Raw genomic sequence first — 60,948 nt, 5'->3', positions numbered from 1 at the left:
TCTCAACAAATAGAGTTGGGAACTCTAATGTTTGGGTTTGGTCAACTCTCTGAGTGTCTGGGAGGGAAAATCTTCACTTTTGTCGCTTTTTCCCCTGGAAGGCATTTTCACCTTTCCCCTGGTATCTCTCTCTCTCTCTCTTCCTCCCCCCTCTCTTTCCCTGTCCCCATTTCTCTGCTTAGTTTTGCATCCGTCCCGCTGTGCTTCGTTCCTCCCATTGCTTCAGCAAATCTTCCTCTAAAACCCATTCCAGGGCTCTTTCTAAAATGCAGCACAAAACATGAATTTTACATGCCTTGCACACAGTCTTCGGTGAATACTTTCACTGACCACTGCGGGTGCACTCATCCCATTACCGACATACATCTCCTCACTGGCCTGGACACACACGACCCAGCATGGCCCCGTGTTCACATCATCAGGAGCAGGAATGCAGAGAAAACATCTACTATTCTCTGTTTGGATGAATACTTGAGCATACGCGATCTGAACCAAGATGAAATGCATCAGATCAAAGAAATTACGACTGCCTGATGTTTTATTGATCATAAACCATTTTTGGAGCTGTGAGTATTTGCTGAAAATATTTATTTCTGGTAGAAATGAGAGTGGAGGGTTTGGAGGGGAGCAGCAGTGGGTCTGACAGAGCAGATGAAGCTCCTAATGTGACACATTAAAAAGAAAATCTACCCCCTAAAGCAAAACTCCCACATGTTACTGTTATGATTTTGGATGGTTCAGTCTTTTTGAGGTCGTAAACAAGTCTCCGTCAACAGCGTGAATACGAAACGCTGAAAGGCTTTTCTGCCGCAAACAAATCTTGCAGACAACTTGCAGCAGGAGAGTGATAAGCATGAGCACTTATAGTGACGGGATGCCAGCTGATGACAAGCACATTTCCTGCTTCACAACGCCATTACACACAAAGCAAAATCACATGTGAAAGAGTGGATAAATATTATATTCTGCACCAAGCCAGGCTTCACTCTGAGCACCTTAGATGTGTTTGACATTATAGGCTGCAGCCTCGGGTTTATGGTTTCCTGTCATCTGAGAGCTCTATATGCCTGTGATATGCTCTTTGCGTAGCGAGGGCGGTGTTTTCAAATCTGCTAATGATTAGAATGAGGAAAGAGTGCATGCAGGCACATCAGACACAGCCATACCTCGGCCTCATGTCTAATGTGGGATGCATTCTTGTCCTGCCCCATCTCTGCTTGCTATTCACTCGCATATGAATTTTACATCAGTGGTGAAGAAACTCTGAGCAAAGAAGGTGCAAAGTGATGGTTGGTTGCGTTTAGAGCAGAAAATGGTCAAATATGACCAAGATGCTTTTTCTTTTAGTTTGATTGCAAAACTAAAAGTGCAACCTTCTCCTCTGGGAAATGCAGTGCTGTCAGTGTGATGGTGCTGACCTATTGGAAGGGTTTGTTTGGTCAAAATAAAACAGGTTCTGTGGCGACCAGATGAGCACGGGTGGTTCTAATACTCAGTCATGACCCAGAGCAAGCGGTTGTTTTCAAAAGCCTCAAAACCCTGCAGAAAAACATGTTTGGCTCTGACAGTGGTTAAGGTCAAATTTATGCAGAAATAAAGGGAATTCTAAATGGTGCAATTCCCACAAGGACTGCATTACGTGGACTGTCTTACTCACACTGACCTGGGGACGCGTTTTTCGTTCAGGTACATAAATGCACCGGGGAACACTCTGCATCTAGATGACACTTGACATGGCATCCCAAATGGCATCCCAAAAGAGGTGTGAGAACTTGGGAATGAGACAAGCCATTTCATTAGATTCTTATACCAGTGCCAAATTGCGGTGCACCTTCCAATCAGTCAGTGTGAAACACCGATGTTTGTTGGAGATGCGCCGGGTGCTTCTGTCAATAACAAATATACGCCGGGTCCTCGCTTCATCCCATTCCTCTGAAATCTCGGGATGTCGGCGACAAATAAATTGAGCATTGCCGACTCATGAAAGTAAACAGCTCCTCATTGCTCATTATCTCAGCCAGACTTATTGTTCTGTCCGTCTCTTGTCTCCATCTGTCTCCTTTTCTTCCGTTCATGTTGCTTGTCTCTGTTATTGTCCTTTAGAGAGAATTCCATGGCCTTGCAAGGCCGGTTTGTTATATATGAGAATAAATAGCCGCCTATACTGTACTCTGTTTCTGTCTTTCATTCTTTGACGTTCTGTTAGATCGTTTGCCTTCATTTCCAACACCCCTCCAGTCCTCTATATTGCACCTGTCTCTCAAATGCTGTAGTTATCTCTGGAGTCCTCTTTCTCCTACTGCCCCTGCCCCCCACTCAGCGTTTTCCATCGCTATCTTGCCTCAGTGTCCCTTCCGTTTTGCCTGTCTTCTCCTGACAGAGGTGTATCACAGCAAAGGTGCTTCTCAATCTCAGCCAGGCAGCTTTATCATACAGAGCAGCCAGTGGCAGACAGGGCATCCACTTCGTTTTCAAATTTATATGCACTCAGCCATGCACGCAACATACACGCGACAAGACAAACATGCAGATGACACCATTCACCCTCCTTCTTCTGCAATGCTCGGTCAACCCCAGCATGGGCAGAACCCCTCAATGTCTAATCCCCCACTACTCCATCCTGCTTCCTCCTTAAGAAAGACTGAGATTGCTGTACACACACATCCCAGCAGTACATCCCAAAGCTATTAGTTCTTGACAGCGTCCTCTATTCAGGCCCGTCTCCCCTCCAATACACACTTGTACACAACTCTCGGGGCTCGGCTCTGCACGCCACAGCGCACCCCTTTAATAGCTTTCTGAGCTGCAATCTAGCCCCCCGCCCATTGAGTCAATTGAGTGCATTATATCCGTAATTGGAGGCTATTGATTGACAGGCTGTGAATGCATCACGGGACAAAAGTGTGGGAGATTCCAGCAACATGGACAAAAGAGTGAAGCACAAACGATGTTCTTTTGTTCCATAAATCACACCGGGCTTATGCATATGTGTTTCTCTGCTGGCATAGTGGCGTCCACGTGTTGTCAGAATGAAGCATGAAATCCTGGATCCAAGGTTATTTTGTTGACAAAAGTTCCAAAAGGACCCATCAGAATGCTCGACTTGTTTCCTGTATTTATGAGTGAATTTGCAGTCATACTGGCATGTTTGTCTGCAAAAGAGCATTTTTAAAAAGAGTCAAAGAGAGTCAAAACGTTTCAACACCTGCAGTAAATGGCTTTGGCGTGTCATCTTCCTCAACCTCTGCTCCCTCTCCCATGTTTAATCAACCGCCGGGGCTACGAATGTGCATGGCAGCATGTGTACGTGTTTTTTTTTTTTTTTATGACTTCAGCTTGAATTATCATGTAGGCTCAGTAATTCTCCGTCTTTGATGCTCTCTTTTAATCAACAGCCAACAATGGTTTTGTTTTGCACAATGTCAGATGCGATGTGTAGTTGCTTACAGATAAACAGGGGTGAGAAAGAGGGTACCTTTATTCTGTTTATGACTAAAATGAATCATTTTTTTGTTTATCCAAATTTAATTGCAGGAATGAGTGAAAATTCCAACCTTGTACAATATCTTTACCTCTGCCAAGAGGGTCATGTGACTGCCGGCGTTTGTCTTTCTGTTCACATAACAACTCCAAAAAGTTACAAAGGGGATTTTTATGAAAGTTTCAGAAAATGTATTAATATTTAGGAGGCAGAGCTCGTTACCTTTTGGTGAATTATTTTCCAATTCTTTCAACTGAAAGCCAATTGTCTTTGATCATAAAGCAACCTACTAGCACTTACTTTGTATCACTACAAATTATATAAATATTAAAACTATACTATGGGTGTAAGCCACAATATGAAACAACCTGCTTGTTTTTAAGTTCACTGTAAAAAATTGGTACATATTATACCAACAAACTGCTAATAACCCTAGCATAATAGCCTCAGAATACAATGACTACATCAGATTGACTACACTTCCAAGAAAGCGTGCCAACATTCCCACAGTCAGTTAGGACTTGGTTGTTTGAACCCACAAGCCTCTGGGCAAACTACACTCCTGTTGCTGTGTCAAAGCTGCCGATCAGGGATGCAGCACCATGTGATCATGTTAAAAGTGGCCGATCATAAGGAGACAATGGCTACCCCAAATTGTCAGATCGATTCACACGAGCAGATCTTCCTGAGTTTAGGCACGCCAGAGGGTTTGATGCCCTGCAGCAGTAGCACTGCTAAGTCTCCCTCTCTCTCTCACACACACACGCACACGCACACACACACACACACACACACACACACTTTGTGCGTGCTCTCAGCTTCACTCATGGGTGACCTTGTTTGTCTCGTCCTCTTTTATTTCTCAGTCACTGCAACAGCTGAGTGAAATTCCTCTAATTGTTGGCACATATTTAACCTTTAACAAACCATTAAATAGTACTTATTAAAAGCCAAACTGCATATTTTAAATGTACTCTAATGTGATGCTTTTGAAAATTATAGATAATATGAATAAACAAAAAAGACAGCTGTGGTAAGGTCCAATGATCCTGACAGCCCCCTGGTGGGAAAACCTTCTTCTCTCCACTATTTCTGATCTGATCTATTTCTGATTTCTATATTTATATGAAGTTCTTGTCGTATTGATTTGCTCCAAAGTTCCCATAATACCAACTTGGGAAAGTTACAGATGGTGCTTGGCTTGCAGGTTGCTGCTGCACAGATGTCACCAGCTCAAGACGGCAGCACTCATATCTAATGTTCCATAGCTTAATTTTCCATCTGAACTGAAAAAGAGACAGGGCAGAAATGCTACATAATCTTTACCAACAGCACCAAAATCTTGACCATAATCTTGCCAATTGTGGAACCTAATTTATGAGACAGAAAAATCTTCCCACATCAGAGAACACTCATACATAAAGTCCCACTTTTCTACTCTTCACAACAGCCCCTGAGGTTACACCGTACCTGACAAGGGGCTGAACCAAGAATAATAGGGAGTGGATACTCCAGATAGGTGTGCTAGATAAAATTACTGTTAACTGTTACCACGGTAGCAGGGTCAGGGAGAGGTTAATGGTCAAGGGTGTAGATCAGGGGCTTTTGTTGGGTGTCTTTGGTAGTAGGACCAATTTAGCCCAGCAGCCCCACAGAGGTGACATGGTTCACACTGGCTCCAATTGATCCTATCCTCTCTTGGGCTCCATCTTGCCACTGTTAGCAATGCAGCCTCTGGGAATTACAGCAACAGAGAAACAAGCAAGGTGATTGGTGTCCAAAGAGGACACAGAAAGACAGCCATGCTTCTTTGAAAGAATATTTAATAATGGAACCAAGAACATTTGAAAAGAAATAGATTGGATATCTAAAAGGGGTCAAAATTGTCTTGTATCCCCTGAATAATGAACAGACTTGATGTGGCCCATTTCATCAACAATTTTTGTGAACAAATTGACAAATTCAGGATGGCTCCTCGTTGAATCGTTCCAACGGACGTCACGCATTGTTCAAACTACAATTCCCCCTCATTCACCCTCTAATTTTGAAAAGCATTGAAGAGTCTCACCTTTGACCTCTACCTTTTTTTTCCACTTGAAGACTTAAGGACCATATTTCTTCAACCACTCAATAACATTTGTGAATCAGCAGCTTAGCCATTGAATGTACAAGGACAAAGAAAGCATAAATAAATTCCCCAACTTGCTTCACTGTTGCATGGAACTGAGGATATTGATGTTTTTCCAGCCAGTAAATGAGCACTCTATAGGAAAACAAATCCCCTACCTTGAATTACATGTTATATATTTTTAAAATTCTTCAACAGAAGTTCGCTCTGAGCCAAAAGGATGTCTAGGAGCCATAGGGTAACTGAGTTTTTCTCCTATGATCTTTGGCACTGTCCTTTGGAGTTGATTAGGGACGAAATACCCTACAATGTTGCTCTGATTGCTATTCCAGATCAGGATCTGAAATATCTCTACTTTTAATATTAGACTTAAAACCTCCCTCTTTGAAAAAGCTTATTGTCAATGAGTCGTTTCAGTTATTATCCTAGACATAATTATCATATTTAGGGGGTCGTCTAATTATTAGGTTAATATCTTAGTTATGCTGCCTCTGTCACCCCACTGGGTCTCCTCTCCTCTCCTCTCTCCTCTCCTCTCCTCTCCTCTCCTCTCCTCTCCTCTCTCTCCTCTCCTCTCCTCTCCTCTCCTCTCCTCTCCTCTCATTGATTATGTTATTTCTACAGGTCTAGCCGCCTTTATAGCTGTATGCTGGCCTGTCGACCTCCGACCCTGCTGACCCACTATACTCTTATACCAGCAGCTTGTATTATTAATGTATTTCTATGATCTCTGCCTAGCCTCTCTTCTACCTGTCCTCCCGCCTTCTCCTCTCTCTTTACCCAGCCGGCCATCAGCAGGAGGGTCCCCCTACATGAGCCTGGTCCTGCTCAAGGTTTCTTCCTGTTAAAGGGGAGTTTTTCCTTGCCACTGTTGCTTGTCTGGGGTCAGGCCCTGGGATTCTGTAAAGCGCCTAAAAATGATTTTGATTGTAACAGATGCTATATAAATAAAGATTGATTTGATTAATTGATTGATGTCTCTCATTCAATCCAACTGTGGTTGCATTTCTTTTGTCATATCATTGGCAAAACTGAATTATTGTCAAAAAGATCATTTCGAGTGTTTCACACCCATTTACCCTCTCGGAAACATGTCTGAAAATAGGCACGTACATCAAATTCCTTAAAGCTGACATCATTCCTGTTCCAGGAAATTCCACTAAATTATTCATCTTCACTTAACCTTTTCTTACTGTGCATTAAGATGCATTACAATAACAGTTTATTAGTCAGTCTGTTAATCGTAATTATATACAGTGGGGAGAAATAAGAATTTCATTCACCACACAGAGGTCTGTCATTTTCACTGTAGCTTTATTTTGACTCCACCGTCAGACAGAATTCTATCCTTGCACAAAGCTGGGATGGGCTACAGGACAATAGACATGCAGCTTGGTGAGAAGACAAGACTGTTGGTGCAATTATTAGAAAGCCCCAACACCCTCAGCCTGGGGCTTCATGCAGAATCTCACCTTGTGAGAAAATCAGTGATCATAAGAATGGCGAGGCCCAGAACTACATGTGAGGACCTGGTCAATGACTTAAGGAGACCTGGAACCACGTCTACATGCCTAAAAGCTTTGAGATGTAGCCATGTGAGTGTTGTTTTGACATCAGTGATACATATCTGTGTGATTCTAACAGGGTAATAGATGGTTCCCCAAGACTAAAACAGGAAAAATTAGAGAATATAATGGAAGTGAAAGGGGAAAAATGCCCGCTGAGATGGCAGAGCCCAAAAAGGAGGAGTATGTGTTTTAAGAGATTCTCTGAGACTCCTCATGCAGTTCTCACTGTTGTGTCATGTAATGATTTGGTTGCCTATCAAATAAACAATTTCAGGAGTTTTTCCAGCTCAGTGTCCTCCTTTTCTTGGCAAATACAAAATGTTTCAAAAAAAACCCCAACAACACAGGAATGAGTAATTCAAAAACCAAGCCCGAATCGATTGCACCCTATTAGTGATGGTGGAGCAGATGTATTAATTGCAAACCTTTGCGATGGAGAGGACCTACATTTGTAAAATCAGATTAGCTACCGTGACATGTTTCCACAGCAGTTTCCCACAAGGTCTAGTTGAGTTTTGATCCAATCTGTCAGTCTCTTTGTGAAAGAAGGTGTCCCAGTTCCATTGGAAATCAGCAAAAAAAAAGGATGTCAGGAGGAGATTTGATCTCATAGCAGATATGAGGAACGAAAGATTAAACCGTGTTCAAATCTTGTCTGTCAAGTGTGTGTGATAGATGTGGATTAGCGTGTACAATTTGGCACGTCGCAGTCAACATAGCCCGCAAAACAAATGAGTGCTCTGGGCATAAATTTGACTCCCTGCAAGCAACGTGAAGTGACCCAGTTAAGAGAGTATAGATTCAAACATTTGGTGTCCCAATTTATGAATGCACCAGATGTTTGATGCTTTCCAACAGGGGACAGGTTCCATCAAGATCAAACTGGGATGCTGTCAATTATTTGGATGCGAGTCCACTTTCTGAGGAAATAATCCAACTCCAAAAAGTCAGTTTTCATACTTGGAGGAAAATATTCAGAGTTTCAAAGCACCTGTTTCCCTCGGGCAATACATCTGGAGTATCTGCAAACTCACTCCCCTCCCGGGCCAAGAGTTCTCGCATGCATATGCATAGGGAGACCTTTTCGCTCTGCACACCCACCAATCCATCCAAAGACACGCAGAAGGCTCTCTCAGGAGATAGGAAGTGAAGTGCAGCTGAACGCCCACAAAGGCTGTGATCAGTGAAGTACAGTCTGTTTGTCCAGGATGGGGCTGAAAGTTCTCTCAGCAGAAAGTCAGCCCTGTTATCACGGACAAAAAAAAGGAAGATCCACTTCATGGCAACAGCAGCAGTCAAGGAACACCAGCTCTGCCCTGGAGGAGGAAAAAATAAATAACTAAAACACAGACACAACGCAGGCCGCATCTCTTTCACTGGGTCAATATTGGGGACTAATATAAACTCGACAGAAAGCTGGAAGCATGCCCCAGGAGTGCCGGTTCTGTGCGGCCACACACATATATTCTGCTGCAAAGGCTTCACAGGCGATGGAGCAGAATATGATGGCTATGAGGTAGAGGGGGGGTTTATGAAAGCTTTGTGAAGCATTATCAGGAAAGGGTGCCCTACTCAATCACTGAGATCCAGAGGCCAAGTCTGTCATGTAATTAGATGCTCTTTTATTCGCGCCTCACTCCGTCTTAGCCTTTTTTCTCTCTCTCCCTGCTCTTGCATACTCAACACACCCACTCACCTTACAAAGCTGTATTTTCAAATTAAAGGCAGCACATTAATGAGAAGCCCGCTTTCCATTTGTGTGAGCATTACTCTCTACATCAATGGGGCCTCTCTTCCCTGGATCCTGCATGGAGGGCAATGCCTCCCTCTGTGTAATGTGACAGGCGTGACTGTCGAAATGTCACAAAGATCACAGCGGGGAGCACACGCAGATGTGGAGGGATAAAAGAGATTTGGCGGAATGAGATGTGGATTGCAGGAGGGAGGGTAAAGATGCTGAAAGGGGCCGTCAAGGGTCATCTGGAATCGAGGGAAAGAGAGAGGAAAGGTTGAGGGTCAGACAGTGGGCTTACAAAATGAGGAGAGAAGACATGAGCAGGCCAGAGGGGAGGAAGAGGTTGTTAACTGAGACAGAGAGTTGGTACAATAATACAAGGAGGGAGGAATATCTGCTAAGGAGAAACTCGAGAAAGAAAGTTGATACTCTCTAATCCATATTCACAGTAATTGGCCACACCAGTAAATAAATTCATGGCATGTCGCCGACTGATTCGGGCACAAGCTGCACGCGATGCTGGTTGCATCGCTGCCCGAGTCTGTAAAATAGATGAACTCCATTGGAGTGATAAAAGCCGGGAAGCTGATTATTTCCCTCTGGGAGGTAGCAGCTTTCTTTTACAGTAAGAGGTGAGAAAGCAGTCTATTTCTGGTCATGCTGGTGTGCGCGCGTGTGTTTGTGCGCGTGTGTTTGCGTGTGGGCCATGGAGACAGCGTGGCCTCCGGTCTGATTTACCGTAACAGACCTTTTAGCTTTTGTTGAAAGTAGGTGGAGTGGAGCTAGTGGAAGAGATTTCCACCCTGTCTGCATAGTCCTGGCCTGCAGGAACCATCATCTTTTTCCAAGAAGATTCTGCGATAATGACAGCGGAGGTTCAGAGGAAATGGCTTTGGGTGATTTTTCATTATTGCTTTTAGAGGCTTCCGGATTTTAACTCCTTTGCATGACTCCCAGAGGTCAAGCTGGCTCTGCTTTTACATCCACAACGCAACGAAACACGTGCAACATGATGCACTTCAACAAATAATTTTTTAGGGTAATTTCTTACTGCATTGGATACTAAAGTAAATACTAAATTAAAATATAATGAATGTCATATTTGCTACGCTATTCTCACACCACAACACTTTATTTGTTTGGCATCATCGGCTTGAATTTTATGCATATTCAGAAAAGGTCATTAGGCCTGACTGGATGTTCTCAAACTGTAAAAACACCAGAAAGCCCATAATGACAGCATATCCTTGGAGCGTCTAGCACAGCTGGGAGGAACAAAGGGGCGGTGGTTCCTCTTTGAAAAGCCTTTGTGAAGTGCTCAGTGAATGCAGCCTTACAATGAGGGGGAATCGGCTGCCGTCCCTATCTGTCACTTAACTGCTGGACTCTGTCCTGCTGAGACTAAGGTGAGATTTCTCCCCATGCTGGTTTATTCAGGTCAGATCGATGCAGTCTGGCTCTGTCGCTCTCACTACTGCAGCCACAGCCCCGCTGGGTAATCAGATCGGGCACTCGAATAAACTGAATAACTCCCAGTATTTTTATTTTTTTTTGGTCTCTCAGCTTCTCTTATTAAGGATTAGAAGTAGAATGTCATTCATCCTTCTTCCTGTTCTGTCCTGGAGAAAAAGTAGAGAGGCCTAAAGGCAGGCAGGCAGGCAGCGCAGACAGTAAATTCTAATGCCTGTTCTAAAAAAACATACGAGTCAGCAGGTCTATAAATGCACACATGAAATCCACGATGTCACTTTCCTAGAAGAAGAGCGCTTCACTGTAACGAGATAAGACCAGATACTGAGTATCTGAAGGCCACCAGAAAGAAATAAAGTGGGTTTCCTTGGAAGGAAGTGTGTTAAATCTGCACATTTGGAAGATATATTCAAAAATGTACCGGCTTAATTTAAAGATGATAGCAAATTGTGCGTCAAAAATCTCAGATTAAAGGAGCTGCCAAAGAAATGGATCACTTTCAAAGAACAAGACAACGGTGAAACTCGGGAAGCTTTATGTCGTTTCAAGATTACGGGTCTTTACGGGTCTGAGGAAGCCCCAAAAGCCCCAACGTTTTGAAAATATACACTAAAGATGAATGGAGAATTAAATACTGATAATAAAATAGTAACTATAAATATAAACAGGGAGTTTAGACCGAGGATAGACAGGTTTTTTTCTGCCAGCAGAGATTCTAAGTTGCCACAGTGATAGGAAGAATAACTGTTCACCAGATAAAAGTGTTGAATTTTAGAAAAGCCCTCCATTTAGAGAAGAAACACAGAAGAAATATCCTCCTTGACACAGGAGGTGCTTCTTTGTGTTGCACGGGGAGTCCAAAGAAGCTGTAATTACTCCGAACTAAACTTCAAACTAAATTTAGTAGACACCAGCATCCTCATCCAAAGATCAGACATCTGCATTTACATTTTAATGCAACCCCTCTAATATGCATTTTTGTTCATTCTAAATCATTTTTGGGAAACAACCTTGCAGTACAAATCCTCCGTTGGCATTTGCCCACCCGGGGAAATGTGTAATTTGAATGAGTTTTGCATTGTTTGACCTTCCAGAAAGCTCAGGCTTCTGCATATGCTGCATTGGTCCGTGTTTCTCACTCTATCATATGGCTGTAAATGATCAAAGATGCTATATTTGACTTTGAGATTTCTCCTGAGAGAAGCAACGCGCCATTGAGAGGACTTCACATTATAGAAATTCTCCAGCTGAATCTAATTGCTCCCCAGCTTCCCTCCTCTCTTTAAGAAAGCCATGCAGTACATTTAGAGTTTGGCAAATGTTGAAACGCACACATAATTCTATCTTCATGAGGACTTCCATAGGCATAAGGCATTACCCAGCATCTTACCCGAACCCAAGTAACCCAATTTACCATAATCCTGACCTAAACCAGTTCTAACCTCAACCTTAAAACTGTCTTAACCCTCAAACAATCCTTTGAAATTGTGGAGATCAGCCAAAATGGCCACAGTTTGCTACTAAAATGTGAGTTTTTGTACTCAGTATGTAGTTAAGAACAAGAATACACACAGTCAAACATATACAACAAAAGAGGAAATTCTCCAGGGATGAGGAATATTTGTGCAATAGTATTGTAGATAATACATCCTGTAATAAAAGTCTGTTGCCACTGGCAGAAGGGAACTGCACAGAAAAAAAGATAGAAGGGAATGAGCAACTAGAAATGTTCGTTTTTAGAAAATGGAGGTCTGTCTCTCTAAAAAACAATTAAATAAAAAATGGTGTTAATATCACACCTTGAATCTAAATCTCCAGTGCACAAAATGGTTAATGAATTGACTGTGAAACAAATGCACCCAGATAGGGCAGAGAGAATGTGTGACAGCGAGCTTCTAATAGAAATTAATGTTGTTATTGGTCCCACCAAGGTGCATCTAATAGATGGTTTTCATCTTTGGAGGACAGAAAAGTCGAGACAGTTAATTCAGTGGTTTTACATTAGAAGAGCAGGGCCCTATTACAAGCCTTGTCCCAATCTCAGCCCCCACCTCCATGGGGGGCAAACCAGGGCAGGGCAACATAATGAGGCAAAGAGGTTTCATCTGGGGATGAGTTGTTGGGATCTCCACAAACACAACCCGCTGCCCAGCTTACCCTGCGTTTCTCCTGGAGCCAAATAATCCTCCCAGGGTCCTTTTCTGTGCAGAAACAGCCACAAAGACTATTTAAAGTCATTTGCAGCAACGTTTCCCCTATTTGCACAACACAATGGGAGAAAGCAGCAGGGCATTATCCATCTTTATTTTGTAGTCGCCAGTCGTATCGGTCAGTACATTAGTGGAAACGTTCAAATAAAGTTGGTAAAAGAATGTTTTAAAAAAAGAAAGTTCAATCAAAGCAAGGACACACAAAGTGTTTGTAGCAGTGAAATCATAAAAGAAGACAACCTGGCAACTTCAGAAACACACATGTGTGGACCAGTATGGAGCTTTATGTTGTATAGATAGACACTCGCCGCTCAATAACATTGGCAGGAACAAACTTATTGAGTGCTTGCTTTGTAATTTAATTGGTAAACTAAAAAGTCCAGTGCAAACAAGCGGAAAAGGGCCATATCGGCAGCTATCAGATAAGCGTTAGACATGGTCTTTAAAAAAATAAATCCATTCCCCCGTGTGTCTGTTATAGTGTTTCAAAGAGTAAGACCTGTTCCTCTTTTCAAACGGTCCAGAATGTCATTGAGCAGACGTGCAAATCGATCCAGAAATGGCTCCCATGACTTCTTACCATTTGAAGTAATCTAAACTTTTGAATATCGGATACATTCATATAAGTTAAAACTAAACAAATGTGCATTTTAAGCTAACATCCAACAGGAAAAAGAAGCAAACACCATTGACGGCCCAGAGTTTGCAAGGTGCCTCCCCATAATTAGCTGTTGATGTAGTGGCTTTTGTTGTCTCTAATTAATTATCAACAGCTTCCAGTCTATATTGGAATGGCCAATTAACTTTATCCAGGTTCTTATTGGATTTCTTGCTACATGCAGGAGGTCAGCAGGGGCCGGATCCAAAATTAGAGAGCTCGAAAGGCACTTTCAGGACTGGGAAAGGGCAGAAGCCAATGTGTTAATCCACTTATCACCACACTGTTCTGTTTCCCCCAATTTCCCCTCAATCAGCCTGTTCCACCGATAATAGAGCAATTGAACACCAACTAAAGGCTGTGCGGCATTGTGCATACTACCATTTAATACACTGTCGGGCCTCGTTTTATAAAGTGAACTGGAAAACGATATCAATTGTGCATGTCTAATCCTTTTGAAATCAGCAATTAATACAAAAGGAATAAACACTGAGTGGGAAAAAAAGAAAACTAATAGTATTCAGTGGATTTGGACTCCTGTCAGCACCTATTTTGCTGCAGGACCCTGTGATGGACTGGAGTACAAACTCTTTGGTCTCTACGGGTGATTTAATTAGATAGATTTACTGGAGGATGGGGATCGTGGCAGGCCGAGATGATCCGAGCGCCGGCAGGGTCAGTGGCGGCGTTATTTACGGAGAAACCTGTGCGCTTCTGGGTGTCTGTGAAAGTGTGGCCACATAGGCCCTCATTACCTCCCCTCTCCAATCACAGGGTGGATTTATGGCCACCACAGGGAGGCTGTGAAAGCCCCAAAGCGAGGCAGTTAGGTGCTCCAACACATCTGCAGCCATTTACACGTCACCTTTTATGTCACCCCCCTCCTATTCGGACGACCGCAGCGGCGGCAGCGGCGGCAGAGCTGGAAACGCTGGAGAGGAAACATCAAACAACATTAATTAAAGCATCTGAGCCACAGTTGAAGCTGAATAATTTGAGGTCTATTTTTATTTTGTCTGCGATGCTATCTGCAGCGGAAAGAGAGAGAGCTGCGACTCGGGAAACCTGCACAGCATCAGAGCAGCACCAGGGAGACAGAATTGGCAAGTTTTGAATTTAGACAGAGCTAAATTCCAAGGTGGTGGTAGCTCCCTCTGTTGGGGACTGGGCTTAGAAGTGGAGGGTTCTCAGTTCAAGTCCCAGTGCAGGCAAACCATGGAAGGTGTTGTGGTAGTGGGGGAAGGGGCTGGAATACCTTCAGAGCACTGCCAAAATACCCTTGAGCAAGGTACAAATGCTTGTATAGGGCTCTGTGGTGAACTGGAGACTCATCCAGTGGGAAGACTCTGCCTTTACCCTTCCTGTGCCCCTGAAAGAGATAAAGCAGTTAAGAAGACTGGAGAATTTACTAATTTCTTTACATCTGCAGAATGCAGTTACACCGACAGACCTCCGTGTTCATTAACTGGGGCACTTGTTAATTGTGCCCCATCAACAATAGGAACCTAGCGAGCATCACTTTTTGATGCACGCTGTTGGACCTCGATTATGCTGACAGCAAATTATTCAGTGAGTCACCCGGCCGACTGGGAAGACGGTCCTCATCTGCCACCCTTCCTGATCAACAACACCCTGAAGCAAACTTGGGGTCTACAATGCCTCTCTCATATCACTCCTTCTTTATGGCCTCTGAACAACCCCGTGGCAGCCTGGCTGGATAGATTCCAAGGATCAAGGGATGAAAATAAGTTTCAGCCCGTTACCAACGCGACCCAACAACCTCCTGCATCAAGACAGCGCTGGCGTGGTCGGGCCACCTCTACCTGGAACACCCAAGGACAGACCCAAGATTTAAAGCTGTGACCCAGAAGCAACGTTGACCTTTGGAAAAGCCCAGCTTGATTTAAACACGCAGACCACTTTAAAAGCCCGTCCTGATTAATGATAGAAATAATTTCATTGGCGTTTCAGGCAACGAGTATGAAGCGCAGCGAGGCGGCGCCGCCTCGGCGCACAAGCGTTGCCATATTTGTTCATCGTCAGTGTCATTTTCAGCTGTTTCGGCTCCCTCGCTATGGATATGAGTCTCTTACCCGGCGCTAAAAGTTACACATTAGCATTCAATTGAGTCCTCCTCAAATCTCCTCCTCACACACAAAGAATGATTGAGTGATCCGTGCAAATATTTCAAAATCACCCGCTCAGCATCTTACTTATCGGCCCAGCCACCTGGTAGGTGTCAGAATGCCAGGGGGAGAAGGAGAGCGGGCGAGGGAGCATGGGGGGGGGCTCAAATACAGATAAAAAGTAAGGAATGGACGGCACTGAATGGATTTCCACCTCTATATTATAAAGACCCATCTCTTTTTTTTCATTCAGGCTTCACATGCAACGCCGCTCCCACCCAGTGCCGACGCTTCGGTGAACCGGCCATATTGTCCTGTTGGCGTCGCTGGATTCAGGGACAGCTTCCCTCGGATGTATTTGCTCGGCCAAACAGGCACCGGCACGATCAAACGTGACCGACTTGCCTGGCAGAGACGCTTTCTGTGGCGTCTTGTTCTCGGCGTGTCGACGTGAGTGGCACGTTTTACTTTGCAGCTTTATTTTTAGACGAGAGGTGAGGCGCGTGGGGCAAAAACAGGGCAGATACAGCAGTGACGGAGTTGATAAATCTCTCGACACACGGCTTCATAAAGCTGGTGAATGCTTTTTTTTTCTCCACAAGCCGTCTGCTCTGTTGCACTCTGGGAAATAATGTTGATGAAGTAGCAGTTTATGAACACCTAGTCTGATCGTTAATTCGTTGAAAATGCGATCTTTCAATATCGCTGACTCACACCGGATGGGTAATGGTCATTAACGTGGTCAGGGGAGCTGTTCCTGTTCATTAATTTAGACCCTTTTCCCTTTATTTCCAGTCATTTTCAGTTTCGATGGGAAAAAAATAGGACATTGATTGCAGCGGTAATTATAGCGGCTGAGAGGAAAAAATAGTTTGAGGGACCAGAACTCAGTTCCTACACTTGTTTAGGTCTTGCTATTCTATTACAGAGGCAGCCTGTACTCTGTGGCATTGAGTAATGGATAGCCTTTGCCTCGCTGTAAAGTGTAGAACGCGGTATGATGTGCTTCAGCAGGCCCAGAAATGAAAAAAGGTTTTAAAGAACTCGCAATGGAGAAACAGGGAAATCAGCCTGATGAGCCCAAGTTGCAGCCCTGCAGGTCGGGTCACAGAGACCATTTGAAAGCCATAAATTAAACCAGAATATGCGCAAGATATATATCAAGAGAGATGCTTTCTGGCAAAGCTGCGTCTTTTGATTCATGTTTCCCTCAGTGCACCTGGTCAAGGCTGGAATTCATCGGTCCTCATTGCTCGGCTGAGTGGAACTCAACCCCCAGCCCATGTGTGAGCCTCTAATAATGTGGACCTATGAGCAATATTTATTTGTTCTTTCTTTTGTCTGCTGTGAAACTGTAATCATGGGAAGGTGTGCCACTGAGCTTGACCTCTCACACCCCTTGGAATTACAATCACCCCTTGCAGCAGCGGACGCCGCCTCATGAGCAGTTGCATGTTGCTTGTGCAACATTGCCCCCTAACGTTTTTATTTCCCAGGTTTATCTCGTCAGACCGCAATGGTGCTCGGATCAAACGATGTCACAGTATCGTGAAGTAGTAAATTAAATATTTGCCTTCATATCATCAGCAAACCCACCATGGATGCATCTTACCTGTCCAATTTGCCAACACATGGGATGCGTCTATTTACACGCATGCATACATTATCTATATATAAGTATATACATATATTTTTTGGATTAAAAAAATCAAGAAAGAAAGAAACAAACAGAAAAACAGGATAGGAACACGTAGATGTGTATGATGGTAAAGTATTCAATGCAAAGCAATGCCGTCCATATTCACCTGGTTTTCATAAAGGCGGCGTCAGCCTCGTGCGCCCTCTGGTGGCCGGAAGTCGCTACTCTATTTTGACGTTTCCGCCTCCGGCAGACATATTGCTTTCACGAGCAAATTCTGGAAAGCTACAACAGATTTACAATCCATTTGTGTCTTTACAACTCGATACATTCAGCCCTCATAGGACATAATGGGTAAGGATTTCTGCACTTTGGCATCATAGATGTGATTCCAGCTGACAAAATGGTCGGCCGTGCCGTCTTAAATAGTGATTATGAAATTGTACCCGTTGCTGTGGCTCATTTATCTTAGTGAGCTTACTTAGCTAGGTCGACAGCTAACGCTGCTACGTAGTAACGCAAGGTTAGTTGTTATTTCATACTAGTCAACTGTGTCTATTCCCAATTTGTCTTTTGTCATGTTACATACGAAATACATCGACAATATTACACGCAACATTTGCTGCCATGTGTTGCTAACTTAAGTAAACTTGGCTAACTATTAGAATGGCACTGTAATCTTTCAGGTCTTTTGTAGGTAACTTGGATGTGAAATCGTGTCACGTTAGTTTAATGATTTCAATGTGGATGCGTGTTGTGTGTTAATATCTCGTTAACAATGGTTAGATGTCTTCCTCCGTTTATTTGAGATAGGCGTTAAAATGGCAACGCAACCGTAGCGTTAGCATCGACTGCGGAAGGTACGTTTCACCATGATGTGTCGTGTTTTGTGTTGCTGTGCGGCAGGTCTTAATCATAACACCAATATTATGATTAGTCATGAAAAACAACTTTTTTTTCAGTAGGTATGACTTAATGTAACCACCTTTTCCACTCGGGCACGGATTTGTGCTCACTTAAAGGTTGGCTCCAGCATTAGCTTAACGCTTAGCTAACTGTTAGCTGGATCGCTCGGAATCGTGCTTCAGACCAAACCTCCCTGAAAAGAATTTCTTTAGTTCTTAATCAAGACCTGAATCCTGAACACGATCTACTGAATTCCATACTCATAGAATAGTTAATTGTCTGGCAGCGCCGTAGCTAATATAGGTCGCTGGAGATGACAGTGCGTGTGATCGAAACGCAGTTTCCACGTTAATTGCGGTTTGGGTTTCTTCGTTTGTCTCTCTTCCCCATGTTCTGCACAATAAACTTCAGAATCCCCTCACAATCTGTGTTTATGTGTTGTGCACGCATGTGACTTCCCCATCTGGCGAGATTGTGAGCGCACACGGGTGGATCGTGAACCCGGTTGTGCCAATGTCCCTTAAACATTAACATGACCTCGATTCGGTTTAATTGGTCCTCAACCGTCCATCCATCGTGATAAAGGAGACATATGGTGCAGAAGCCTCGGTGTCTTCTCCTCTCCCCATTTCCATTGTTTTTTAACTCTTTTTTGCACAAAGGGAAGAGATAACATCCCTGTGAGCGTCAGTTTAAGGTAACATTGGCGTATAATTCTGCTGGATAATGTATTTTTTCTTGTTGCCAGTTAAAAAGGAGGCTTAGCCGTGTTATCGGGCGTCTTCTGAGCCTCGGAACCATTAGCGGGCATGCCGTCGAGCTGCGACTTTACCTCCGCCGAGGAGGTTATGGGATAGCTGGCGTTGGTCTGTCCATTAGCAAAATATCTCAAAGTTATGATGCATCTATCCTTTCATGTTTTTTATGCCGAATTCTGACCCTACGTGTGAATGTCCCAGCTGAAATCATCAGACACCAACTACTGTCGCTTCAATCTCCTTTCTTCACCATTTTGATGCCCGGTTTGAACTTGAGCGAGTTGTCTCGTCCACTTCTGCCTGTCTGAATGCGTGGAGGTTAGGTTGACCCTGACCCTGACCCTGACCCTGACCCTGACCCTGTGAGTGGCTGATTAGCTATTTGTGTTGACAATTGAACAGTCGTGCCCAATAAAGTGGTCAGTGGGTGTATGTACAGTAATGAATTGATTTTTATTTATTTATCGGGGACAGTCCACATTAATGAGCATATCTGTGAATGTGCCAGTTTGAGCATAGAAAAGCAGTTTTGCAACTGTTGACCTTGGTCAACGGTAAAATAACTGATGGGCCACTGCAGACCTGCAGGGCCAGATTCAAGCCAGGATTTGTGTCCTACCAGGCAGAAACTGCTTTTACCAAGGCAAGTGGGAGCCCAGGGCAAGTGTTGTCTCCCTGTAAGGTAGAATCCAGCTTGAATCCTGCCCTCGTGGACTGGAGTTGAACATCCCTGCCTGGATCCAGGGATTTTTTTTTGGAAGATTCTCTGTCAATCCTTGTTTTTCTACGTTAACTTCGCTACGTTGCTTCGACTGTCTCTGTCAGCAGAGCCGTCAGCCAGTCCGGCCAAAGACAACTACAGGATGAATCTCTACAAGAACAAAGCATTGAATCCCGAAGAGATGAGGCGCCGGAGAGAGGAGGAGGGCATCCAGCTCAGGAAACAGAAACGAGAACAACAGGTACACTGGCCTTGTCCTGAAACTAGCCATCTTTCCGGTTAAAATGACGGGGTTTCCTTTGTTTTCTCTGAGCTTTCACGGTATTTTGTCAATTCCAGCTTTTTAAGAGGAGGAATGTGGACGTCCTTAATGAAGAGGAGGCCATGTTTGAGAGTCCTCTGGTGGATTCCTACCTCACCTCTCCAGTAACGGTGAGTCCTCCTCCTGCCTGTTACTCAACACACTCATGCAGGAACCAGCGGGGGATTGTCCTCCGTGGGCTTTTTTTAGCCCGTTTTCCATCCTGCAGGTTGTAAAAGCATCGGCGCTGAGTGTTTGAGAGCTTGTGTGTGTTTGGCGCTTTAGGAAGGAGTCATCACGAGAGAGATGGTGGAGATGCTTTTTTCAGAAGACCTGGAACTTCAGCTGGCCACAACACAGAAGTTCAGAAAGCTTCTCTCCAAAGGTACAGCCGCCGTTACACGGGCGAAAAGGTCCGACCGGCCAAAAACACACACACACCCAATGTGTCATCGGTTGATTCCAGAGCCGAACCCACCCATTGATGAAGTTATAAACACCCCCGGAGTGGTGGAGAGGTTTGTTGAGTTTCTGAAGAAGAGCGCCGACTGCACCCTGCAGGTTAGCTAAAAAACACCCTGGATGTTTGTGAAACTGTTTCTCTATTCATCCCGTTTTGCTCATGAGCCGTGTTGCTCTGTGCAGTTTGAAGCGGCCTGGGCGCTCACCAACATCGCCTCGGGCACGTCCATGCAGACGAAGACGGTGATCGAGGCCGGCGCCGTGCCGATCTTCATAGAACTGCTCAACTCTGACTTTGAGGACGTCCAAGAGCAGGTGACCCCTCGGCACGGACGTGGACGCTGCGTTTGGGCTGTAATGGGCCGCGCTGGTTACACCGGCGTGCTTGTATTTTGCAGGCTGTGTGGGCTTTGGGTAACATCGCAGGCGACAGCGCAGTGTGCCGAGACTACGTGCTGAACTGCAACATCCTTCCTCCGCTGTTGATGTACGCCGCTCTTCCCCTCCACGCGGTGAGTGAACGGCAGCAGGAGCCGATGCGCTAAAGCTGCTCTCTCTGCTCAGGCTTCTGACCAAATCCACGAGACTGACCATGACCAGAAACGCCGTCTGGGCCCTGTCCAACCTCTGCAGAGGAAAAAACCCGCCGCCGGCGTTCGAAAAGGTAGCGCCTGAGACATTTGGGGCGTTTGTTAAAGTGAGCGGTCTCTAAATGCCTCGCGTGTTTCAGGTGTCGCCCTGCCTGCCGGTGCTGTCCAGGCTTCTGTTCAGCAGCGACCCAGACCTGCTGGCGGACGCTTGCTGGGCTTTGTCTTACCTCTCAGACGGCCCCAACGACAAGATCCAAGCCGTCATCGACTCCGGCGTCTGCAGGCGCCTCGTCGAGCTGCTCATGTAAGCGCGGCCGCACCCGTCAGCGTAGACTCGAACACATAACGACACGCTCAACCGTCTCTTTTCTACAGGCACACCGACTACAAGGTTGCCTCGCCCGCACTGAGAGCCGTCGGAAACATCGTCACTGGAGATGACATTCAAACACAGGTGAGAGCAGAAGAAGAATGCGACGCCCCGAAAGCCTCCGCTGGGGCCGCAGAGGGCGACTTCGCGTTTGCCAGATGAATCGGTGACTAATAGGTTTGTCCTTGCGTCAGGTGGTGCTGAACTGCTCGGCCCTGCCTTGTCTGCTGCACCTCCTCAGCAGTGCTAAAGAATCTATACGGAAAGAGGCGTGCTGGACCATCTCCAACATCACAGCAGGGAACAGAGGACAAATACAGGTGATGCAGCCTCGGCCGGCTCGCTCGCGTTTAAGCGGGGAGGAGCAGAGGCGGAGGCTCGTCGGCCTTTCCTGAGAATCATTCACCCACGATCCCTCGGGGATCCCGCCACTGATCCTGTCTCGTTCCGCTCCACAGACGGTCATCGACGCCAACATCTTCCCAGTCCTGATTGATATTCTCCAGAAGGCGGAGTTCAGGACCAGGAAAGAGGCGGCCTGGGCGATCACCAACGCCACGTCTGGAGGAACGCCAGAACAGATCAGGTCTGACCCGAACAGAGCCGTACGGCATGTCCTTCCAAGGAAGGGTTTGGCTGGTCCCTCCTGGGACAGATGAATATATGATACTGTTATGCATGTATTTATGTTGTGTTTTTTATGCAGATACCTGGTGAACCTGGGCTGCATCAAGCCCCTGTGTGATCTGCTGACAGTGATGGACTCAAAGATTGTGCAGGTGGCTCTTAACGGGCTGGAGAACATCCTGCGGTTGGGCGAGCAGGAGGCCAAACAGGAGAACAACGGCTCTGGAGTCAACCCTTACTGCAGTCTGATTGAAGAAGCTTATGGTACGGCAAATAAACTCATGGCGTGGGCAAATCCAGTCCACGACGGCTGCCCTGGTTTTGTAGCCATCTCTTTTACCCGGGGTCCCACTTCTCTTGGTCAAAGTAGTTTCTACCTGATCCTCAAGGACTGGAGTTGCTCGTCCCCCTTTCAGATGTATACTGCATATATAACACACTGCAACATCAAGCTAATGGTAGCTATTTAAAGAATCTTTAAATGACAATTATAATGTGACTTGTTTCACCAGGTCTGGACAAGATTGAGTTCCTCCAGAGCCATGACAACCAGGAGATCTACCAGAAGGCTTTCGATCTGATCGAGCACTACTTTGGAGTGGAGGACGAGGACAGCAGCATAGCTCCTCAGGTGGACCAGGCCAACCAGCAGTTCCTGTTCCCCCAGCAGGAGGCACCGATGGAGGGCTTCCAGCTATAAGTCCCATTTGCTCTAGCGGAGCGCCTCCGACGCCCTCACTTGTCCCTTTACGCTTTTTTTTCCCCCCCGTGGCAACCAATTAGCAACAAATAGCCCCACCATCCAGCTGACCCACAGGAGAGAAAAACAAGCGCAATTTTGAACCGGCTTTTGGCAGGGCAGCCTCTGGTCAGGTGACACGATCAACACAAGCGAGCACAGCTCAGAGAGGGTGATCGTCTGGCAGCCCGACGTGTGACTCTGCTGTTGATTACAGTGCATATTAGTAGCTCTTAGCTTCTTTTGGGTGAAGGTGATGTCAGTTTGGTGGGTGAGATCTTAACATACACTTCAGTTTGTTTTCAGGTTTATTTTCTAGAATTTCGCATGCGTCCCCGTGCAAACGGCCACAGCCTGACTTGCCACGGGGTGAAATATACCTAGCTGATGATGTCAGAGAAAACTATATACACAAATATATATATGTGATCCCTTTTTGTTCTATGCTTATTTGCCCAGACTTCATTAGCCATTTCTTTTTATTTTTTGCTTTTCATTTTCTTTATTGGCTTCGTGCTAGTCCGATGGGACATATTCACCTGAGGTTGCGGGCTTTCTTGTGCCCGGCCGTTTCGTTGTCTCATCAGGGCAGCGCTGAGAACTGAAAGGATCAGAAAAGAGGTTGGGTTTTTTTTGTTTTTTTTTAAATACAACAACATCAATGTTTTGGGGGTGGTATAGTTAGACATCTAATATCTGTCGTGTGATGTGTTAATTATAACAATACATTTGAATAATGAAGTGATCTAACTATTAAACACGGCATAGCTGAGGATTTTGGGGGTATTGGCCGGGCGCCAGCGTCAGCAGCCAACTTATTTTTGTACTAAAGTTATTTTTCAGACGTTTGAGCTGGGGTAGGGGGAAATACCACTGATGGTAGAGACACATTCGGCTTCACTGGTTTGGTTTCAAATCCGGTTGCGGTGACGAGCTGGACCCCGCGCTCCTTTAATCCCCAGGTATATGTGCTAGGCATTCTGCATGGTGTTATATTACCCTGCCTTCAGTCACTGGGTATTCCTAGCCAAACAGCGGGAGTCAGCAGGTTTGGTGACGTGAACAATGATAGCGTAGTGACGGTGTTTCTATAGTGGTAGAGTTGATGTATAACCTGCGGCATTTTATATCATTGTAGTTTGGAGGAAGGAGGAACGACGGCTGATTTTTTTTTTTTTCTTTTTTTCTTTTTTTGCATGGAATCATTGTGATCTGTTTTGGTGGTGATGTAAATAGCCTGTCATCTGCCCGGCTCAGGGGAGGGGGGAGCCTGCGCCGCTTGGGGGTCTGGTTTGGCTAGGGATACATCTCAGAGCAGTGACAAGCCTAAGTGCAACAAAAGAAAAGGATTCAAGTATGAGCGTATATTTGAATTTTGATGTATTTGAATTATATACACACACATATATTTCATGCACACTCGCAGACAACACCAGCAGACACTGCACACACAGATGAGTGGCTCAGAGCAAGTCAGACAGGTTCCATTTTGTGAGAATTAGTTTGGTTATGGGGGTTTGGCTCTTCTCCAGGACTAAAAATTGGAGTTTTTGCTTCTTTTTTTTTAGTTTGAGGTTGTTTTGGTTTATTCATGGTTTTTTTTTTCGCTTTAGAAGATGTTGAAAGAGGTGTTTGTGGAATTTCGCAGCCCTCGCTTATCAAATGGAACCTTCCTTGTTGTATCGAGCCACATGACTTGGCTGACCCGGCCTGACCTCCCGTCAGCTCCGCTGGGGTTGATCCTGGAGTGGGCCGCCGGCCTCTGTGGATGCAGCACAACTGTGGTGGCGTGCTGCTTGACTGACAGACACTGTGTGAGGAAGAGGCTTATTGACTCTACGACTGCGTCCCCGTGAGAGTCCGGGGGGGCCATGTTCTGTGGATTACCGAGGCAGACTTCGTATTTAACCATGAAACTGTGAACAGACATCTGTTAATCGCACCAAAACCAAACCCAAAACAAACTGACCTTGGAGGGCATCTTGGATGCGCAGATGCAGATCATCTCCCATTTGGTTTCTTTTCAGTATTAAATGTCGGTCTTCATAAACTTAGATTAGCACGATGAGACTGTCTACATCTGCTTCACGTTGAGATCCGCAGAACACGCGTGCTCCTGGAGGACATTAGAGATGAAATCGGGAATAATTGAGCATCGGGAATTTTAACCTCTACGTGACAGACGAGTACCGCAGCATTTAGTCTTCAATTTCAACGTTTTAAAAGCAGAATCCAAACAGGAAGCATATTTATATCTGACAAACGCAAATGCACTCCTATTCACAAAAGTGCCAATCCGACCAACAAAGACTGGAAGCTCTTATTGTAACTGTCTTTGACTCGCAGATTAGTTTTTCTTTATATCTTTATTTACTTGAATGTGCACACATTTTGTGCAGAACATTGCTGCTCTTTTTTCCTTATCTTTAAAGTTATATTATTTGCCATCATTTCTTTATAAAGATGGCTTTCTTTGTTTTTCGGGCACCCGAGATCGGGAGGCGACTTGGGGCAGAATCTGAGTGGGCGATTTCTTATATTGGGAGAATCTGGTCTTTCCAGCTGCAGCACCGTGTCCAGCGGCGCGATCGCCTCGCTGTCGCCGTCCGCTGAGCGTGCACACGTATGGAAACAACGTCGGGGCAGCAGTAACATTTTAATCTACAAGGTGGCAACATTAGACTATCGCAAGTGTCGGCTGCAGGTACTAACCTTCGTGTCATAGTTTACCAAAGTTTCCTCACCCTCCTGGCAATTATTAGCTGGCTGTTTTGTTCTCGGTAACCTCGGAGTTTGGCTCGTGTTGACCCCGTCCGCACGAGCGAGAGATCGCTTCAGGCCGTTTAATAACTCGCTTCTTCTCACGAGATGCTGAATAGCTCAGCCCCTCTTCTCAGATGCCCCCCCCCCCCTTGAAAATCTGCAAAAATAATCCAAATGACTGCAATAAATTTCAAAATACCCCAGAGGCAGAAATTTCACCTACAAACTCCTTCCAGTGGGTGGAGCCAACAAAGACAACTACTTGACTTTTTTTTTCTTTTTTTCCCCTTTTTTCCTAAAAATAAAAAAAATCTGGGATTCAGAAATTGTGCAGTGATTTACATTAAAAAGTATTACAGGTTAAACTATGTATGTTGTGATACATTGACAGGGATTCAGATGCAATTCTAATCACTTCTGAGAAGTGGAGAAAAAGCCTCAGAACACGTCACAGAAAAAAAAATAAAATAGGAGGTGATGATACAAGCCTTTTCTGCTTTTCTTGATCTTTTTCCTGATCAGGATATTTCGGGCTATATTTTTGGATAATTGTGTGTCCTAGTCACGCTGTGTAATCTATGGGGAATGAACAGATGTCACGAAACACGTCAAATCTGACTTGTCTTCCGTCCTAGAAACCGTTTGTCTATATTAAAATCTAAAGCCATGCTTGGCTCTGTCAAGTAATTTTGTCTATGCTTCAAATGTTTACAATGCTACGTGTTTGTAAAATACTTTTCATACGTCATCACTGACCAGTCCTAATATATATTCTCTTCTCTGGTCTCCTCATTTCCTTAACATGTATTTATTTTCTCTGTTCTTGTTTATGATTTTTCATTTGCTCAAAAAAAAAAAACAGAAAAAAAGTACCCACTGTTAAACTGTGACTTGACTTGACTTAACCGACGGTATGAATGAGAGACGGAATACTTAACACACTTTTACAACTGAACATGACACGCAAACATGAACATGAAAAGAATACATACAGGAAAACAAAATATTAAAATTGTAAAGAAAATATATGTAAAATTGTTCAGTGGAAATACTGTACAACAAATAAAGTTATGTTGCAACCCTTTAATTCTGTTGGCTCTTGCTTTCTGTGAGTTTAGCTTGTTTATAGGGGGGGAGAACTTTAAATAACATTTAAAATAAAATCGACTCAGAGGTTGTTTGGGTTTTATGTAGACTAGAATAATGGGCAAATGTTAAATTGAGACCTCTGTGGATGATAAGCCACCATTTAAGGTTTGAGTTTCCCCATTAAATTTGGGAGACTTATTTCATATTACATACGTATTTAGGTTATATGTCTCTTGAATGGATTCACAAAAAAAACACTAAAACTTGTTTGATTATAATCTTCTCAAATACTTCAACTACTAAACAATAGTAGTGCATGCGGAGCTCGCTAGGTGGCAGCAAAGTTTAAAACTCGGAAGTAAAGCCGCGTTAATCAGAAACGAAGAAGAAGAAGTTTTGAACGGAAGTGTTTTTTCTGGCTCACGCTGTCGAGAGAACCTGTAGTTCACAGTCGCATTAGCTATTTCCACAGTGAGTCTGGAAGTAAACAGTTCCAAAATATCTGAGACGAGGTAACGCATCTATGAGACAACCACATGTGTACTTTTAAGACATTTGCTGCCTTTATAAATGAGCGAGTGTTGACCAAGTGTCCGTCTTGCAAGCTGATTTAGCTCTATTTCGCTGTTAGCTTCAGTTAGCCTGTGCTAGCTTGCGATATATTGAAATGATAGCAAGGTGTAAAAGCGAAAGATTGCGAGGGCAGTGTACATCTTATAAGCTTAAATTCAAAGTGGACCTATGTGCACACGTACATGCGGTGTGTTTGCCGCACATGGCAGGACGGATTTTCTAATCGAGTCATTAAGCTTCGGGTCTTACGGTCAAATGCTTCTGCGCAAGCTTCTGGAGTATTTTTATTAAGTGTAAAGTGTTGCCTCCGTATTTAGTCTATTTGTTGGATTGATTCATTTTTCCATATCAGACATGAAAAAACAAGACACAGAAGAGTCTGCCCCCCAGGACAGTGAAAATGCAACCCCTTCTACGACAGAGTCATCTGCAGCTGTGAAAGACAGCGAGAGTCCTGAAGCATCAGAGCCACAGATCCCACAGACAGACGCGCACTCTCAAAGTGACCAAGCCGTGAGTGAAGGTAAAAGTGCCAATTTGTAAAATGACATAGAGGATTTTGTGACTGTTACCCGAGAAATTAGTCGAGACCTGCAATACTTTGGCAAATCCTTGAAAAGCTCAAACATTCTGTAGTCTTCTATATATTATGTTCTGTCAGTTTGGGATTTTGCAGAATTCTTTTAGTTGCTCGAATGCCACAAAAACACTTTGTCATGAGCTCTACTGTGTCTAGTGGCAAAGGCAGAGCGGACTCGGCGTGATATGGCCGAGGAACTGAGTCGGCAGCTGGAGGACATCCTCAGCACCTACTGTCGGGAGAGTCTGTCAGACGACACCCTGCCCAATGGCCAGTCGCACAGCCCGGAATTCAATGGCGTGGCAGGGAACAAGCCAGGGGAGGGAAAAGCCATTGGAGGAAATAGAGAGGAAAGGGAATCGAGGAAATCTCAGGAGAAAAAGAAAGTGAAGGGGCTGGGTAAGAAGCTGTCTTCCTCGTAAGAATTAAGTTTTAATGTGTTGCTGATACCGAAACGGCAAGCTATGAAAAAGGCATGAGTCGTTCAACATCCACACCAATCAGTTCAAGCTACACTTGACCAGCGTCTATTTCAGTAGTCTTCATGCTGTCTGATGTGTCCTGTCTCACGCTGTCTCCTGTCTCTATGCAGGTAAAGAAATCACTGTTCTCATGCAGACGCTGAATACTTTGAGCACCCCGGAGGAAAAACTGGCCGGCTTGTGTAAGAAGTATGCCGAACTGGTGAGCATCCCCCCCCCCAAATTACCTACTTTGTGTTTACTGACGAATAAATCTGATAAAAACAATGAAGCACGATTCCTACGGAGTTATGAAGCATCTTAGTCAGTCAGTCTTTGGTCCTTTTCTGCATGGCAGTTGGAAGAGCACCGCAACACCCAGAAACAGATGCGAGCGCTGCAGAAGAAGCAGAACCAGCTGGTCCAGGACAAGGACAACCTCAGGAACGAGCACAGCAAGGCCATCCTGGCTCGCAGCAAGCTGGAGAGTCTGTGCAGAGAGCTGCAGAGACACAACCGTACACTCAAGGTACAAACTCCCCCTGGGCTGATTAATAGGTAATCAAACTGTAGCTTCTAACTTTTTTTTGTTTTTCTTTTTCCCTCCATAGGATGAAGGCGTGCAAAGAACGCGCCTGGAGGAGGAGAAAAGGAAAGAAGTCACAACCCATTTTCAGTCCACACTCAACGACATCCAGACTCAGATGGAGCAGCACAACGAGAGGAACGCCAGCCTCCGGCAAGAGAACGGCGAGTTGGCAGAAAAGCTGAAGAAGCTTTATGAGCAGTATAAACTGCGAGAGGAGGTGCGTGGGCTGTTAATAACACACCTGGCTTTGGCACATTACCACGTCTTTGCAAACCTTCCAGCAGATATTTGTGAATCCCTTCCAGCACATCGATAAAGTGGTCAAACAGAAAGACCTGCAGCAGCAGCTGGTGGACGCCAAACTGCACCAGGCCCAGGAGCTTCTGAAGGATTCAGAGGACCGCCACGACAGAGAGAAAGAATTTGTAATGAGCACTTCTGTACAGCGCAATTAAAGTGTTTGGAGTTGTACATTCACTTTTTATCGTTTCCTTTTCTGGTCCAGCTGCTGAAAGAAGCGGTGGAGTCTCAAAGGATGTGTGAACTGATGAAGCAGCAGGAAGTTCACCTCAAACAGCAGGTTTCTCCGCGTTTTTGGCGCTCAGTTGTACTTCAGGGTCATCAGACTCGCTGAACAAGGCAGCGCTTTTGCTTTTATTCCAGTTGTCGCTGTACACAGAGAAGTTTGAAGAGTTTCAGACGACATTGTCCAAGAGCAACGAGGTGTTCACCACCTTTAAACAGGAGATGGAGAAGGTGAGGGTGTGTGGAAGGGGGCACCTCTGTGTAATCTGTGCTCCATGTGACGGTTTTGTTTTGATCCAGATGACTAAGAAGATCAAGAAGCTGGAGAAGGAGACGGCCATGTATCGATCGCGGTGGGAGAGCAGCAACAAAGCTCTTCTGGAGATGTCGGAGGAGGTGTGTTCTGCATGCCGTTGATTGATGTCTGCCCCCGCCAGGAAGGATGATAACTGAACTCGTCTCTGTCTCTTTCCTGTCCAGAAATCTGTGCAGGACCGTGAGTTTGAAGCCCTGCAGGGAAAAGTCCAGCGGCTGGAAAAGCTGCGGCGGGCGCTCAAAGTGGAGCGCAATGAACTCAACAAGAAGGTCCAGAGCCTGAGCAGCGAGGGCGCCGCAGAGACCCCCGTCTCTGACCGGGGGAGCGACTCCCCCTCTCCGCCACCCACGGACTCTTCGCTGGAACCCAGCGGCCACTCTGTCCCGGACACTGTCCCCTGCTCACAGTCCTGCCACAGTGAAGAGCAGCTGGACAAAGAGACGCTACTCCAAGGGGCAGCGGGTCCGCCCGTCTCCACACCGGAATGAAGAGGGTTCCCTCTTCCCTCCAGCGTCACACCACCAGCCAGCAAGATCCTTTTCCTCTGCTAGATGAAGCGTGTTGTCCTCACATGCTCTGCAGGCCATCGAAGATGATTGTGCCTCATCTGTTAGTACATTACATGCACACTATAATTCAGTTGTTGCTGATACTGGGTCGACAGCTATTTACTTTCCCTACATTTAAGGCAGTCTCCGTGATCCATGTAATTAAACTTTGTGATCCGTGTAATTCGGTATATGAAAATTAAGGTTTTATTTGTACCCTTTTCCCATCCTGTGTACTTTAAAATTCTCGGTTATTCGGTGACACTTCATAATCCCAGTCTATCAAAGTCAGTCCCGTTTTAAACACTTGAGATAATTAACATAAACGCTCACGGTCTGAGTCAGCATCATTACCCGTGTGCACGTAAAGGCACAAACTAGCTACCTCTGTGTTGGTTAACCACATGCTCCATTTTTGTGAACGGCATCAAATGCAGAGCTTGTTGTGGGTTCCACAAGAGTGCCAGTAACGGAGAGGATGGAGGCAGAGAGCCAGATCAGAAAGGCTTAACGAGCAGTCACCTGCAGGTCGTTCTAGGAATCTAGGTAATATAGTATCGTTCTTTTATGCTATCTGTCAATCTAGGCCACAGTCCAGTTAAATAGAAGGACTAGAAATGCTACCAATTTCATGAATAAGATTCTGATGTGTGGAATTGTTCAGTTTCTTGGGATGTCACATTTCTTTTTAAAGTGTTTGATTTTTTCTTTTTGTATATGAAGCATAATCCCAGATTTTGATGTCTGTTTTGCAGAGCACTGCTATTAAACTGAATCCCTTTGATAAAGCTAGAAATGGTTACAGTTGGACACCTTTGCTTTTTGAGGGCGTTCGCTCTGATCCCTTATATAATCGGAACACTTTAACTTTGTATGTTGGCCTTCCTGCGGCCGAGCTGACTATGATTGTTTCCTCCCGGTCCTGGTATTTGCTGTAGCAGGTAATCAGGTTGTAACACAAGAATGTTCACGGAGCTCTATGCAACGCTTGCCTCTGGGTTTTATTCTGTGGCATTCTGAACTGACGAGCACTGCGCTGAGAATGTAAAACCATTATATCCACTGTCCCACACAAAAGCAATGTAACAGTTAACACGTCTCGCCACAGAACTCTATTTTTGCTGATCGTTTAACCACAAAAGTACAGTCCTTTTTTGTTCGATGTTGAATATTCCATCTTGTGTCTCTGTGATGCTCTTGAAACAGTGTGTTGACTCAGTCTGATAGGAATAAGGAGGGAAAGTTTGCTAAAATGTCTGAATTTCTGAATTATAGTTGAATCACAAAAATCTTTTATTCTTTCATACTTCTCAAGTTGTAGCATTGGTAACATCTTTAATGTGAATGTGGAGGTTCGTCGATCATAGGAAGGAACAAAGATGTTTCCTTTTTTTGCAGTACTTTCGTTTGGGCCTGTATATTTTGTTCCTTGTTAAATAAACGATACAGATAGACCCTCTAGCACCATTTATTACACATACGACTGAAAACTTAACCTGTCAGATTTAATAGAAGCATTAGGAGGCTGAAAATATAGTTTGTGGCCAAAACTATAATTAAAAATATGGTAAATTATATTTCATTGTAAATCGTGAGCAGTGTGTCGTTCTACCGATAGAGGGCGCGCTAACGCCAGCTTGTGTCTTGACAGCGGAAGTACTTCTTCTTCCTTTTCCGTTGCGGCCCCGGCGCTTGAAACACGAGTGTACATTGCTTATTTCTTTACAGGGGTATCGTGACTAAACTAAACTGATTTAGCTGATAAAAATGGTAAGTGATGTTTATGATTGCTGAAAACTATTAGCCACTGACTGTATCTTAGCCATAACAATGTTTTCTCCCCAGATTAGCTCAACTGTAATTTAGCAGAATTAGCCATAGTTAGCTTAGCTTTCAAATGAGCATAACATACATTTATCTGAAAGCATTTAAATAAGCCGTTGTCTGCTCTTTGGTTGTTCTGGACAAATGTTTTTACATGAAGACAAATTATCCTTTCATTCCCAAAAGAAAAAAAAAAGTGTTTTCCTTCGAATTCGGCAAATTCCAGCGGCGCACTACGTAGTTTTAGAACACAACGGGTGTCACGTCTAGTTTGGTGAAACGGTCCAGGTGGTGATGCAGATGTGTCTCCACAGAAACCCATCCTGCTCCAGGGCCATGAGAGGTCCATCACGCAAATAAAGTACAACAGAGAAGGAGACCTGCTGTTTTCTGTAGCTAAAGATACGGTAAGTAACGCTGCCGATGATGGTTTTCCATATGGGAAAAAAAAGTCTGGGATGACACCAATTGATTTATTTCTCGTGCTGTCTACCCCTGAAGGTGGCCAATGTTTGGTACTCTGTCAATGGTGAAAGGCTTGGCACTTATAACGGACACACGGGAGCTGTTTGGTGTGTAGATTGTGACTGTATCCTTTGATAAAATACAACTGTGATTATGATTTGACCCTGAATGCTTGAATACGTCTGTGCAAGATGTCTACAGTGGAGCTGGCTGGCCTTTCTTTAACATGTCTGCTCTCAGGGGACACTAAAAATGTGCTGACAGGGTCAGCAGACAACAGTTGTCGGCTTTGGGACTGTGAGACTGGTAAGTAAATTATACTGGGTTCTTCTAAGTTGAGTTATTTATTCACGTGCTCTCGATTTGTGTCCCGGTGTACAGGTAAACAGCTGGCCCTGCTCGAAACCAACTCGGCTGTCAGAACGTGCGGCTTCGATTTCAGCGGCAACATCATCATGTTCTCCACAGACAAGCAGATGGGTTACCAGTGCTTCCTGAACTTCTTTGACCTGAGGGATCCACAGCAAATCGGTACATATCCCAGCATGCAGATATCTGAAAATGATGAAACGAGCATGGCGATGTTGATTCTCCAAGATTGTCCAGCAACGTGTTTCAAGTCTGCTTCTCTTTCTGCAGAGGACAACCAGCCGTATCAGTCGCTACCCTGCAGCGAGCACAAGATTACCAGTGCTGTGTGGGGACCTCTGGGAGATTTTGTCATCGCCGGCCACGAGAATGGAGAGATCAACCAGTTCAGTGCCAAGGTTGGTTAAAAGATGGGGATGCTTTCTACTGGTTAAACATCCAGCAGACGTGGTTTGAGCCAACTGTCGTTGTCTCTGCCTTGTGGCCAGTCTGGAGAAATTCTGAAGAAGGTGAAGGAGCACAGCAGGCAGATCAACGACATCCAGACATCAGTGGATCTGACCATGTTCATCACCGCTTCCAAAGACAACACGGCCAAGGTTAGACCCCCCCCAGGTCCACGTTCGATGGCGTACGACTGGATTCAGACACGTTGTTTACCCGGTGCTTGATTTTCTTAGCTGTTTGACTCCAATTCTCTGGATCACATCAAGTCTTTTAAGACGGAGAGACCCGTCAACTCTGCCGCCATCTCCCCCATCATGGATCACGTAAGCCAAAACTTGCCTTGCATCGTATTTTAGCGCTGCCATTTACAGCTTTGACCACAGAGTTTGAGGATTCATTCTCTTTTCGAACAGGTGGTGATGGGAGGCGGACAGGAGGCCATGGAAGTCACCACCACCTCCACGAGGATCGGAAAATTCGAGGCCAGGTAAGAGAAGCCCGTATGATGCTGGTGTTTAATGCAGCGTTGGTGACGGTCAAGCACTTCTGACCGCTCTCAGGTTCTTCCACGCTGCCTATGAGGAGGAGTTCGGCAGGGTCAAAGGGCATTTCGGTCCCATCAACTGTGTCGCCTTCCACCCCGATGGCAAGAGGTCAGAGATCAGTCAACCCCCAGACACAACAGTGGGTTCGATAACTAATCTTTTTCTTTTCCATCTCGTCGTGCAGTTACAGCAGCGGAGGAGAGGACGGATACGTACGGATTCATTACTTTGACCCACAGTACTTTGACTTTGAGCTGGAGGCGTAACCACGGAGACGGCAGCAGCGTCAAATACCCGACTCCTGTCAGGAGTAAAGGACTGAAACGTGCATCGGTCCGACCTTCTGATCCTTCAGTGATTAAAAGAAACACTGCTTTTTTGGAAACTGCATTAGTTTAGAAAGGACCTGCAAATCTGTTCTAACTGGACTGTTGAACCATTTTGCCATTTAGTCCGAGGTCGTCGTCATTCCCTTTGAGCAGCGCAATAAAATTATTGATCACAATTGTGTGTGTGGATGCTGGTGGCTCAGGCTGTTAAGGGCCGAGCTGAGAAACAGAGGGTTCCTGGTTCGAGCCCCACACCAGGCAAAGCATGGAAGGTGCCAGAACACCTCAGAGCATTGCCTAGGTACCCTTGAGCAAGGCACCAAACCCACAAATTCTCACATGGGGCCTTGGAATGAACTGGAAACCCAACCATGGGGGACAACCCTCACCAACATGCACACCCCCCCATCATGACCACTAAAGGGATAAAGGGGACAAGACCACCATTAAGAAAATGAAGAGCATTTATTTTTCTATAACAAAGTTATAACACATTTCACAGGGAGAGAAACAAACGCAAAGAAAATGATCATTTTACAAGCTCATTCTACCTTTAACACACACTGGTACAAAATATTCCGCTGGCCTCCAGACCAACCTCTGGAAATGTTCACAATCTTTGATACAAAATAAAATGCAGGATGGAACAAAAAATTCTTGATGGATACAGAGACGGGTTTAAAAAGAACTTCCCAAGCTGGGCCCAGGCCCTGTGGTATGTACATGCTGAGACATTTTAAACACGCATGCACAGGGACGACAGCTCATCAGTTTCATAAATTAAAAAAAATCCTTTTTACATGTCAACAGTTACCATAAGAGGAACAGCAACGACAGACCTGCTTCACACAACAGATGAGGATTTCTAGCTCTGCTTTTACACTAAAGCTCGGGGTTTGCCTTCAAAACGCCCCCCCGGGGTGAGATTATTGATGCCCTAGTGCAGAAAACGACACGAGCCGGGTTTGCTTAGAACAATAAATCCAATACAGAAGGTTCCAATAGTGGGGGGGGGGGAGGGGGGGTTCAGCGGGGCTCGAGCTGAACCGTCCATTTGTTCCTGGCACAGACGTCGATCCTTCAGCTTTTATTTTGGTCTGAAACAAACACGAGGACATCAGATGATGAGGGGGTGTTGACCGATCGACGCTGCTCATAAAGCGTGAACACCCAGGAAGTCGTCCTGAACACGAAGGGAGCGTCCTCTTACCCTGAAGTGTCCATCTTCTCTTCCTCTTTTTCCTCCTCTTTCACTTCTATGGAGAAAAAGGTAAGAACAGCCTTTTAGTCTCATTCTTCAAATGGCTACAGAAGGAATCCCATTTTCAAAGGATCGAACCGTACCTTTCTTCTCCTCTCCTTCTTTCTCTTCCTCCTTCTTCACTCTCTTCACCTTCTTGTGGTTAGCAGAATTCCTGCGCCCCCCTCCTTGTCCCTCTGCCTCGTCCTCCGAGTCGGAGAACTCCTCGTCGCAAGCTATCCTCTTGTCGTGGGCTCGGACTGAAACGCAGAATCAAACCATCAACCTCAGCCTGACTCGTCTCCCATTTAAAGCAGGAAAAAACCCAGCTGACTTACTGGAGACGTGTTTGTCGGGGTCCTCCTCGTCCTCGTCCCCGCTGTCGGGGTGGGGGGCGTCCTCTGGGATGGCCTGCATCTGCACGCCTGGCGCGTGGGGCAACATGCGCAGGTTTTCGAACAGGCGCTGCTTGATCTTCTCCAGGTATTCGTTGGTGTTCTGGTTGGTCATGTTGGACGGGCTGATGTGCAGCTTGAAGTCGGGCCCGAAGTACTCAAAGTAATCGTTGTAGGGCAGCTCGTTGGGGATGGAGCAGTCCAAGGCCACGGCGGTCTCGTACGTCCAGCAGCGGGCCACGTTGCGGATGGTGTAGCCTCCGCCTCCGAGCATCAGCAGGGGCAGGTTGAAACTTTTCATGTACTCGACACATTTGCCGTGACCTAGCAAACACGTCCCGTTACTAAAACAACATCCCATCAGAGGGTCGCTGGGTTCAAGAGTCACCCGTCGGTACCTTTAATGGTGAGGTTGAAGCAGCCCAGTCGGTCTCCGGAGAGAGAGTCAGCGCCACACTGGAGCACGATTGCACTTGGCTGGTACATCTCCATGACTTTAGCCATGACCTAGCAATCAAACGCACCCAAAGCTCAAAGATGCTCATTACTGACGTGACGTAATAGCTGAAGACTTACAGGTTTGAAGATGGCTTCATAGGACTCGTCGTCAATGCCGTCCCTGAGCGGGTAGTTCACAGCATAATACTTGCCCTTCCCAGCCCCGATGTCCTGCGCACATCAGAGGGTTCATCACACAACTGTAAACGTAAACGTGCGAAATGGCGACGATGATCTCAGGAGGCGAACAAACGCACCCTCAGGTCTCCGGTTCCGGGGAAGTATTCCCCGTACTTGTGAAAGGAAACAGTCATGACTCTGTCTGTGGTGTAGAAGGCCTCCTCCACCCCGTCACCGTGGTGGATGTCAATGTCGATGTACAACACCCTCTGGTGGTACCTGGGCGGGAATCAGAGACACCTCAGCAAAGAGCTCAGAAAGGAAGTGACCCACAGACCACCACCAAGCAGCAGCTTACTTGAGAAGCTCCAGGATGGCCAGGACGATGTCATTGACGTAGCAGAAGCCCGAGGCTTCCGACTTCTTGGCGTGATGGAGACCGCCGGCCCAGTTGATGGCGATGTCTGTCTGCTGCTTGTTCAATTTCACCGCGCCAGCTAGAGAGCAAAACGGCGATTTTAAGTGTCACGACTTCAGGAAAGATACAACCCGAGGTGGAGCGTCAGAATCAAAGAATGCGGGAAGGAGGCGCAGTTCAAGTATCATACCGACGGAGCCGCCCGTTGACAGCTGGCAAAACTCAAACAGACCATCAAACACCGGACAGTCTTCACCAACATTGACTGTGAGCAAAGGAGGGAGACAAAAGGGTTTAAAAAACAGAAAGAACGCGTCTGATGGAGGGGGGGGGCAACACCCACATCTCTGCATCTGTTTGCTGTACTCAGACATGTTGTCTGGACGGATGGATCTCAGGAACTTAATGTAGTCGTCACTGTGGTACTTGGTCATCTCTTCCCCGCTAGCTTTGTGTGGCCTCTGAAAACAGATTTATTTTTTTAAATAGGCGTAAGATATTTGGTTATTCTTGACTACTGATGTCTGCGCATCAGCGGTGAGGTGCTGGGTGCCAGAACTCACGTAGATCTCCATTCTCCTGTAAAGTCCATAGTTGAGGAGGAGGTTGTGCGTCATGCGGATCCTGTGGGGTTTCATAGGATGGCCCTGGCCATAGTAGTAGTTCCCCACATCACCTTGGGGAAAAAGAAGAATGCACGCTGAACATCAAGGTTCCAACTCCATTTTCACCCTTTTTGATGAAGATTATGATTGGCTGTCTTTTTCGTTAATGTATATCCGCTTGCAGGAAAAACAAGGAATTAGACAATCATTTTGAGTCGCGGAAATTCAATATTTACTCGAAGCAAATGTCTGATTCTTCAAAGCTGCTTGAGTTAAGGCATAGCATCGTGATTAGCCTGTTAGCTTCGTGGCTAATCTGCTGCTGTGCTCCCTTAATGAGCAAATTAACCAGGGCACAAATCGCATCTTCCTTCAACGCTTACGGGACCCAGAAAACGTTCTCTGGTTGCTGCACAACCATTGATGTACACGGATGTTGCTAGATTACAATGCGTACACCATCTCGGGAGCATTGTAAATCATTTAATGTATACCTGCAACTCAATGAGCCTCGGCCGGTAGCTTGTCTAGCAGGTTAGCTAGCACGCTACTCCGGCTAGCTGGCTTTATCATTCAAAATGATCGCATGCAGCATCGGAAAGAAATATTCCTATCCACGCTTAACGGTGACTTTAGCCGGGGCTAAATAAACAAGAATATGCAGAATATTTACCGTCATAGTAATAGCAAACTTTTTTCTTTGTTCCTTGAGACAGCGCCATTTTCCACCAGCTTCCCCAAGTGTTTCGTACCCACCGGTTCCTCTCGAGCACCAAAGAGCTGCGCTCGTGTCAGCCAATCACAGATGCTGCACCGCCCGCCCGAGACACGCCGGTGTCACAATCCCAAGCTGAACTGGGTCTGCAGCCTCAACCAGACAATGTCTAGACTGGTACATTGACTGTGCGCGGATGAAAGACTGGCGGGACAGCAAAGATGGAGGGACTGGTGTTGAATGCAGCAATGCTCAATTGCTGCTCAAAAATATCCTCAATCGTTATCAATCTAAAATGAATGATTTATTGGCGTCGTGTGAGTAGTTTAGTACCCCCCCTTCTATTACTTTAATATTGTTATTTTGAGCTATGTTAACGGTTCAGTTGGTGCACAATGGTGCGTTATGCAAACACATGCAGAGAGAACAGTCGTCCCAACCCGCTCCACGTCTGTGACAATACCGTGTAATTAATGCGTTGCTATGCTCTAAAATGACCACCAGGTGTCAGTGTAAGCTCACCTGTTTGAGTAGAACCTTGGATTCTGCTGCTGAATAAGAAAAGCTGCATCCCTGAAATTATTATCTATCTACTGTAATGTGTAATATGCTGCGCAAACAAAACACCGGGAATGTAGAGAGGGTTGAGTCCTTGTGGAGAAGCGATTAATATTTATCACCGTAAACCACCAAATATGAGAAATCAAGCAAGCTGCTGATTGCTGTTCAGTCACAAGTAGAAAACAAGGGGGGGGGGGGGGGTGACCTTATCACATGGTTTGACAGCCAGAGTTTTATTAATATGGAGCCATAGCCTTGTTAAATAATTCATTAACTGGGCTGGGTCGGGCCTGAACGTAGCTCAAAATGGACTGATGTGCTCAGCCGGCTGTGCTCACCTGCCTCCCACAAAAGGGGGAAACTCAGGTCGGGAGGCTAATAAAAGGTCACGGGTCATCGAAGCTCACAGAGCAGCAATGGGACATTCAATTACCTCCAGACCAGTGAGCCACAAACATGCCCGTCCTTCGCAGAGCCACCTAAGTTCCGAGAGGCCACCGCTCGAATGAGGCGACGCCAAATCGTCCACTTTTGTCGCCAGATCGCTGCTTTTATCTGGTCTTTTCAGTGTTTCCTGGAAGCCGGAGCGGGACGTGTGCCAGTTTTCAGCCCTCGTGATCCTTTATTATCCTGACTGTGTATTATTCACCCGTCGAGGGAAATCTTTCTCGTGCATTTACTCATTCTCTCATCTAAATAGCTTGCTTGTCAGCAATCAGGATTTGGATTTATCTCACTGTAACCTTGGAGTGGAAGGTGATGTCAGAGTCAAGGATTGTAGTTATTACACAAACTTCAGGATGGAGGAGTTAGCACACAGGAACCCCATTAGAGTCATGAATCCTCGAGCTTTTGTCCACATTGGCTGCCTTATCAGCCCAATAAAATGGGGTTTCCATCATTAGTTCCTATATCTGGTGCTGCATTTGTGCTTTATTATTGTCCATTTATATGCAGATTAAATATAGAATATCTTGTGTCTCGATCGGCGTCATTAAAGGAACCTAAATTGTCTTTTCCTGTGGTGCGATGCAGGATGTAAATGACCATCGACGCACTTTAACGGGCAGGTAACCAACATTTATTTACCATGATCAATTTTACAATAAAACCAGTAACATCTGTCAACATTAGCAAAATAAAGAACAGAAATCAGTCCAATGTATTTACAGAGACAAAGCAGATTCAGGCTCACACACAACAGATAAACAACTCTGCTTCATATCAAACCGCAACAGTGAACATAGCAAGCTGAAGTGTTGTTTTTTTTCTTCATAGTAAGGTAAAAATCAAAGTCGTCTATTCATTTTTTTTCCTTTAAACAAACAAGTAATATCTTCTCTGAATCTTTAAGATGGTTCTCTATAATACACCACAAAATACTTCAAATTTGGGTTAAAATATAGCAATGTAAAAACCTGGCGAGTCTTTTTTTTGTAATTTTCTGATTTCTTCTTCTTTTTTTTAGTATTAGACAGTCATTTGGAGTGGTGGTGGTGTCCCCGTATCTTCGCTCCTTCACCAAGGAGGCATCTCAATTGGTCGATCTTCAAGGAAAAGATGCCTCGGCTCCACCCCCCCCCCCCCTTCCTTTCATCCATCTACACGTCGTGGGGTTTTTAGCTCACTTTCTAAGCCTTTGGAAATCCGTCTTCCACACATGGCGACCAGCTCACAGCCTCAAACTCAGTCCGGGTCCAGACGTCAAGCAGTAACCAGGGAAGTGATCTAGTGAATCTAGTCTGTCGTCTTGTTATCATGACGAAAAGTGGCACGTCAAAAGGAGTCTCTCACATACATGTGTATATATTTACATATACATATATCCATATACATATGTATACATATACACATATATATATAAATATATATATATATATCCTTAAATTTATCTCTCTCTCTTGAAAAACAGTTCAGCCAGTTCATTCAGGAACAATCACTCTTTATTTTCAGAGGAGGCAGGGGTCGAGCTGCTCTCCTCTGTTGGTTTCGTGGCCTCGGGGGCCGGAGCAGCTGCCTCTTTGGCCTCCTCCTTGGGGGGCTCCTCTTTAGCAGCCCCCTCCTCTGCCTTTGGGGCTTCAGCGGCAGCTTCTTCCTTCACCTCCTCCTTCTTCTCCTCCGCAGGGGCAGCGGCCCCGTTCTCGGCGGGCTTCTCCTCGGCGGGCGCAGCCGCCGCCTCCTCCTTCACCGCCTCGCTGCTCTTCTTGCTCTTCTTCAGATTCAGCTTGAAGTTGAAGGACTTCTTCAGGGAGAACTTCTTCTTCTTCTTCTTCGGGGTCTCCTTGGCGGCGGCCTCGCCCTCGGGTTTGGCCGCCTCTCCGTCGGCAGCTGGCGCCGGCTCGATGGCGTCGCCGCCCGCTCCGGCTTCGGGCTCCTTGGCCGCCTCGGCTGAGCCATTGGTGGCGGCGGCCTCTCCGTCGGGCTTTGTAGAGACGTCGCCATTGGTTTTCACGTGCCCGTTCTCCTGAAAAACACAATATTTAACCAATCAGTTGTGCATCAGAAACCATGTTAAATGTGACACTCTCGGTCCACTTCTGTAAGACGGGATGGACACCCGTCGACCCGACTTGATTCCTCTGTCAGAGCATCGTCGTGCTCATCAATTAATCACCGTGTCTCCGGGCTCAGAGGCGACGCCTTGTCGTACCCTAATCAGCCGATAGGCGGCGGTAGCGCCTCACAGAGCCGCCCGGGTACCAGACAGACATCAGCTCAACAAAGACAAGACGGAGCCTCATCGATGGAGGAAAACACCTTCAGTTCATCTTTGCAGCCCATCAAACTGCAATTTAAAATTCAAATACATGAAGCAACACAACAAAAAACTAAAAAAAAAATCTTTATATTTCAGTTACTTTATAGCAATCGATAATGTAAAAAAAAAAATCTATGGTCTCATTCATGGGTTAAATAAATGACGAAAACGGTCCTAATGATTTGTGAGTTTGTGTAAAAAAAAGGGGTGGGTGGGGGGGTTAAAGGGTGTAAAACTAGCTGGAAGAAGACAGGCGGTCTTATTTTAAGCAGAAAAGCGGAGCAGACTGCGTACGTGCGCTCCAGCAGCCCCCATCCCCCTTTTCAGACTGGGACTTTCAGACGCGTTGTGCGAATTTTGGATGAGATCTCCGCCACAAAAGCGCTCTCGGGGGAAATGTTGGCACCATTTGCGAGCTGGTTAAAATATTCCCTGCGTCTCTGTGACCAAGTCATCGAGGAGGAGGCAGCGATGCTGAAAAAAAAGCCCCACCTAACTTGCCCCAAAATGTCGTCACATTCCGATCATTAGGAATTCAGCGTCAAATAAAATGGACAGAAATCAAGTTTTGGGGTGAGAAATCAAACTTCCACCAAAGCCAACGTCACTCTTTGATAGAAAAGCATTAATGAAGTGGGTGCACCTACCTGTCCGTTGGTTTTGACAGCTGCAGCATCAGCGGCGGCGGCGTTCCCCTCCGCGGCCACATCTCCTTTGGATGACTGGGAGCCCATTGTCTTCGATCAGTTTGCGCGTCTCGTAAAGCAAAGGAAAAAGAAAAACTAAAAAAGAGCGGCTTCGGCTTAATCCAACCCCAGGGCGAGTTACGTATCCTTCGCTGGAGCGAGGAAAAATGTTGGCTTTTTCTGGAAAAGGCAGCAAAGTCCCCTCGGCTGTTCCGACAATCGGACTAGACACCCCGGTAGAGAGAGACCCTCTAAACTGAACACCGGTTGAGCGCAGCCCTTCAACATTCAGCAGGTCGGTGGCACCGCCCATGGGCGGGCCGAACGTAACTCTGTCCAATCACTGCACAGTCTAAAAACAAGTCTGGCGCGCCTGGACCAATCAGCAGTTTCTCTCTAATTGTCCCCGCCCCTAGAGGACACCAAGCAAAGGAATCGATTCAATTCCAAGAAATACTGGATTTAACATACTTTTAAATAGAAAACATCTCGGATTTTTTTTTTAGTTTTTAGCACTTTTTCTATTCTAAGTTTAAGGATGCAACAGGCTTCAAAATAATAGTCAAATTCTCACTTACAAACACCTGTATGTGCCTAATAAAAGCATGGTCAGTTAGAAACTCAGGACGGGGTGAGCCTCATTGTAACACACTTGATTGTATAGAAGTTACAAAGCAAAGCAACTATATAGTTGTATTTGTGTACATCTACAAGACGAACGTAATGCCTTCCAATCCAGATAAAGAGTGCCTTTACTCTGAAGGAAAAAAGAAAAAAGGCTCTTCCAATCTATTGAGAAAACTCCCAATATCTGAAACCACCCTTATTAATATGCATTTCAGATGACTTACTGTATCTCTCTCACTTTGGGGAAAGATGAAACACTTTCTGTTTCAGCAGTTTCACTATTGAATATTTCTTAAGCAATCAGGGATTGTTCTGGAGTAACATGCTTTTGGTTTCAGTATTACTGTAAGTGATTCAGCACTTTAGTGCTTCAGTAGAAAGTTACCTCTGGTATATGGTTCAACAGACCAGCCCGTAATCACCGTATGCTTAAAATTTAGGCTTTTTATACTTGCTGGCTTTGCTACCTTTTCTACTGGCTAACTTTTATTGGCTGTGGCATCCATTTCACATGCCAATTATGTGAAGTTATTGAATTATAATAGTCCCATGGATGGAAATGCAGTGTGTGAGAGATGAAAGTGATAGTGTGATGAATCGAAATTTCTCACAGATTTTAATCAATGTCATACGTTCTCAACGGGCCTGACCTGAACATGCTGTAGTGAAAGTAGTGCAACCCCGCTGAAGAGGCGTTATTGACCACTTCGTTTCTGCAGAGGCCAAATCAAGATTTGTGGATTATGTGGAGGTAAAAAGCAAAATGGACAATATTCGTGTCATCGGACGGTGAATCACGGTTAAATCCATTGTTCAGTGTTGTGCGTATATACACACACACACACACACTTGGTAAAGGAACTGGGGAAACAAGATCAGCAAATCACGCTGTCTCCTCATGGCTCCATGACTGGACGTGTTGTTCACTTCCGCTTGTCAACAACATACCAGTGGCAAAATATGTCAGTGTGATGATCATGCACATTCCACCTGATCGTTTTCTCCCACACACATTCTTCACAACGGCTGTTTATGCTATGCAAAATCAGTTTCGCAAGAAAAAGACTTCAGTGTTCGGGGGCCCACAAATGATCTTCAACGCGACCAATCAGCGTAATTGATTCTGCGAGACCCGGCGACATCGGAATGCGTGTCTGCAGTCCACGTTGATGCCAAATCCGACACTACGCCGCATAAACGGGTACATCTACGTCGCATGTCCGCACAAACAGAAGTCGCTCTGTTGCCCTGTAACATGCCGAGCTTCTTCTAATTAACATCAAGCGACCGATTCAAAGGCACACATGTGGAAAAGAATCATACAAACACCATCGAGATGAAAGGAGCGCTTTGTGAGAGCATTGCTTATTACGTTAGGAGGAGACAGCATATCTCTACAGTTAATCTGTTAAACTTTAGCTATGCTTAGAGGTCAACAAGTTCCTGCTTTGGACTCCTGCCCTTGAGCAACTACATACACGAGTCAAGGATAATGCTTGACTGCCTTCCCGGTTCATATTGGTAGAAGGGGTGAGACAGGTGGTGATATTGCTCCTTCTCTGCACCGTGGTATTGGATCCTTTGGTCAGTCCATCACCTCAGGGATCAATAAGCACCCCCCACCACCACCACAGAAGCTACAGCACAGCTACAACCTCTTTGCCCCCAGGTCCAGCTTCTTGTGGGGTGCTTCCACCAGCATCCACCCAGTTTTTAGCGTTCCATCAGGTGATATGTGGCATCAACAGACTGCAGGGCTGCTGATGGGCAGGGAGAGGCTGGAGGAGCCAGCCAACAGGTGGGCGACATGCAAGTCATCACCGTGGTCCAATGACAGGGTGCAGACATTTGTTTGGTGTGGCTGTTGATAGACATGGACGTCACGACTCTTCCTGTGACAATCCACCCAAGTTGAGGTGCTTCTCACTAAGGGGAAAATGACTGAAACTGAGCCAAGTTCATGTGGAAATGTGGTATTGGTGGATCAACAGGGGCAGGAACAGCTCCAAAGACTCAGCAAATCAACAATAATGAAACTCGACCTACACGTGAACAAGAATCTGGCTATCAGATTTGATGATGCTCAATGTGGTTGCTTTATCACAGATGCTACAGCAATGAGGCACTTTGCTACTGTTAGTCACCACTGTGGACAAAGGTGATGTTCCCACACATGTTAAAGAACATCCTCTTTGAACTGAAATGCAAACCACAGGCTGTGTGCACAAGTCCATTCCACAGATCATCAAAGACATGTTCTGAGCTCTGAGGTTTGCCAGTGGGTTCATAGCAGCAGTCACACCGAGAGGACAACCTTTCTCACACACGTATCACGCTGTATCTATCCAGCCGGCCTTGTAAGTGTCATAATAATGTGTCCACTGTGTACCGTGGAATGCCTGGCACGCCGGCCCCCCCGTCCTCCAGCCATCTTCCCTTGTGAATAGAGCTTTTTTTTTCACCCAGCCTGAGGTAGCTCAGCGCTCGGGGAAAGAAGGCATCATGGTTACGCATATGTAACGGCATCAAGCTCCTCTTTCTCTGTCTTCTAAGAAGAGGGAAGTCGGAGTGGAAGGCAATGACGAAGTCCAGGCTCATCGTCCCCCTCATCGCCGCACCTGACACCCGTCGCCCGGCGTAATGGGCGTCTGCCCATGTTTGCACATGTGTATTCCGTGTGTCATGTGCATATAAGGGAAGCATTGTCTGGGGACCAGCGAGAGCTGAGGAGCGCGAGGCACAAAGAAGCGATGTTTCACACACAACATGCAGCCTCACATACACACACGCACGTACGCACGCACGCAGACTGTGAGGAGTACATCAGCTGTGACAGAGTTCGTATAGACACCTCCCCTTGCAGGATTGGAATGCAAGGGGAGGTGAAAAGAGGAAGTGGTGGGTTGAGGCTGCCGTTAATGCACTGGATAAGAGAGTGGTGAGGAGCAAATAGAAAGTCTGGGTGATATACTAAGTCAGGTGAAGCGTGGCTGTGGAATGGCACGCAGGGATGTCAACAGAAAATATTGACCATCACACGCGCAAACGTGCATGAGATAATGATTGCATGTAAGGACAAGCGGAGGAGAAAAGAGGGGTCATATTTGAGGTAGACCACAGAGCAAACACTGCCTGAGTGGAAACATTGCTCACATTTCTTTGAGGGGGGTTTTTTATAAAATTTGTTGCTATTCTGTTATTCACAACTAATGTTTTTCTCAGACCTGTTTAAACGGAGTCAAACTGAAACTAAAGATGTCACTTTTAGGACTTTAGATGTCCCATCGTAGACAGTGCTTTCAAAGACTACACCTTCTTTCAGTGGGGAACTCCCCAAGGGCCCATTTAAAATCCCCCTCAGTTAAATAACTAGTAATTTTTCAAACAATGAAGCCAATCATAATTTTTTATCTTTACTTCAGCTGGGGAAGTGCTGGTACTTTCCAGCCTAACAGCGTTCTCATTGTAAACAAGGAGGTGGGAAACCCGAAAGATAACTGATGTCAATCAGTTGGACATTCCAGGTGTTGTTGTTTTAGGCCTTCAATCACGGAATATTGTGAATAAAGTGAATAAGAAATCATTTTAATTAAACGTGCCTTCCTAGTTACGTCCCTTCTCACAGATGCTTCTAAGAACTTCTCAAATTAGTGCACGTCTGATGAGACCGGTCATTCTCTGTCACAACTTGCTTACAGCTCAGCCTCAGGGGGTAGTGTCAGCTGACCCCCCACACACTGACTCAGACTTCTAACGCCACCCTTTCAACACATGACAGTTTCTCCCAGTTTCTCCTGGTCACTGCGGTAACATTGCCTTCATGTTGGGTTAAAGAAACCCACCGGCAAAAAGAAATCGATAGCCGCTTGCCGAGTTTCTTCTTATCTTGAAGGTGCGTACATGTCAGTCATATGCCCCCCCACCACCACCTCAAGGAGGGACAGCATATGGCTCAGTGCTTGAGCTGACAGATGTCCACACTGGGAGAAAAAAACACAAGTCATGACTTTACTTAAGCTTTGAGGTGATGGGGGTCCTGGGGGGGGGGGGGGGTGTCAAACCGGTGAGCAGAGAAACGGCAGAGCGGCTCCACGTAGGTGTCACAGAAGCAGATTTTACTCAATGAGATGATGGTTAATATTTGGCTTCAGAGGTTTAGTATTGACAGAGAGACAGTAGCGAGACCAAAAAGTCAATACGCACTCACACGGGAGTGTTGGGGGAGTTTCCAGTTACAAAAGTACTACAGCTGCTTGACTTAGAAGCGTGTCACTGGTGCCCTCTCATCATGTTTCACTTTCACTTTGTCTATACTTCGCTTTTCATCTCTGCTTCCCAAATTAAAGGAATCCCTGTGGGGATTTCCCCCAGACCAGATGGGAATGTGTCACCCTCATGTGCCCGTTATGGTCTTTTGAGATGGTGAAAGGTTTTTATTTCAGAAATGCCGTCTCAGCCTTGATTTTTTTTTTTAGATTTTCTTCATAAATGGCCGAATTTCACCAACAAAGAAAATGCCGGTCTGTCTGTGGCTAACATGCACACTCATGTGCACGTGTAGCAATGGAAATGGTGTCGCCCCAGTATAAATCCCTTTTGACATCAAAGCATGCCAGTGACCTTATTACCATGACAACAGTTTCCACAGATTAATAGCGTTGTGGCAACGCTGACACAAAATGACACAACATCGGGAGCCGTGCGTAGCTGAGAGGTGAACCTCTCACTTTTTGTCTTCCTTTTATTCTCCCACTCGTGCCTCTCGTGGTTCACGTGTTTGGCCCTGATTTTTCTTTTTCTTTTCTCCCTTGTGCTCGTGTGTAACCCAGCTCAGGTTTGCGGAGGGGTCTCGGAGCTAGATTAGGATGCTTCCGCTTCCAAAAAGAGACTGTTGCAAAGGTAGGTCAGGCCCATCTCTGCACTCCTGAGCTCCCACTTCTCCAGCGTGCATGTGTGTGTGCTTCAAATCCGTGTACACCCACGCAAGAGTCCTAAAATACATTCTTCTTTCATACATGTGAGCGCATTCAGCAGAACTGAGCACCATTACACCCCCCTCCTCTGATGCCTACTCCGCTCTCATTTGCTGTCTTCCGTGCATCCGAAGAGGGGAGGAAAATGTAAGTCGGGAAGGGAATTGTCAGAAACATGGAATGAGAGCAAAATTTTGCATCCTATTTTCCAAAAAAATAGAAAGTGATTAGGCTGTTTATCTTATTAATGCTGATAGGGAAGCTATAGGGAAGCGTGCTCATCACATGAAGCTGTTACGGCATTAGTGGAAGAATTCATAATGATGAAATGTCAAGAACGCACTGCAAATGATCAGCTGCAGGACCAGAGAATTTCACTGATCTACAGAACAGACCTTTGAGGAGGAACATCATGTTTCAACCTTCTTACAATGTGAATAAGCTGTTTAACAGGACCGTCTTGTGGTATTTTATTGACAGACTTGGTTGTTGGAATCGGCCAAATTCGCTCTTATGGTCTAACTTGAGGGAATTGGCAGGCACATTTGCTTTGCAAATAATGGAAAATATCCACAATTTCAGACCAGGGAAGATAAATTATGATTTTTACTTTGGCTTTGTGCACCTCCACAAGAATGAAAAAGACCCCTCCTCTCATGACTCAAAGACTCAAACCTGCTTAAAAACCCTTCCTTATCAGCTATATATAATTCCAAATCCAACTTTTACCTTGTTATAACATGTGTTAGCTATAAGGCTAATGCTTCCAGCACCAACACCTACACAGATTACACAATGCCAAAAGCAAGATGATGCTGATTGAATTAAAAAAAATAAGCAAGGCTATACAGAAAGATGGTGCATCTGGTTTTAATTATCTAATGGTTACTTTGATCACGTTGCCTAAATAGTCATGCAGAGACGTAATAGTATATTTGTCTTCTTTCTGGCATGTAATTGACATTTATCATCAGAATTCAGTACAGAAAGAGACGCTGTTTATTTTCCTTTGGCCAAACCCAACCCAGAGCTATGCTATCCTTGCGTCAGCCTCAGGTAGAGACAAAAAGATACGCGTTGTTTAAGCTGCAGCCCTCCAATAGTGACTGGGAACAGTTTTGACTACAAATCGTTTGAGGCATCAAGTGTTTCCACCTCTCCATCCAGCCACCCTCATTTGCACTTTACAATTTGAAAGAATTCACCCAGAGCTCTGAACAAATCCACACGTAGACTCTCGAGGCGGCAAGAGATGGAGGCAGAAAGAAAGGTAGACAGCAAGGGATGAATGGCTGGATAGATGGTGAGTCAGAGGGGAGATGGAGGCAGAGAGAAGAGAGGGAGAAGTGCTGATGAATGGGTTGATGGCACACTGACCCACTAATGTTCCAGCTGCATCGCCAGTGGCTCCTCCTGGCCTGCTAAAATACTCTTACTCACACAGATCTGTGTGTAAATTACAAAATTAATGCACGGATTAACTGCGACACACCAATGGCATTTTGATGTGGACGCATACAGGCCCACTTCTGCTGTTACTTCTATTGTTAAAGGTGAGAAAAAAAGAGGAAGCAGTTGGTTCTCCTTACAGGAAACAGGCACGCTTTCATAGGCTCGGGCTCGTTTCTAAATGTGTCATATGTTTTTGAGTTTATAAGGCATGGAGGCTAACAGGGTTTTTTAACATTGACTACGTGGGAGGGGAGATTTCAGTGTGACGTGGAAAATGTCACTGAATGAGGAAATGGGACCAGAATGGCAGGACAAATACTATGATTAAACCCCAGAATGAGAAACTGGCATTTTTTTCAGTAGTTCAGGAATTTCTTCAGAAGTTTAGGTAGATGTAGGACTTGAAGGTTGGGAGTAATTGGTGTGCTCAATAAATTACCACAGCTGTCAAAACGCATTTGATAAAATACAAAGTTTGAACATGACCCCTCCATCGCTTTCTCTTTGTTCTCAGTTTAAATATGACTTGCACGTCTTAGTTCACTATCTTCCACTTCCTTGTTCACTTTTGGAATTGCTGTACTTGCACATTCACGTGATGACTGAAGCACCACATCAGGCAAGATTGCAGTTTTGACATATGGGTCCTGACCTGCCGCTGCTATAAAAAAAACTTAATGGAAACAGTAAACTTCATATCACAACATTTCATGCATAATGAAACTAAAACAAATGTTTTTAGTAGCCGCAAACCATCAAATGCAACTCTAAAATGTCTGTGTTTTATGGTTTTTCTCACATAAACAAGCCAAACAGCCCATTATTTAGAGCATAGCTTTGCTCTTAGTGCTCTATAGAGTGTATAATTTACTAATGAAGTCAGTCTGGCTGGTTTTATATTAGAAGATAAAGATCTCATTAAGACACCTTCCAAGGACAGCAGGACTGGCTGTGATAGAATCGCCTCTGAACACACACCATGGTACATATCCCCAGGGAGAGGAATCACACGCAGAGTGCTCACTATCAGGCTGAGATGTGAGTGAGGGCTCCTGACAGGCCAGCGACAGAAGGCTGGATGGATGTGTGCTCGTCACAGCTCCTGTAATATCACCCTTCCAAACATCCCACAATAAAAGCAGAGAGATACCATCTCTGCACCCTCCGTTCCATTTCTATAAACTATTTCATCCTATCTTATAGAGTTGAAACAGGGAGTGAGATGTACTCTGAATGCCATGGGGGGTGCACGACTGCGTCCACAAGATAAGGCAGTCAGCTGGACTCGGGGAGAATAAAAGTTCCACTGTGTAAAAACCAAAAAATTAAAACCACAAGCATCCATCGCCAAACCTGATGCTGTTGTTTCCAAAGAATGTGGGGAATCTGTATCGAGGTGAATTTGTTTAGCACGTGGTCGTCATGACGGTGAGGTAATGAGGTCAAGTATGGGTGATGGAGGGAAGCAGAAATGGGGGGAGAGTATCAACCTGTAGGAAATTCAAAGCTGTGGGACTGGTGTACTGGCGGCCTGGAAAGCTAGCAATGCCGCCCTTGGCGCTAGCACACGCACATACTCATCGACTCTGCCCTCCCAGCATACCCTGTGGGCCGGCACATGGAGCAGTGTGTGTGTGTGTGTGTGTGTGGTGTGTGTGTGTGTGTGTTTGGGGGGGGTGGCTGCCCAGGGATGAAACTGAAAAGATAGAGCGATTCAGAGATGCAAGATGGCTGCATGGCTCTCTCTCATACGCTCCGGCTAAATTAAAGACTGCCAGCCTGTTAAACAAGGTGCACCATGGGGAATAATCCATCTGCTTGTGATGGAAACATCTGCGGCCTCGCCATCAGCGACGGCGGACCCTGCGTTTTGAAAATTCTCTATCAAAGAATTGCGCATCGCATGTTGGGCAAATCCCAAAATGATTACTGGTGGAAGCTTTCTTTAACTGGAAAAGCTTTCAAGCCATATACTGCAGGGAGCATGAAAGAGAATCTGATGTTGAGCCTAAGTACAGTATGTGCCCCAGTGTTTCCATTTTTTTTGGGAGGGGGCACAGTAAAAGCTGATTTGCAGTGAAAGTCAATGATAACCCGCCAGACGAGGGAAACGAATCGGTAATCAGGAAAGACACAGAAAGAGGGAAGGAGGGGTGTGGTGGGGAGGAGAGTTGACCTAATTCTGTGCAAATGGCTGTTCATTTCGCTGTACATTGCAACGAAGACAGGGGTTGGGTGAGGTTAGGTCTGTACATAACAACAACCGCGCACGCATTTCAAACGTCTATATCGCCCCATTTCTTGTTGATGCTGCTATTATCTCTCGCCGGGCCCCTCCGGAGTGTGTGAGTGGTGTATACAGGACGGTTTACGCCGATCGTGCTTAGATCATCCTGGCAGTCCAGCAGGTTAAAATAATTTTCCACACATCACAACTTGCCAGAACCAATCGGGACCGTGCCAAGTCATAAAAAAGGGTACAGTGCAAACATTAATGTCTGTGGAGTACACACAGCCATAAATCCAGCCTGTGAGATGTGTTTTCAATGCGCCCTAATAAGCCAGCATGTTTTGTTTTGGTAAGGACAGACAGCTCTACGTTACACCGCACAAACGAATGGTCACACGTTCAGCGATCTGCACAACATCTTGAAATGACTAGAAAGCAACACAGCGCGTCCAGACAACTGATTCAGCTTTCCAGATGAATGTCTATTTTTGAAGCGAATCCACCAGAAGTGAAGCAACGGCGCTAATCTTCTTTCTGCCATCAGCAGATGGTTGATTAACATTTCCAAATCTGTCGACAATCTCCGGAATGAAACGGGGAATGATTGGAATTCAGCTGGAGACTTTATCTGCTCTCACAGCCCATTAAACAGTCTCTCTCACACTCTTCGGCTTTCCCGCCTTCTTTAATTTTTATTAGTAAGTAAAACATTATTTTGATAGCTCAATGATCACACGGGACTTATTATTCACAGAGATAGCGTTTACCGTGAGGGAGTCATGAAACCAGCTCAACATATGTCACACCCACTCATACACACACACACACTATATGACACTATAATGTCATTATGGCCCCCACCAAGTCAAGTTACACTAAATCAATGTCTCCTTTATCAGCTGGGGGCCTCTCTTGTTCTGTCACAGCCCAGAGCACCATTCCACTATGTGTGAGGTCTCTTTTAAGGTACCCCTGGTGTTGTCAGTGCCTGGCGTGCGCCTTGTACGTGTCACGACTGGCTGTAAACAAACTGTCGGAGAGTTCACCCCTTTTGTTGGACGTGGGTGGGGGGCAAAGAGCAACACCAACAAAGCTATCCCCAACAGCCAGTTGGGCTAAATGGCTCCCAACCGTCTCAAAGAAAGAAAAAAAACCTAATGAGATGCAGCCTGAAAATGGGGACAAAACAATGAGGAGAATGTTAATGACTCTCTGTTTGGACTGCAAGGTAAACAGTACAAAAGCCCGAGTGCCATTAGCATCCCTTCTCCCCCATCATCACACGACACACAATGCTGCTGATTTAGAATTTTTGGGATAAAAGCTCCTGGAATCACAGGTGATATTTAGAAAACATTGGGGATGGGGGGGGGGGGGGGCTCTGCAGTGGGAAGAGTTGTGAAAAGATGCCTGTACAGGTAAAACTCTCATAAAAACCTGATATTAAATTAAATGCAAAAAACGGTGTTTTTAGCTTATATAGCTACATCATATAGCTGATGAGGATGTTCATTCATGGAGTTCCTGCTTTGGAATAAAAATGTGCATTGTGACTTATTGATTGGCTGATTCTATAATTTACACCTCCCTGTTGCATCTTCAGTGGTGTTGGGGCAGTTAGGGCTATTGCAGAAGCATTCTGAGAGGGCTGCAGGGATCGACAGCCAAGGTGATAAACCTCACCCAGGAGAAGGCTGTCAATCCTTGTGTGGACACTTTGAGACACGCAATTAGCACAGAGAATATAGACCAGACAGTCAATTAAAGCATCGCGGTTAAGCTTCCCTCTATGTAAATCAGGCCAGGAAGTTGCAGAGAAGCAGTCGAGTGAGGCTCGTATCACATTGAGCATCAGCAGCAGGACTGTAAAATGAATGTAGACGCAATTAGGAAGCGGCAGTGAGCAGGAAAAGAGTGGAATATTTGTGGTTTTGATAGAGGGAGTCTAATTACGGAGTGGGAGGGAAGGAGAGTGTTAAAAAGAGGGTTGGGGGATTAAGAGAGAAGACACAAAGCAAAGGAGAAGAGGCTGAGGGGGTGGAAACAGAGCAGAAAAGGAAGAGGGGTGGTGGTGTTGGGGCTGGGGGTGGGTGGGGGGGATGAGACCAAATGCATGCAGACATAAATGTTTTAGAGACGTAGTGAAAGAGGCCTCCAGTCACCCTGCATACCAACACAGCTCACTGCACTGTATTTACAGGGAAATGAGTGTGTGCTGGAGTGTGGGAGAGCATGGAGGTGCAGACAAACGGCACTGCTTTTCCTCATGGAGATGAGAGCTCCTGTGTGTGTGTGTGTGTGTGTGTGTGTGCGTGTGTGTGTGTGTGTGTGTGTGTGTGTGTGTGTGGCCGTAGCTGTTGCTGAGATGCGATGAAAATTCCACCGTCTATAGAACGTCTATTTCATACAGGATTGTGCGCGTCCCCACGCAACACGTCTCGCACCTACGAGATGTGCAAATGCACATCTGTCACCACCTGCCCCTCCCCTCCCTTCCCCTCCCCTCCCCCGGCCCTTGTTCCGTTCCTCTGCCACCCTGCAAGGCTGCATCTAACGCTGGTCATGGTGTCATTAGATCACACGGGTGGGGGGGGGGCTCATCACACATACACATGTTCGGTAATCTCTGCATGTATCACTCATTTGCTTGACTAGAGTCTTTGGCTTAGCGGAGTCTGAGTATATCGGCGTTAATGGGATTGAGCTCATCATGGTAAATCCAGTCATATCAGTGGTATATCCTTCTTTTCATTTTCTGTCACCATGGCCGCCACTGTCAGTTTTATTACGCTGCATTTCTGCAAAATATACACCCCCACCCCACCCACCCCAGAACGGCCGCTTGGATCTGGCTCGTGTCTCCACTTGTCGATGTGAAGGACGGGTGGCGGCGGCGATGTCAGACGAGTCAGTGGAGGGTCGGCGTTGTGGAGAGAGATACAGAAATAACAATGAGACTCAGATTGAGGGCTGATGTGCACATCGGCGACCCATCCCCCCACCCCCCCATGTCTGACTGTGTCAGAGAGAAGTGATGCTTCTGTGCCGGCAAGTCATGGGAAGGAGAAGTGCGCAGCTCCGACGTTTACCACAGCGTCCGGCGGTACAGATCATTTATTTTGAAATCTTGACAGCTGAGAAATGATCGGATCAACAAACCAGTGCTGAGCAGATAAAAATGTTGGGGTTTTTTTGCCTTTTTTTTGTCTTCTCTATATATAGATTCCCTTACTCGATCTAATCACATTTGCTGCCCCCCGCTGCTTCATATCTTCCCGTCTCCATTGCCTGTATTGACTCGCCGTATTGCCTGTCTGTTTACTGAGGGGGTAAACTGTGGGATGAATGTGCGGGTCGCTGTCAGGGTCACTTTCCCTGCATCCTTCCCTCTCCACTCGTCTCTCCTCCTCCCAACGCTCCCTCCACCCCTGTCACCCACGCCGTCTCCCCTGCTCCCTGGTTATGTGAGAGTAATGAGAGGTCTAGACATGCTTTATCAGGATTAAGGCCCTGGAAGGCAGTCAGGCACAGTGAGGTCAAGTAGGGAGAGGCTGCTTTGGCGTGGACACACATACACACCCCTGGGATGGACACCCAGACAGGGGTTTTTGAGGAAGGCTGCAGGGTCATGGAGAGGGAATTAGGAGACAGAGGAATGAACAAGCGTAAATGCCACTGAAGTCCTACTTTCTGCTGGTTGGCTGTACGCTGGGGCTTCTCTGGCTCGCCAGAATTTGGAAAACAGCCCCGCGTTACTGCAGTGGGATGGAACTGTGGAGGAAGGAACTGGAGAAGCCGAGCTCGTGGAGAAATGTGAGTGTGGAAGAGTCGTTGCATAAACATATCTGAGATGTTTCTCACAGCCATCCACTGTAATTTATGCCAAAGTAGTTCAAACCAACCGTCCAGTAAGTCCGAAGCACTTTCTTGTTTGCTTTTGACTTGATGGATGTTTCTTTTAAGTCAAGCATTAGCATGAGAAGAGTGGCCCTTAAGACCAAGTCTATGCAAATTCCATCGCTCTGAAATGTAGCTAAGCTTCACGTTGCCTCAAACAACCGTGATTGGCCGACCTCTTTGCTTTATATTCCCTCCTACGTGGTTTCCTGCTACTCGTTACCTAATTGCCTGCTATTTTCTGAGTGTCATACATCTTTGAGCAGCTTTGTGTCATCAATGCATGCGTACTATGGTGGGAAAAGGACATTCAAGGAGGTAAATAGACTAAAACAGGTGCTCTCACTTCTGAGCAATGGTGTACAGTCCGTTGTTAATATATCTGAAGCAGAACCGTTGGATATTAACCCTTCGGTCTGGGTGTATTGCCTTTTCAGGTGCATGCAACTTCACGCTCATGCGTTTGAGGTGAAGGACAGCAGATGTTGACACAGGTGGCCCTCTGTCCTCCGGGAGCCCTCCTCCGCCAGAGAGATGGCACCCATCAAATTCCCAACTCCAGAGCTCCCAGATGGAGCTTATTTGTTCTCAGTCCCAAACATCCAGGAGAGGAGATACAGATCTGAGGCAGGGAAACATCCCTTCCGAAAAAGGATCCCTCTGCAAAAATAAACGGACTGGCTGTGAAAACAGCTTCCAGGGACCGTTGATGAGTAAGATTTGACCTCAGCTCACATCACCTGGAAGCTCCAAGGAGAGAACGTTGCCCCTCTGCCGGATGGCACCACCATGGAGGGTGACCCTGGGCGTTGGGACCTTTTATGGTGATGTTGACACTGAATTAGCACTGTGTGTCACAAGCTGAGCAGATTTTGTCTTTCTGTTTCAGACAATACCCAAATTTATGGGAGCCAGAATTAAACTAGACGACATCATTTCCTGAACTGATTCTGAAGCATCTGACAAAATAATTGCTGCGGTTTGTGCAGAAACAAGGGAAATCAAAAAGAAATATAGGCCCCATTCATCATCCCACCACAAAGCCCAAGTGACTCATGAGTCTGTGCTGATCCCTCATGACACCCTAAACAAACCCATATGCTCCAGCCTGATGTGCACCTTCCCGAGAATGAAACTGTGTGTGTGGCCTTTTATGCTACTTGTGGATCCATCTCCAATTTATATGCCGTGCATGACCCCTCGCTACAGCTTTCAGACGCATTTCCACGGATATTTTTACTAGTCGTGTTTGCAGAAGACTCAGTGATGACACCTGTACCATCCGTGTATCCCCGACATTTTTATACGGCATCAAAAACGCCTCATATCAAACATCCCAGGATAATTAGAAAGTACTTAGAGTGTGATGCCTTGTCTGATGTGTAAATAGAGGTTCTGTCTGGCACTGGAGCTGTGATAAACTCAAATAGGTAGATAGCCTAATTTCGCACATCTTCCACATTCGCAGCTCTTTTTCTCACTCGCATGCACGGAGACTATAAGACACAGAGGGAATGTTAACAAAGACATGCTAATGTGTGCTAATGATGTCGTTATCTCCACACGAGTGCAAATGGAGTGAGAGATTAGCACCGAGGCAACAGGCATTGAGGTGAGGGTTCACTGGCGCTGGTGTGGATGCCTGTCAAAGGTGTAAATGCGGAGACCTGAGAGCGGGCCGTCTTTGTGCAGGTCATTCAGACGTCCTGGAGCGCTGACCTCTGCAGGAGGAACACAGAGCCACTCCAGAGAGCAGTCTGGCATATCTGTGAATGTGTGTCCTGCTTCCAAAATACATCCATTCATGCCGTCCCCCCTCGACAGCAGCTGAATTCTAGCTGACCACAGAGCTGTGAATCGCAACATTTTGTGCTTGTCACCGTCTCACTTACATCCCTCTGACACCCCCCCCCCCCCCCCCCCCCACCTTGTTACTTAATTGCCGCTACAACCCTGCCCGTGCTGAATAGTCTTCTTGCTTTTATGGCTGCACAACGCGGCCACATGCTTTCACAAGCTTGCATCATCATCAGCGACACCCACGCACGCAGGCCCACGCTCACTCTTCTTTAAATGAAAGAGCTCCGCAAATCTCATAAAGGAGCCCAAGAAACACAGCAGAGTTTTTGGAAAGTGCCTCTTTTGTGGGAGCCTGGTTAAAACACAAGTTCCACAGTCCGGTGTCTTGAAGATACCGAATCCCACTCAGTAAATATATGTCCTTCCAGCTCCAAAACCCAATTTTAAATTAATGTTAGTTTAATATTTCATGGGGACACGAACGATGTCTGGCAGGATGGGACGCCCTGTGCCACCCAGGACCACCCAGATGTGTCCTTATCCTAATGGGAGACACTTAAATCAGCATTTAATCTTAATGACGCGGTAGGAAAAAGAAATGATCAGTTCTGAGTGTAAATGTCACCCCTGAGTTAGCTAGCCGCGGCAGGATAATAAAGCATTTTTATAACAGCCCTTTTTAAGATGCCATCAATCAATGAGTCAAGGGCGTTTATTTGTCTGGCACCATGAACTGATAACTGAAGGTGCTGTTCCGAATATTTATAACCGGGTCTTTAAACGTGTGCATTCTGGCTCATTGGCACAGTTTACCAGGACAGCTAATGGAGCTGAGCCACATTTAAAAAAAAAAATGCTTTGAAAAAAAAGAAGTCTATTGGGGCTGAATGCTGACGTGCACGTCTGGGCTTTGGCGACGGATCTCGGATGAGATGAGGAAAATGATGTGCACCTTAAAAAAGAAAGCAATTCAAACATTGACATTGACAACTACACTGTGACACTTTCTCAGTTCTGCTCTTGCAAAATGTGATGCTACGCTCCCAGTGAGGGTGTGTGTGCATGTGTGCATGTGTGCACGCAGGAAGGCAGGGGGGGTTCGACCTGCAAACCGGAGCTGCTTGGAAGCGCCCTGATGCCGCAAAACTGAAAATGGCTTTGACAGCCACTGCCGAGGGTCTAATTTTGAAGACCACATCAAGTGCAGAGTGGTTATCTTCTTAGGGTAACTTTGCTGAAAGAAAAATAACTGACTGATGTCTCTTTCACTGAACGTCTCCCAAGTCTGTTACTTTAGGCGGCGGCGGCTTCTTACACATTAGACTCCAACAGCTAATGTTCTGAATAAAACCTTGTTCTGAGAGCATCTAATGCAACGGAGAATAAGGGCTGTCTTAAGCCTGGACATCTTAAAATAACAGCAAGTCACATGGTGGCAGAAAACCATCGCCACTGCTCAGTGTTACTATGTTATTACATTTGAAATGGTGGCCAAACAGCCTGCCTAGGTGTCAGAACTGCGTCCCTGAGAGCACCTAAGGGATGGAGTGCACGAGTGTGTTGCTCCTGTTCCAATAGGGCTAAATGTGGTGGGCCGGCTACTCATATGGGACGAGCGAAATCACGGTACAACGAGCAAATACATGGCTGAGCACATGAAACGGTTCCAAAAATAAACCAACGGTGCATCAGCTGTTTATGACACGTAACAGCTCGCTTGACCAAGAAGATCCACAAAAAAAGTGCATTTCTCCACTGGGGAGGAAGTACAATGTAAATCAAGCTTTTCCATTTTCCACCCTTCTGCAGGGAGCCGTCGGCCTCTGGATCCACCCTGACGTCTACACCCCCCCCCCCCCCCCCCCATCCCGCCTGATGAATTTCCAGGCTGTCAGATGCTCCATCTCCCCTCTCCTTTTCTTTTTTCCTCCCCCCTCGCTGACGCTGTTTATCATTTATGACCTATTCGTGCGCTAATGCTCAGAGTTTGGCTGAGGGTTGCTCTGGAAATGGGGGGGGGGGGGTGTATGGGCGGTGGGCGTGCACATTTCCAAGCAGGCTGAAATATTCATGTATGTGGGCCCGCGTCGCTGTGTGAGAGCGCCTTCACGTGTACCCCTCCTTGCGCTTTCTATACATGCGTCTCTTCATGGTTATGGCATAAAGAATACAGCTGCCCGAGGAGACATATTGATATGTACTCGTACTCCAGTGCCAGTGTGCACGTGCGCCGCTCTTTGCCAGGTGATGCGTGAAGCCCTGTCGTTGGAGTCGGCTCCCAAATTGAGACTCTGCACATCAATTACCCATGAGCTGCTCTACATGGGCTGAGGAGGAATGAACAGCACGCCTCCGTTATTCTCCACAATCACGGCGAAGGTGCTTATCTGACCGACTGGGGCTTCTAGACGCAGCGGCTGAGTCGCTGTGTTTGTGGACAGATTAAAGCCCTTTCAGACGCATTTGGAGGCGACTCATTTTTCGCACAAAACGGGCGCAATGCCTCCATTTGGAGGTGATTTGGCCTGCGCGCGGCCGCATTAATTCAGTCCCGTTGTTGGCTTATCGCCTCCCTCCGTGGCCCACATGGCTCGTCGCAGCGCCGTCAACCGTGAGCTCGCACTCGTCGCGCGGATCTTTAACCCATCTCTTCAAGGTTTACAGACCAGCTGATGCCCGCTGCTTCCCCCCACCCCCTCTTTCCCAGCTCTCCCTTTCCTCTCCAACAAACACAAACATGCACATGCACAAAGGAAACCAGATTGACATGCACACCCCCCCCCCAATTTCCCAGACCCCCCTTGTCTTTGCTTCCCCTCGACCTCCCACCTCTCTCTGCTCTTTACCCTTCACCCCCCCCCATCTCCCTCGATCGCTGAGTCGACCGGAGGCAACAGCAGGCACATGTATGGCTGGTTGCTATGTGGGCGCCATGACAACCGTCATGAATTCGACATGGCGCTCACGTATCCAGGCGGATGTGAGCCTGTGTGGATGCAGAGCTTCGAATGGCGCTCACGTATCGCACGAATGAAGCTCTCGGGGGTTTTTAGGGTCGATTTAGAGGGATTCCTCCTTTTATAAACACTTGTGTGTGTGTGTGTGTGTGTGTGTATGCATGCCCCCGTGTGTTTGGTTGCCCTTTGATGAACTGCATTTTGAAAGATGTGTTATAAGCCTTGTTATATGCCTGTCATGAGCTAATTCACTTGATATAACAGCAGGACACAACAAAGTGCGTTGAGGCCTATTATCTAGGAGACCATCCGCTCATAAAAAAGTCCCATTGGACTTCATAAAAAAGTCCGATGGGACTTTTTTATGAAGTCCCATGAAGCGCTGTGTTTTGCTGCAGCCTGTACTACTGAGGTTTGCCCGACTAGAGAGGACTTCACTGTCAAAGGGAAATGATCAACGACTCCGAAGTCGTCCGGCAACTCTGCAGACTGATGTCAACTTCAGACGCGGCTGGAAAAGCGTCTCCGCCGTCTCCTCGCCCCCAACAAAAGACGTCAGCGTAACTCAAATGGAGGCAGATCGGCGCAGACCGGTCAGTCACCGCGGACAGAAACCATATTCAGAGCTCAGACTGTGTGACCACTGTGCCGCTTTACTGTAATCTGTCTTTACGCCAGTCCTGCCAACCAGGGCACTTTGTGTACCACCCCAAACACATGCCCCTCTTACCAGCAAAGCCAGCAAATAGGTCTGGCAAGGATTAACACACACACACACACACGCGCGCACGAGCGCACACACCACCACAACATGAGTTCACTCATGTCTGTTTTCACAAGCTCACTTTGTGATCATGCACAAACACCCACCCACACGAATTCGCACAGTTTAGCAACATTAGCTGCCCGAGGAATTAGAAGCGGTATGAAGGTTGCAGGGCTCAATCTCTAAATATAAACCGCTCCTTCCGCAGAATTCTTACGTAATTCATCGAGAAATGAGGTGGCGATAACTGCGGAATACACTATTTAACGCTAGTGAGCCAGTTTCCTGAAGCACTCCTAATGGGTGAGCCAAAATGGTTCACCGCCACCACGGAGTTA

The 60,948-nt window shown here is 46.0% G+C and overlaps 5 protein-coding genes and 1 long non-coding RNA gene across 9 annotated transcripts; 3 read left to right on the top strand and 3 right to left on the bottom strand.

Moving 5' to 3' along the window:
• Nucleotides 1-12,669: 12,669 nt before the first annotated feature.
• LOC130518126 (uncharacterized) lies at nucleotides 12,670-17,345 on the bottom strand. Its single transcript, XR_008947941.1, has 2 exons — nucleotides 17,182-17,345; nucleotides 12,670-14,619 (listed from the first exon to the last, which is right to left on the bottom strand). It is a non-coding gene; the product is annotated as an uncharacterized LOC130518126 (long non-coding RNA).
• kpna6 (karyopherin alpha 6 (importin alpha 7)) lies at nucleotides 17,235-26,339 on the top strand. Of its 4 annotated transcripts, XM_057020488.1 has the most exons (14): nucleotides 17,247-17,369; nucleotides 19,505-19,641; nucleotides 19,740-19,832; nucleotides 19,987-20,086; nucleotides 20,168-20,262; nucleotides 20,347-20,478; nucleotides 20,562-20,650; nucleotides 20,728-20,827; nucleotides 20,894-21,057; nucleotides 21,129-21,207; nucleotides 21,318-21,443; nucleotides 21,582-21,709; nucleotides 21,830-22,014; nucleotides 22,263-26,339. In XM_057020488.1, exons 1-14 carry the CDS (start codon nucleotides 17,366-17,368, stop codon nucleotides 22,448-22,450), a joined length of 1,620 nt encoding a protein of 539 aa, XP_056876468.1. In that variant the 5' UTR covers nucleotides 17,247-17,365; the 3' UTR covers nucleotides 22,451-26,339. The 4 variants fall into 4 exon arrangements, with proteins under 4 accessions (XP_056876466.1, XP_056876465.1, XP_056876468.1 ...); XM_057020486.1 differs by having other exon boundaries at nucleotides 17,235-17,369; nucleotides 19,508-19,641; nucleotides 19,987-20,262; XM_057020485.1 differs by having other exon boundaries at nucleotides 17,244-17,369; nucleotides 19,987-20,262.
• Nucleotides 26,340-26,709: 370 nt separating this feature from the next.
• Nucleotides 26,710-31,387, top strand: txlna (taxilin alpha). Its single transcript, XM_057020225.1, has 11 exons — nucleotides 26,710-26,853; nucleotides 27,267-27,437; nucleotides 27,651-27,893; nucleotides 28,087-28,178; nucleotides 28,314-28,484; nucleotides 28,567-28,761; nucleotides 28,850-28,969; nucleotides 29,050-29,124; nucleotides 29,208-29,300; nucleotides 29,370-29,465; nucleotides 29,550-31,387. The coding sequence occupies exons 2-11, from the start codon at nucleotides 27,269-27,271 to the stop codon at nucleotides 29,871-29,873; spliced, it is 1,578 nt and encodes a 525-aa protein (XP_056876205.1). The 5' UTR covers nucleotides 26,710-26,853; nucleotides 27,267-27,268; the 3' UTR covers nucleotides 29,874-31,387.
• A 158-nt stretch (nucleotides 31,388-31,545) lies between these two features.
• Nucleotides 31,546-34,088, top strand: eif3i (eukaryotic translation initiation factor 3, subunit I). Its single transcript, XM_057020227.1, has 11 exons — nucleotides 31,546-31,703; nucleotides 32,072-32,164; nucleotides 32,259-32,346; nucleotides 32,463-32,528; nucleotides 32,604-32,753; nucleotides 32,862-32,989; nucleotides 33,080-33,190; nucleotides 33,272-33,361; nucleotides 33,452-33,525; nucleotides 33,599-33,691; nucleotides 33,768-34,088. The coding sequence occupies exons 1-11, from the start codon at nucleotides 31,701-31,703 to the stop codon at nucleotides 33,847-33,849; spliced, it is 978 nt and encodes a 325-aa protein (XP_056876207.1). The 5' UTR covers nucleotides 31,546-31,700; the 3' UTR covers nucleotides 33,850-34,088.
• Nucleotides 34,089-34,358: 270 nt separating this feature from the next.
• LOC130517972 (probable histone deacetylase 1-B) lies at nucleotides 34,359-38,077 on the bottom strand. The gene is made up of 12 exons (XM_057020226.1): nucleotides 37,862-38,077; nucleotides 37,147-37,259; nucleotides 36,927-37,044; nucleotides 36,774-36,848; nucleotides 36,524-36,662; nucleotides 36,303-36,444; nucleotides 36,124-36,216; nucleotides 35,946-36,054; nucleotides 35,491-35,871; nucleotides 35,257-35,412; nucleotides 35,123-35,168; nucleotides 34,359-35,009 (listed from the first exon to the last, which is right to left on the bottom strand). The coding sequence occupies exons 1-12, from the start codon at nucleotides 37,908-37,910 to the stop codon at nucleotides 35,000-35,002; spliced, it is 1,431 nt and encodes a 476-aa protein (XP_056876206.1). The 5' UTR covers nucleotides 37,911-38,077; the 3' UTR covers nucleotides 34,359-34,999.
• Nucleotides 38,078-39,522: 1,445 nt separating this feature from the next.
• marcksl1b (MARCKS-like 1b) lies at nucleotides 39,523-42,175 on the bottom strand. Its single transcript, XM_057020228.1, has 2 exons — nucleotides 41,870-42,175; nucleotides 39,523-40,928 (listed from the first exon to the last, which is right to left on the bottom strand). The coding sequence occupies exons 1-2, from the start codon at nucleotides 41,954-41,956 to the stop codon at nucleotides 40,401-40,403; spliced, it is 615 nt and encodes a 204-aa protein (XP_056876208.1). The 5' UTR covers nucleotides 41,957-42,175; the 3' UTR covers nucleotides 39,523-40,400.
• Between the last annotated feature and the right edge of the window lie 18,773 nt (nucleotides 42,176-60,948).

Source organism: Takifugu flavidus, chromosome 21, assembly GCF_003711565.1.
Source record: "Takifugu flavidus isolate HTHZ2018 chromosome 21, ASM371156v2, whole genome shotgun sequence".
NCBI lineage: Eukaryota > Metazoa > Chordata > Actinopteri > Tetraodontiformes > Tetraodontidae > Takifugu > Takifugu flavidus.
The sequence above is the reverse complement of the archived record's forward strand: the minus strand, read 5'-3'. Positions and strand labels throughout refer to the sequence as shown.

Excerpts from the sequence above, each read along its gene's own strand:
- LOC130517972 (XM_057020226.1), bottom strand. The coding sequence starts at position 37,910 with ATGGCGCTGTCTCAAGGAACAAAGAAAAAAGTTTGCTATTACTATGAC. Across the intron at positions 37,260-37,861 it reads AGTTTGCTATTACTATGACG|GTGATGTGGGGAACTACTAC; the intron begins GTAAATATTCTG and ends TTTTTCCCCAAG. Across the intron at positions 36,849-36,926 it reads CAGCAAACAGATGCAGAGAT|TCAATGTTGGTGAAGACTGT; the intron begins GTGGGTGTTGCC and ends CTTTGCTCACAG.
- eif3i (XM_057020227.1), top strand. Across the intron at positions 32,165-32,258 it reads TTTCTGTAGCTAAAGATACG|GTGGCCAATGTTTGGTACTC; the intron begins GTAAGTAACGCT and ends CTACCCCTGAAG. Across the intron at positions 32,529-32,603 it reads GCTTTGGGACTGTGAGACTG|GTAAACAGCTGGCCCTGCTC; the intron begins GTAAGTAAATTA and ends CCCGGTGTACAG.
- marcksl1b (XM_057020228.1), bottom strand. The coding sequence starts at position 41,956 with ATGGGCTCCCAGTCATCCAAAGGAGATGTGGCCGCGGAGGGGAACGCC. Across the intron at positions 40,929-41,869 it reads CTGTCAAAACCAACGGACAG|GAGAACGGGCACGTGAAAAC; the intron begins GTAGGTGCACCC and ends TGTGTTTTTCAG.
- kpna6 (XM_057020485.1), top strand. Across the intron at positions 20,479-20,561 it reads TTGAGGACGTCCAAGAGCAG|GCTGTGTGGGCTTTGGGTAA; the intron begins GTGACCCCTCGG and ends TGTATTTTGCAG. Across the intron at positions 20,828-20,893 it reads CGCCGCCGGCGTTCGAAAAG|GTGTCGCCCTGCCTGCCGGT; the intron begins GTAGCGCCTGAG and ends CGCGTGTTTCAG.
- txlna (XM_057020225.1), top strand. The coding sequence starts at position 27,269 with ATGAAAAAACAAGACACAGAAGAGTCTGCCCCCCAGGACAGTGAAAAT. Across the intron at positions 28,762-28,849 it reads AGTATAAACTGCGAGAGGAG|CACATCGATAAAGTGGTCAA; the intron begins GTGCGTGGGCTG and ends AATCCCTTCCAG. Across the intron at positions 28,970-29,049 it reads ACGACAGAGAGAAAGAATTT|CTGCTGAAAGAAGCGGTGGA; the intron begins GTAATGAGCACT and ends TTTCTGGTCCAG.